This window comes from Hippopotamus amphibius, chromosome 6 (genome assembly GCF_030028045.1).
Source record: "Hippopotamus amphibius kiboko isolate mHipAmp2 chromosome 6, mHipAmp2.hap2, whole genome shotgun sequence".
NCBI classification, from domain to species: domain Eukaryota; kingdom Metazoa; phylum Chordata; class Mammalia; order Artiodactyla; family Hippopotamidae; genus Hippopotamus; species Hippopotamus amphibius.
The window spans coordinates 78,755,474-78,827,562 of record NC_080191.1 but is presented as its reverse complement, the minus strand read 5'-3'; the positions used below and the strand labels follow the sequence as shown (position 1 = coordinate 78,827,562).

Sequence of the window (72,089 nt, the reverse complement as noted above, 5' to 3'; positions counted from 1 at the left end):
TCTACCTTCAAGCCATGTCCAAATCCATCAATGTCTCTCCATTGTCACTGCCAACACTTCAATATCACCATTATCCATCACCTGACCAGAAGGATGATGACAATGGAAAGGTTCTATATCATTGTTTTCTCACTAGCTGTTAGCTACATGTGGTCTCTGGGAGCTCAAAATGTGGTCAGTGTGACTCAGATTCTGAATTTTTAATTTTATTTAATTTTAATGTATTTAAATTTCAATTTAAATAGCCACATGTGTATTGGATAGGGCATGCCTCGATCTCACTGTTGGCACTCTTGAGCCTCTTCCAGTCCATTGTTTTCATCACAGCGGTCAACATATTTTTTTTTGCATCATAGATTAAATTACATTGATCGTTTATAAAATGCTACATAGGCTTCACATTGAACTTAGATCTGGTCTTTGTTTATGGCTTTAAACTCATCTGGTACCACTGTTTTTCTCTCTTTGTTCCAGCCACTCTGTTTTTTATTTATTTCTCAAACACTCTATGATCACTTCTGTCTCAGGGCTTTTTCCTGACTGCAATGCTCATCTCACATTCTCATATCTCCATGCCTGTTTTTATTTAGGCCTCATCTCAAATGTCCTTACTTTGGAGATGCTCTGGGTGATCACTCTACCAAAAGAAGCTCCTCCCCAGTCAGTCTCTCGACTGGAGCCTGTTTTTTTTTGCACATAGCATCTATCACTATTTGAGACTGTTTATTACAAGTTTAATGTCTTTTTCTCTCAGTAAAATATAAGTAGCAGAGACTTTTTATCAATATATGCTTTTCACTCCTGTATCCCCAACTTCAAGAGGGATACCAGGGATACAGTAAGAATTCAATAATATTTGTTGAACCGACACAATATTCATTGTAGCAATGAAGAATGATAAAGGATAAATGAATAAATGCATGCAATTTATTTCATTGTAAAGTATTAATTTATTTTTTGGTTACTGACATTACTCATTTTGATTTCCTAACTAATATTGGGAAGAATAAACTGAAATTCCTAAAACTTGCACAGTAAACCTGGTAGAATGGTACGATTTTAATTCAAGTGACACATATCCTTGTTTTGGCCTTCATTGTAGCCCCATTTTTAAGGCAGCTACAAACCTGAGTGTGAGCCTTTAAATCCATAAAATGACAGTAAGCAGAAATAACATTAAAGCCCTTTGATTACATCTAGAACAAATTCTGCGCATAGTGATAAACTTTGCTTGTGACAATGATTTGACTGTAGGATTACTCCTTACTCCTTTACTTCTTTTTTTTTTTCGGATCTTTATTGCAGTATAATTGCTTTACACCGTTGTGCCAGTTTCCGCTATACAACAAAAGGAATCAGCTGTATTTATATATATATCCCCATGTCCCCTCCTTCTGGAGCCTCCCTCCCACCCTCCCTATCCCATCTCTCTAAGTCATCAGCAATCATTGAATTGATCTCCTTATGTTAGGCAGTTGCTTCCCTTTAGCTATCTGTTTTACATTTGGTAGTGTATAATTGTCAATACTACTCTTTCACTTTGTTCCAGTTTCTCCTTCCCCACATCCCCATACCCTCAAGTCTGTTCTCTACCTCTGTGTCTTTATTTTTCCTCTACTTCTATCATTTGAATTGTCTTTTGTCATTCATTTACCAATTTGAGTCAAAAATTATCTGCACTCTGGCTGTAGAATGTATTATAATTAACTTTTAGAAAAGACAAATATATAATTTTTTCAACATAATCTCCTTGCTTTTCAATACACTTTGTCCATCTATCAACAAGCTTTTGTGTTCCCTCATTAAAAAATATTTTAGGCTGAGCTGCAAGCCAGTAAAGCATTGCTGTCTTCACTTCTTCATCAGAAGTGAAACTTCATTCTCCTGGGGCTGATTTCAGGGGACCAAACAGGTGAAAGTCTGATGGAGCAAGATCAGGACTATAGGGAGGATGCTTTAATACCTCAAAAGAAAGTTTCTGCAGAGTGTCGACAGTGTAGGCAGAAGTGTGTGGATGTGCACACCCTCAGATCGCAAAGAACGAATCACTGCACAATACTCTTCTTTCATACAAATCACAAGTGGGGCATCCATTTTTGCTCGCACCACAGTTACAAATGAACTGATGTAACACATTCACACCTGCACAGCAGTGACTGGGGAGATAGTAGCCTTGAATGGAAAGTGCTAATAAGACAGTGCGGCCAACAGAAGTTTTAACATAACCGGAGGATGGATAATTTTTGACTCACCCTCATATAATAGTGAGATTGACTTAAATATTTAAAACGGTTCTCAGAGAGCCAGGACTGTCATTGTTTATTGATTATAGCCTGTGTTGAATTGTTAGCTGCCTGGTTTAAATTGGTCAGACAAATGCCTTTCCAGTGAAGATGTTGAACAAAACCAAGGTAATCAGTTGAGCACTTTCTTAAGGGAATGATAGTTTCCTGGTAGCTCTTCTGCTGATGTCCCAACACTCACCAGACCATCTGGCCAGTACTGGATGCTTCTCACATCATCCTCATCACCACTTCTGACACTCTGCCACTGGTGAAATGTTTACTGTGAGGTAGGCATTGTGGCAATACTTTCAGATTTACGTGTAAATGAAGTGGTTCTCTGACCACCCAAAATATAGCCTATAGATAATGGTTTATCAAAGCTTTGTAGAAACAGTATATAAAGCAATAAAAATTCAACTCACATTAATGTATGAATTTTTTTCATTATCCATTTAAATTTGACCCCAAATGATAAAATAAAATAAAATAGATGTGTTTACATATATAATTGTAATAAGGGATATTTGTACAAGAAAAATATCTTGTATTTTTTCTTATTTTTCTGACGACAAATAACAGTTAAAATAAACTGTTCCCAACCAAGAGATCTAACCAAAATGAGAATAACAGTAACTATGAATATGACTCAGCTCATTACAATAATTTAAAAACTTTCAGGTATGTAATATGTAATGGTTAAGAACTTGGATTCCTGAGTAAAAATTCTGTTGCGCAAACCCTTACAAATGATATTTTCAAGGTAAGTTATTTAATATCTCTAAGGTACAACTTTTGCCTATATACAATAATATAACAACTTTATAGAATATTTTTGTTCGTCAAGCTGAATTGAGATTCTATATGGTAAAAACTCTTGTACTTGGCACAAAACACATGCTTAGTAAATGTTAGTGATTACTTTTGTTATTTTTAATTTTTTCCAAGATGTAAAAATGGAAGACCAAAACCATCACTTTATTCAACAAAAGCCAAGTACATAATAGGAGATAATATACATGTGACTGTATATAATTACTATATAGTAGTTGGTTAATATGTGGTAAATCCATTAGACAGGATCTAATACAGTATCTCAGAAAAAGTCTGGCACCTACCAGGTACTAATTTTTAAAAATTAGTATAGAAATAATAGTTATCTTCCAGGAAATAATGAGTTTTGTATTATTAGATCTGTAATATTAACTTTTGTCTTCAGATTATCAGTGAAAAATGATACAATATAACAGTATTCTGATTTTGGTTTTCTCAGAAGTATGATATGAGCTTTAAAGAGAAACAACAAATGAAAATACTTTAAAAGTAGAGCTAGGGACTTCCCTGGTGGTGCAGTGGTTAAGAATCCACCTGCCAATGCAGGGGACTGGGGTTCGATCCCTGATCCAGGAAGGTCCCACATGCCGCAGAGCAACTAAGCCCATGCACCACAACTACTGAGACCACGTGCCACAACTACTGAAGCCCATGTGCCTAGAGCCCGTGCTCCACAACAAGAGAAGCCACCACGATGAGAAGCCTGCACACCACAACAAAAAGGAGCCCCTGCTCTCCACAATTAGAGAAAACTTGCACATAGCAATGAAGACCCTACACAGCCAATAAAAATAAATAAATAAATTTATAAAAAAATAAAAGTAGAGCTAATGGCAGAGCATTAATACTTGAAATGAATGTTAGTTTTCCTCTAGTGTTACAACATGTAACATACTCATTTATTCATGGATGTACTTAATGAAATTTAGCTATATTACACCCTACTTTGTAGTATGAGTAAAAAAAATGTGGTTCTTTCAATTCTCAAGATATGGTATAGAAGTCATAGATCTTCCCATATCTGAATCATAATTGTTTAGCTTTCTAAAATGGTAATTTCCTAATGGACAGAATAAGAAATGGCCCTGTGAGGAATATTTCCTTATCTTCAACAAATCTGTAGTCAAGGACATAGTCCATCGTGTTACCCAGTGAACTTCGGCATGACATATCCCTTAAACACCTATGAAAATATCCACTTTTCCAGAGGAGACTGCAGAGTTTTTGGGCAGAGAAGGATCACAACACATCTTCTCCTGATATCCTTAAAACTTAGGTACCTGGATATGTAACGGACTGAATTGTGTCCCCCCAGATTCATGTGTTGGAGCCCTCACCCCAGTGTGACTATATGTGGAGATGAGGCCTATAGGGAGGTAAAGTTAAGTGAGGTCATAAGGGTGGGGCCCAAGTCCAATGAGGCTGGTGTCCTTAAAAGAAGAGTCACCAGACCATCCTCTCTCCCTCTCTCTCTCCTCCTTCTTTCCTTCTCTCTCTCTCTCTCTTTCTTCACAAACACACAAAGGAAGGGCCATGTGACAATGGCCTTGAGAGAAGGTGATTGTCCCCAAGGCAGAAAGAGAGGCTTCACCAGGAACAGAATTGTCTGTCACTTCCATCTGAGACTTCTAGCCTCAGGAACTGTAAGAAAATAAATGTCTGTTGTGTGAGCACAACACGGGATTTTGTTACGCCACCCAAGCTGACTAATACAGACATGGAGAGTTACGTGGGATTTAGGTCCCACCTCTGGTTCTTGGGACCATCATTTCTTCTTTCTAAATGTTATCTGTCCCATTTTACATTTATCTTTTTGAAAACTGGCCTTTGTGTGTATGAGTGTTTGAATGGCATAAACCCCTTAGTAGGGTTGGACGGGAGATTCTGTGTGTCCCTGAATCTTCCTTGCCCTCTTTGTAGGAGTAATAATAGTTCTCATAACATGGGGTGTTTGTGAGACCTGAGATATTCATAAAAGGCACTTTGTGGCTGGGACACAGTAAATATTATGCTAGGTTGGTATTTAGCAATTGTTACTGGCAAAAATAATTTAGTACCTTAAGTTTTTTTTAATAAATCTATAAAGTAGGGATAATAATAGTACTTACCTCTTTGGGAGTATTAACTGAATTAATACATTTAACATACTTTGAATAGTACCTAACATATAACAAGCCGAATAAACATCAGTTACTCTTTGCAGGTGAAAGTCCTGAGATCCTTTTATGTATCTGGCTTTGGAAGGCATTCAGTTAATTTACTTCTGACTAAATTTCGTTAAACCTAGTGAATAACACACTAATTTAAAAAGTGGCAGTTCCCTTTTGCAGGAGTTACTGACTAAACGTATTTTATTTATGAACTCGAAGGAGAAAAATAATTTTATTCTAATGCATATCTGTGATACTGCCAACTCGTAATGTTTGCTAATGAATTATTCCAGAATAATGGAAAATACACAGCAAGAGCCTTGGTCTTTGCCAAACTCCCAGGGAAAGCATTTTGAGTTCTTTCTGTCTGTGCAGGTATTCAGTGTAAGGGCATTTGCCCTGTCTAACCCCAATTGAGGCTCTGCTTGAGTGCATTTTCTAAGCGTGATCTATGTTAGCATGGCTTGATTACGTTAAATGAATTCCAGTCATCCCTCTGGCCTTAATGTTACTTACTGAAAAGAGAGTGACCTAATGGTCATAGTGAATTGTGTTTAATTGCACTTATTACGGCTTATATGCAATTTGCAATTATTGAGGGGTTTTTATTGTTGTTATTGTTGTTGCTTAGGGCAATTTAAGGCAGAGGCTTTGCCATGCAAAATGATATAAAATTGTCCAGATGCTATTTTCTGTCCTGCGGTGGGGATGGTGGGAGGTAGGTAAAGACAGGGGGTAGAAAAGGTTCACTGAATAGTAAGAGGAAGCAAACTGATTGGCAGAAAACTTAACTCTACTGCAGTTACCTGTAATAAAACAAAGTTAGTTGATAGTGATGCTTATTTGGGGGAAAAGGTACAGAGAAGGCAATGATTGTTCAGTAATAGTCAAGTATGACAGGATAAATAATATAGTTGTTTTCTATCTGCACGTGAATTTAGGAGAAAATTGCTGACTATAACTCCCTATTTTAAAACACTGAACTTTTTAAAAGCTTTAATTTTCTTTTAATCTAAAAAGGTTATTATACATATAGAACCATCACCACCACCACACCACAGCTACCACCATTGCCATTGGTGAATTTACTATTGTATGAAAAGATGAAATGTGAAATGTATAGAACAATAAGAAGCAAGATAAACATCATGGCACTGTTTTTATGAGAATTTTGGCTGCCAGGGAGAACTGTTTTCAGGTGAAAAGGTTGGATATCTTCAGAATGTGATGGAGAGACAAAGGGAGAGAAATCTTCACCCACAAATATCTTCAAACTTTTGAATAATCCTTGAAGCTGTAGGGCAGTAGCAGTTCTATTCTAGTGAATTGGAAAGTCAGAAATAGTTGTTAGTTATTTAAATACTGGTTCATTTCTCAGGTCCATTCTTTCCAAGAGAATCTCTCAAGGATATTCCCCAGGGACTTCCCTGGAGGTGCAGTGGTTAAGAATCCGCCTACCAATGCAGGGGGCACAGGTTCAATCCCGGATCTGGGAAGATCCCACATGCCTCGGAGCTACTAAATCCGTGTGCCACAACTCCTGAGCCCCCATGCTGCGACTACTGAAGCCCACGCGCCTAGAGCCCGTGCTCCGCAGCAAGAGAAGCTGCTGCAATAAGAAATCTTCCCACTGCAACGAGTAGCCCCGCTCACTGCAACTAGAGAAAGCCCCTGTGCAGCAATGAAGACCCACCATAGCCAAATAAATAAATAAATAAATAAATTAATTAATTAATTAAAAAAAAGGATTCTCCCCACATGCTAACAGTACTATAAAGTCTGGCATCACATGTGTTTTGTCTGTGATTGTTCTATAAATTTAACATTTCAGTTTTTCAAAAAGATAGTACATTCTCCGGTACTTGCGGTGGCTTAGCAAATAGTACACAGAGTAGGCGCAAAAAATACATTTAGAATTAAATTGTTGGCCAAATGTATTATATGAAGAAACTGAAGTCCGGATACTGAGCAACCAGTATATTGACATATGTCTTTAAGTATATTGTGATACACACATTTTAGAATATTGTTACAATTTATTAGATTAATTGTCACAATAACCAAGAGGAAATCTATTATTAAATTCACCACTAGGATAATTGACCCAACATTGCTGATGCTTTTGTTTTACTCTAAAATAGAAAAGTAATAATCATGACAGTATTTGTGAAATTTTAGGAAAAATAAGGAATACAAAAATTAATACTTTCCTCTGCTGCTAGTGATCACTTAACATTTTTGTGGTTTTACCCTAATATATATAGGAAATGTAATTTTACGAGTATGAAATATTGACAGAATTGGAATAATATACTGCCTATACCTTGATTTGATTTTTATTCTGTAATGCATTGTATATACTGCCTCATGTTTATTTCACCAAATACCATGTTATAAGCTACAATAATTGATCATATGCTCATCATTACTTTATTCAACTCTATATATATTATTAAATATTTATTTTATAAATAATCAATTGCTATTATAAATACTGTTTTATAAGCATTCTTGCATATAGATTTTATTGTTTTCTTAGGGTAGATTCCTAAGAGTGGAAATAGCTGTCTTGAGATGAATTTATTTTTAAGGCCTTTGAAATATACCTAATGCTGCAATGAAGCTCAGGGTATGTGTTCTTGGATATGGGGCTTTTTTTTAAACTGAATCAGAGATATATGGGTCCTTACTGAGTAGACTCCATGGAGACCCTTTCTTAAAAACCTATACTGGGAATTGATCTTCCATTCTACATGCCTCAGGCTATAATTTCCCAACTTCTCTTTATGTAATTGTTGGTCAGTCCTCCCATTCTGAGCTTCAAATGTGGTGTGCTTCAAAATGTTAAAGAGTCCTCACCAACCCTAATTGCTTGCTAATCCATGCCTTCTGTTTCCTCCTCCGTTTCCTGAAAGATGTCATACATAGTCTTTAGCTTAATTAACATGAAGATTTATAGATTTATATACTTTTTTCATTCCTCTGTATTACCTACTTTTACAGTTTTATCAATCAACATGGGAGCAAAGGAAGTAAATATTGAGATGAAAGGTCATAGTAAAGTATATACTGCAAATTTCAAATCACATGCAACTCAGGATAGATTAATGTAGAGCTTTTGTGGACAGCAGTGTTTGTGGTGTTCTAATACTCATTGGACAAAAGTATATATTGGTGTCTGCCTTGTTAACTCTCACTGGCTCAGAACATTAAGTATCAGCCAGAACATGAAATATATATATATATACATATATATATGCACATTAAGATTATGCTGCAAAGGGAGTATCTACTTCATCTATAGTTATATCTATCTATTTCTTTTTCTCTCCCCTTTCCAAGGAAAATACTTTAGAAAGAGATATTTTACAAATTCACATGATGAGGTCTAACATTAAACAGAGTATGCCTGCTTTGCCAAAAGAGTTTGCAAAAAGTTCTTACTCCTACCAATAATATGTGAGACCGTATCCCACTGAACTCTTGCAAGAATTATTTATGATAGTTTTGTCCTGTTTGTTTGCTTCAATTTGAAGGATAAAAAACAATAAAAAAACCAAACAAAAAAGGAATTTCCTGATAACTACAGGTGGAAGTTGAGTTTCTATGTTTATTAGCTATTTGCATATCTTCACCTTTGATCTGCTTATTTGTGGCTTTGCTCATTGAGTGCTTTTGTTGTAATTAAGATTTTATTAAAGTGTGGTGTTAGGCTTATCAGAAATTAAGGATGTTAACCCAAGGAATATTTTCAAGTCATTTTAAAACCTTTGTTCATAATGTAACAATAAATGTTACAGATTGATTTTTAGTCAAATTTGTAAAATTTTAATGACATTATCCTTTAGAAAGTTCTTCCATGGCCCTGAGAATAAATATAGAATTACATAAACATGCTTTTATTATTTTTCTTGTTTTTAAGGTGTAAGGTTTGCCTTTTTCCCCCAAATAGTTAATGAGATGTTCTTCATATCTGATAGTTGGCCCAGTGCTAGTCTTGTGTTGGACATATTACATGTCCTTTTTCCTGTTGTTTTTTTCCCCCCTGCAGGAATTCTCAGAGATAATCCAAAAATCATATATTGAATACTTGTTATGAAAAAGTTTACAAATTTGATTACCAACTCACATGAAGTTTGAAAAATAGAAGGTATGGATGGTTTTCTTAAGTAATTAAAATAGAGCCAATTAATAGTTTCCTAAATTTTAATGGTAATAACACATTTGAACTCACTAATTTCTTAGACTCCTTTGTATTTGTTCCAAAATTTCTTTAAAAAACTCAACTCCTCACCATGGCTATCAATTTCACATTTCCCCCCCATGATAGAACATCTTTAATGCTATTAGAATCCTTGGGCATTAGGATTCAGGCTAGAACCATAGAAAACGCCAATGACGCTACCTCTACTTAGACCCCATATTAAGAAACATTGAAATATGTAGAGAAACGAATGTAGAGACATTCAGAAATAGAAAAATATTCAGAAGGACATTTACCAATTACAATTTAAAAATTGGTTTTATTATGCTTCTTTTATAGCAAGGAAATGTAAGTTCTCTGATAGGACCTTCTGATATTATGTATTAATGAGAATTCTGTGCTCAATGAATTAAATAAATGTATTTCTCTTCCCCTTCCATAGGTTTCCTATTTAGCGTTTTACTTTCCAGTCAGTTAGAAGTGTCTTTATTTTATCACGGAAACAAGCAAAGGTTTAAAAACCTTCAAAAATCCTTAAAGAATTAAAATTATACAATATCATCTTTACCATATGTATAGTGTGTGTGTGTGTATTTATATACATCACACATACATATATATGAAAACCTTCTAGGTGTTCTGCCTTTAGGCCTGATAAAAATAAACATATGTAGAAAGAATAGTTTTTATAATATATATTTGCACATATACAGGTTAAAAAATTATTTGTAACATTTTGAGCTTAGTGGCATGAAGAATGATGATACAATTTCAGATGATTGTTGGCAGAAGGGATTTGTGAATAATTGTCTACCTACCAGTAGGGTAGTTGCCTTCAAAGTCATTTGATACATGTTTCTTTTCAAGTTTCCTGTTCCTTTCTGGATGGGGAATCATCTAGTAGATGTGAGTGAAGCTTGAAGTGGAGAAACATTGTAAACCAGGCAACTTTTTCTAGCCCACACCATCACTGCTGGGAGAGCCCTTCAACTGTCCAGTATGATGACATTGGTATGGACTCCGCACCTCAGCTCCACGGCCTCAACTCCTGTTCCTACAGGGCATGTGAACCAAAGCCCCCGTGATTTTGGCAAAGGTAAGCCTTTCCTAGGGCAGCTGCAGCACCAGGTGATCGCTCTCTGCTTTGCTATTTCCTCTAATTTTGGGCCTCTGGGACTTTTCTTCCCGAGAGTCATCCATGCATTTTAAGGATGTTTGTTATATTTTATCCAGGTTTTCTAGGCTTTTATTTTATTTCTTCATTTTATTTTATTTTTCTATCACAAAGATCTTTCTGCTATTATTGCCAGAATATATGGCTTCTTGACCACTGTTTTCTCAACCATCCATTTGAATGTAAGGAGTGCGGGTTTGGCCCCCATCATTTCCATAAGAGCCTAACCTTTAATTTATGTATTTACTTTTAAAGTATGAGGCTCTGCCTTTGAGTATCAGCACAGAATGCCCGCAATCCAGGTTCTTGCAAGAGAATATAACCTTCAATTACTTTTGCCTGCCTGGAGGAGGCAACATTCAAGGACAAATGCATGAAAAGTAGGCCAGTGTTCTCAAAATTCAAAACTTCAACCACAGTTCAAGTCAGACCATCCGGGAGTACAAATTCAAAACTTATTGTTTCAGCTTTTATGACATTTGATTTTTATATCATGCTCTTCAACTGCATCAATGGATGCTATAAGCAACTGCATGGAACTGTTTATTTTTGGTATTATAGGCAGGATGTTGAGGTTATTTTCCACAAGATCACTCTGTATGCCTTTTATGAATATTTGAGAGAAATGTGTCTCAGAACCCAGTGCCAGGAAAATCTTCCTTTTGCTGAGCAATTGATTGTTGTTGTTTCATGGACACTATGAATCTTAAAAGTGATCATGTTTTCCTTATCCTTTGCCCATAAAGAAGTGCAACTGATTTAATTATTTAGGCCTTACGAATACATTTATGTGTTACAAAAATCTCTCTCCTATTTTACAAATGCATCTTTTACTTATTAATTTATTAATTAGTAATAATATTTAAAAATATTTTATAGTTATAAACTTTAAATACTGCATAAAATGGAGTAATTGTAAATAAATTAAAATATTGGCACCATATAATATCACAAATTTGAGTTTGTTGGGGAATTATGATCAAAAACAATATCATCTCTCATCCCAGAATTCCTCTCCACAAAGAAAGTAAACAATAACACACGTTTAACATTGAATGAGCATTAAACCAGAATGTGATGTGTATCACAGGCAATCTAATAGAGATTGTCAAACAGAAAGACTGTAAAAACTCTCACTTATATAAACAGAAGATACAACCCCTCGCGTACATGTTTTCAGGTAACTGTAAGTAGTCCTTGGGTAAGAGGACTTGACAGCACGACTGACCACACATAGTTCATCCTAATTTTACCTAGTACCTGGAGATCTGTTAGTTAATTGGCTTTATCCAGAGGAAAAGCAAACTTCTCATATGTTTATGACAGGAGATAGTTTTCCATAGTTAGGCTCCTATCCTTTTTCAGAAACTGGAAGATAAGGGCGCCATCTCCTTTGATGTTTCCGTTTCAAAGAGATGGTTCTGAGGTCCTTGAGAATGACATTTCTGAGTTTCAAGGCTGACAAAGGCCTATCTAGTCTTCAAAAGGATACCAAATGGTTCAAAGAAGAGGAAGTAAGCATTTTCTAAGGTAAATGCTGGAAGAAAAGGAAGGGAGGGAACTGTCTTTCCTTATTTTCAATAGGGAGGATTAAACCTGTTGTTTTTAGTTTGCATTTTTACCCTTACAAGTTCTTAAGAATAAATTAAAATAAATAAATAAAACTAAACATATATTTCACAACATATAGTTAAATATATCACTTAAGTAGTTAAAATAGCACAAAATAACAGATTACAGATAATTTCACTGTTATCATTACCTCATAAAAGAAAACAACATTAAGTGATCTGGAACATTGGGCACATTTTTCACTTACAATAAGAACATAATCAGTTGATTGGATCCCAAGCCAACCCAAAGATGATCTAATCTACAGCTTGAATGAAATATAGCAATAGCTCAAGTTCTGGTCCCTAACGGGAGAGGTAAATGCTACAGTGGCCAGGTGATAAGGAAAGAAAATTTCCTTATTCCCGGGCATAGGACTGGACTTGAAAGTGTGACAAGTGGAAGTTTGTCATGGTGTGCTGCTGTTCCTGTTTCTGTGCTCCTCCATCTCTTTGTTAAAAGTTAAATTGAGGCATATTAATATTTTAAGAATTTGAGCAAAAATCAATTTGAATCAGGCATTGCACTCTGTCGATGGGAATTGGGGGAGAACTTTTATAAAGAAAGAGCAGAAGAAAGTAAAAAAAAAACAACCCTATTGATTGGCTATAGCTTAAAACGTAGTTGGCTGTTTGTGATTGATTGACCTTAGGTTTCGATTTCATAACCTTCATTTCCAGCCTTGGATTTTGGTTTGCTTAGGCAGGTGTCATGGCATTAGAGCCACCTGAGTCTGGTGGCTTCCTTGTTTATTTTAATGACTTCTTTTTATGCCTCATTTCAGTAGCCTGTATCCTCTAGTTGCCCCAGTCCGTGTTATGTGAAATTCAATTTGTATCCTACTATCCCCCATCTATACAATGTACATAATATCTAAATGTACCTGCTATCCTTCTCTGTGTTAAATCTTTGCCTTTATTTTTTCCTGTGCATCTGTCTAGGCTAAGGATGAGAAGGGACGCAGTCTAATTGGACAAATTTGAATACGTGTGTGAATGGCTGAAAAAAAAATCTATAATCCTCCCAGACATATTTCTACTTTCAAAAGAGAGGTTTGTTATACCAAATGAATCCTCCAGCTTTAAAAACATAGCAGTATGTGAAAGGGATGTAGATCATTCAAGATAAGTGTCAGAAGACATTTGGGGTGCAGTGGTGTTACCAAGAAGACATATTATCTCAGTTTGGTATCTTGTCTTGGGTTAACTTTGTCTAAATTATTTTTGACTATAGGCATGTGCCTGTTTCCTTCCCTTGTGCCTGAAACACAGATTCGCCCAGGATTTTGCTTGTTTGTTTGTAAGTTTCATTGCTTCTCCAGTGAAGTCTCAAGGCTTGTACAGTTGGAAAGTAGGGCAGAGCAGAAGTGGTTATTTGTATGAGCACATTTTTGGTAAGTGACTGTAAGTAAATGACTCATCAGACACATACCCAAGAAAATAAGTTTTTCTACCAAAACATGAGGAAATGCTGGGACATTTTGGGTTTTTTTCCTAGGAAAATTAAATATAGTTTGTCCTCTGTCAAAATTAATTTAATTGCAGAATAGAAAACATTACCCTTCAATTCCACTTTAGAGTACAAAAAATGGTAACTGCTTTCCTTTGTAGCTGTCTTAATCACTCATGTTGCAATTAGTTTAGACTAATCCACCTCTTCCTTATTAAGAGTGGATATATTACAAAGCAGGTAGAAAAGAGCACTCATGTGTTGAAAAAATTATTATGTATGAAATTAACTGTCTAAATCTAAATTCTCTTTTGTTTTAATAATAATAAAAAAAAAGCTTCAGTTTCCTTTATTTCTGAAGAAAGAGAAAGATGCTTCTGAGTTTTTGAAGGTACATCAAGAGAAGAGACGTCATTTACTTGACAATTAAAAACATCGTCGTGCTGGATGGAGAGCCATGCTAATAATGTTTTTCTCCCCTTGAAGCAAGAAAGTGGAAACATTAGTGCAGGCTAATGAAAATAAGATTTTCACCCTGTCCTTTCACCAGCACAGTTTTTGTACACATTAGATGCCATAGAATGAAAATGGAATCACAACATGATTTCTTTCACTGTTTTAAATTTATAGCGTTTTATTATTTATAAGATGAATTGAAATCCATATATTGAGGCTCTTTCATCTGCACAAGAACTGGCCCATTTTGGTATTAAAAGAACCTTTTTTGAAGTATAAGTTTTCTATTGCTTAGCTCATTTTAAATTCTTTCTTAGAGTCTTTTAAAAAGATACACTTAAAATAAATATCAGAAGAATAAATTTTATATATGTGCACGAATCTGTTTTTACAAGATACATTTTATATGAAATTAAAAATTTTATTTTAAAAGTCACAGTGTTTGGGGCTTCCCTGGTGGCTCAGTGATTAAGAATCTACCTGCAAATGCAGGGAACATGGGTTTGAGCCCTGGTCTAGGAAGATCCCACATGCCACGGAAGCAGCTAAGCCCGTGCACCACAAGTACTGAGCCCATGTGCTACAACTAATGAAACCCTCAAGCTTAGAGAGCCCAAGATCTGCAACAAAAGAAGCCACTATGCTAAGAAGCCCACACACTGCAATGAAGAGTAGCCCCTGCCCTCTGCAACTATAGAAAGTCCGCGTGCAGCAATGAAGACCAAATATAGCCAATAAATAAAAATAAATAAATAATTTTTTGAGAAAAAGAAATCTTTTAAAAGTCACAGTGTTTGTTTTTTAGTTCTGACACATGGCATATGCAATTCAATGAAAATAGTTCAATGCCCTTCTTTTACATCATTAATGATGATGTTGATGATATAAGAGCTCATTATTAAGATTTTCTAATGAGTCAGGTATACCATTAGAGCTTTTCTACATATCCTCAAAGGCAGCCCTTAGAGGTGGATGTCATCCGTGTCCATAGATGAGAAAACAGACTTAGGAAGATTTAGTCACTCAAGCAAGGTGACACTAGAAAGGAGCAAAGTCTGAATTTGAAGACCTATCATTTTAATGTCAAGGCCATCATGTTGTACTGTTTCCCCAGGGTAGAGCAACCAACATGCTCCTAGGATATTTTTCTTCCAGAGGAAAAAGATATTATTGAAGAGGCTGAAATAAGAAGAATGCAGGTAGGGCAGATTAGTTGGGAAACTAAGGAGGAGGGTTTAAATTTTATTGACCATACTGTGCCGATCTCTAGGGGAAAAAAATCACTTTATTCTATTGTTTACTTAAAGGCAAAGACAGACATTTTAATAGACCAATATTTATTTATCCTTTTTTCATTCATTCAGAGTGGTCTGTCTGTCCAAGGCTTTGCAGGACAGACAGACCAACCCAGGAGGCTAGAGAGGTCAAGGGGAGGACTTGGGTCCTGTCACTAAGGCTTTCAGTCTATTAAAGAGTATTTGTGAAATGTTAGCATGTCAGCCACACTGAGCTCCAAGGTGAAGCTTAGCCTGATCTCCAGGCTCGAAGGTGGGCATAGAGGTTCAAGCCAATACTGTCTGGTCTATATTTTGAACTTCCCAGCAAATGCCTGACCTGCACATATAGGTAGCTTTCCTTTCAAGTGTAAATAATGAGAAACACATACAAATTAAAAGAAGAAACACAGAGCCTCTAAAAAGAGTCTTAAGAGATAGTAAATATTGGTCTGAATTCAAAGAAAATAAATCTCTGAAAAATATTTTCTTTTGGAATTACATGGACATGCCTGACAACACAGCCTTTAAGACAAAGGAAGAGGAAGCCACAAGAGTATACACCAATATAAACTAGTATTAAACTAATATTAAAACTTTTAAGCATGTAAGTCATGGAAGAATTTGCAATGGAAATGATACATACATCTGATACTATGAAAATTTAACAATTATATAAATAAAAACATGAATCACTCATATGTAGCTTACCATATACCAAGCATTGCTCTAAAAACTTTACACCTATTAAATCATTTAACCTTCACAGTGTTATGAGCAAAGCACTGTCATACTCATTTTACAGATGAGAAAACTGAGGCAAAGAGACATCACATAAGCTGCCCCAAACCAGCAGTTATTAAATGGTAGAGCTGGGATTGAAGCAGAAGCTGTATGGCTCCAGGTAATGAAAGAGATGAAAATTAAAACAATAGTAATTAATTTTTTCACTTAAAGTTTTGGTAAAGATTGACATAATAATCTTTACTGTTGCTGAAAATACAGGGACAAAACTGATGAAAAAAATAGTCTGAATCAACCTTTCTGGCAAGCAGTTTGAAAACATGTTTCCTATCTCTATCACAACTCTAAATTTTAGGGAAAAAATAAGAGAGACAGTGATAAAATTTATGTATCAAGATGTCTTCTCATGGAATTATTTCTAATAAGAAATCTGGACATAAACTAAAAACTCAATGAAAGAAGGAAATTCAGTAAATGATGATTTATTTATGTGATGAAAATTTCATAGCTATTATAATTATTTCCAGGAAACTTAAGATAAAATGTTAATTAACAGGAATAAAAACTGTCATTAATGCCTTCCCAATTTTGACAAAACTGCTGAGATATTTGTTTATTTGTATTATTTATATGTGTAAAACCAGAAGAAACCATAGAAAAAAATAATACAACTCTTTATGCTAGAATAACAATTTCTTTAAAAAAATACTCCTCTCTTGCCTACTTTTCCAACCATAGGTAAGGATCACTTATCGGGGACAAAATTGGGTGTAATTTTAAAAAAGAATTATGTTGAAATATTGACTTTAAAATGTTAATTTATAGCACAACTTGGATTGCTTTTAATATTTTCTAATGGAAAATACAGTTTAATTTTATAAATAATTTCCATTTTGTAACGGAAAATACAATCTAAGCATGTCACTTTAATAATTTTAACTAGACTGTTTAAAAAGTTACTTTTACCTACAATGTACAAACCACTGTGGTAGGTGATATAGAGATTACTAATAATATTATAGAATGATCTTGTACCTGAACAATGCCTACAGCATAACGATACTCAATAAATAATTGGGGGGGATGAGTGAAGGAGAGGGGTAGAAGAAAGAAAAGGAGACAAGGGAGAGGCAGGGAGGAGGAAGGAGAAACGGAGGGAGGGAGGGTCAGAAAACCTTGTATGAGATTTAAAATATAAACTGCAATATTTAAGTAGAAGGCAATAAATGCAAAAATTGAAATATAAACAAAAATGTAAGTGTTGATTCCAGTTTAGTGGTCAGTTGACTTTTATGGACTGTCTTTGGAATAATGGGTTTAATTTCAGAAGCACAGATGGGAATGTTGAGTGTTTCAGGCAAGCACATTGGAGGGCACAGTATAGTTTCAAACACTGAATGGTTTCATGCATCTGCCTGGTGTTTTGACTTCTAGACTTGCTCACATCTTCTATATCAGTCAGAATAACTTTAAACAGACATGATACTGTGCTTTCCTATAGCACTTCACTGAGCTGCTCTTATGCTGTAATAAAATTCTCTAGACAATAAGACGCTACATGGTTCAGCCCTCCCCAACCTCTCCTTCCTACTTGCAGCCCTCCTCTTTCTCTGTACTCCAACCACACTCACGCTCTTTCATTTCTTCTAATTTAAGAGCTTTGTATGTTTTCTTTCTTTCATTATAATACTCTACCCCATGCTCTGTGTTTGGCTTTGTGTATTTTTGTTTAATTTGTATTGTTCAGCTTAACCTTTACCTCCTCAGAAAGGGAGTAAAACCATTTTCAAGGCACCTACCACCATTTGTCATTTTAAGTATTCATTCACTTATTGATTAATTAGCTGATTGAGAGATTCATTGTTTTCCTGTCTCTCTCACAAGATGTTCAACTCCATAAAGAGAGGCAACATCTTTGTCTAGTTAGTTCAATACTTAGTTCAGTGCCATCATATAGTAGGGGTTCTGAGGATAGGTGAAGATTTAATTACTGTTGTATTTAGCGAATGATGACTACAGTAGAAAGGGGTTTTAGACATCTACCCAGTGAAGAACTGTTCTATCTAAGACGGAAAATGACACTGGGCATTGAAATGAGAGAGAAGACTTCAGAGAAGCCACCAAGATAATGCCCAGAAGATTCAGCAAGAATCTTTGTCTGAAAAAGAAGAGACAGAGATGACACTCATGTCCAGTCTCGTGAAAAGGAGAGTAGCTCTGCCTGCAGTCAAGACAGAGAGTCCAGGAGAATGAGCAGGTTAACTTACAAAAATTAAGGCTGCTTTTCCTTTTTACATCAAAATTGAGATTCTGGCAGGAATTCCAGGTAGAGATATCCACAGGTGTTTGGAATTAGGAAGGAGCCGCTCAGGTAAGTGGGAAAATTAGAAAACAATTGGATCTTGAGTGTTGGAAGGGAAATACCCCTAAAGGTAATTACTGTAGTTTAATGTGACTTTAGCAGAGTTCAAGAAACACTGCCCACTGGTTTGTATATAACTATAGGCTTATCATATTTCTGATCCAGTCAATTCAGACTCTATTAATTATATGTGTGAATGTGTATAGATGTAAAAACATCACTCTTAATTTTTTATTTTATTCTTTTTGCATTTGCTTTGGCAGGATGTTTGGGAAAACTGAAATATTTATGTTAGCTAATCCCCAAAATTTGGACTTCAGTTAGAGGATTTGGTTTAATGCCGCCCATAGCATCTTTCTTATTCCCATTTGCCAATCTACAGATAAATGTGTTACTGTTCAAAACTGTTTGAAAGCTGAAAGCAGCACTTGCAAAGAGATATATAAAGACAAAAGACTAAAGATGCTATGTTATGCACTTGTTACAAGGAAAAGGCATATATTAATAGTAAAATTAGTAAAATGTGGGCACTTATTAAGGCATAATTGAGGTCAACAAAGGCAGCCTGCTTCAGAGCATGGTAAGGAACTGGAAACCTGGGCTCCTGTGATTGTCGCATTCTGAAGAACATTAGGTTCAGGAAGAAAATTCTATGCATTTTGAACATTCTTACAACTCGGCAAAGTCCATTTTCTTGTGTAGTGCAATTCTGTGTCCTGCTGAAAAAAACTAAGATAAAGGGCCACAGAAAGAGCAGTTTAAGGAACAAATCACACCAGAGAAGGCCTGAACAGAGGAAGGTTTGGCATGTTTGTGGGAGAACACATCTCTCCAGGGTAATTTATTTTGCACTAACTTTATCAAAACTAGATATGCCCTATGTGATTGGTAGATAAGAGATGGGAATGCCATTTGTATGGTTTTCTTAACATAAAACTAATTTTTGTGGCATCGGGTGCTGTAGGGCACCTGCTCACATTTATAAATAATCTGTAACTCATTTGGATTTGGGGAAAATAACATGTTCTCTCCTTCCTATTTAGACTAATTAGTTCAGGTCCAGAAGAATGGTCTTGTTTATATTCTGTGCGTGCTGAAAGTTACTCATCAACATACCTCGTGTTGCATTCATCCTCTACCTGACTTTTTTTTTATAACCAAAACTCAGTTAAGTGACTGTGGTTTGTTTGCCCTTTCTTATTACTGAGCAGTCCTTTCTGCCCCTGAATCTGTTCAAATATTTTTCTTCTAATGACTCTTCCCCCTCGTAACTAGCGTATCTCTCCTACGTACCTGATACTTTCATTTTTTTCCCTTTGAACTCACAACTCTAAGGGTCGGAACCCAACTGAACTGCATTAAAGGCCATGTTTTCTTTGCCCTTTCCATGTGTTACATCTGACAGTAATTCTGTGAGGCAATGTGAAAGCACCTTGCACGCTATTTAAGCTCAACCCGAAGATAAGCTATACACATCATTTTTCTTTGCTCTGCAATTCCTTGCTGTTTTTCCTTCTATTCTTAGATCTTTATTTTCTTATCTTACTTTTCTTAAAGATTAAGCCGACTCTATTTTCTTACTTTTCTTAGAGATTAAAACCTTTGGAAATCTATATTTTTTATTGTTTTGATCTTAAATGAAATTGTACAAACATTCAAACCAAGGTAACTTTCATCCTAGCCAACCGATGTCAGAGGGAAACAGAAAATATTTTTCCTAGATTTGATGGTTGGTTTAGATTTAGAAATATAAAGAAAAATAGGCATCTTTTGGTGAATTTTATCTGTTTTGTACACTTGTTTGGCCTATGTTCAGTTTTATGTCTCAGGAAGAAAATTCTAAGTCATCTTCAAGATGCAAACCTGAAAGTCTCCATACTTGCTGCATGAACAAATCTGGGATTTGGGTCGTATACATTTTGAGGTTAATAACCCTGATGGATTTCGTATTATTATATTATAATAAATGTTTTATCTTCATCATTTTTCAGTGCAATTTCTTTCTACAGCTGTTCTGCTTTCTCACCACTTTATTGTCACATTATTTTTCCACAGTTAACTTTCTGGACAAATAAATGTGGTGGATTTATGCAACTGTGCTTTGGAGTAAGACTGACCATTTTGGCTTTAAGACTGCACTCACTCGTCATCCCGCGAGAAATGGCGTATTCTTTGGCAGGGGTTTCTGAGCCTTTTGTGATTCATCACTCTGACTCAGTATGGTCTCCATCACCCTTATGGTTTTCAGGTGATATAGAACGTTGAAATGCAGAAAGAAACAGATAACTAGAAAAAAAAAAAGACAAATGACAGAAACCTGTACAGAAGTCTTACAATTATGACATTTTCACATTTATTATCATTCAATTAAGAATATTTTACTAGTTAAAAAAGAACTTTTAAACGTGCTTTCAGTTGGAAAATGCTTTCAGTATTTTGGAAAGTCTTTGGAATTATCATTATGTGAAGAAAAATTAACCACACCAAGGATTTAGGAGACAGAATGTATTCTGTTTACATGGTATAATGATAAAACATCTGCAAGATCATTTTCTAGTTTGCTTGAATATCATTACTTGAGACCTTGCCAAGCTTTAATGTAAGTTTCCTTTAACACAGAGGGACCTTAGCTAGACCTCAGAAAGACATAAATTGGGCTATATCACTTTAAAAAATCAAGAATTATTTTTCTATTCAAATCTATGATCCATTATCATGGATTTGTTTTGATTTTTATCTAGTAGAGAATAGACAGTCTATCCATGAAGCTAGACAGACTTCAAAACATTGCAAAGTAGTTCTTCATCTCTAATGTAGACCTGGGAACACGTGTGTCCATTGGAGACCTAATGGTGACAGTTTGCACTGTAGGAAAAGATTAATGACACAAGAACCCGCCAGCATGATGCTTGCTGTGCCATTTCTGTATTAAGGGACAAATCATTTGTTTTTGCTTTGTATCACTCTCTGCTTCTTGATTTAGTTGGGATTTCAAATAGCTGATATGACTACCATTCTTCCTTCATGACAGATGTCCAGCAAAACACATTTCCCTTGAAAGGAGTAAAACAATTACTATTCACAAGGACTTTTTAAGAACATGTCTCCTTATCCTCACTTATAAATTTGATCTTTGGTAGTCTCTAAATTAGCCTTTAAAATCAAAGGGGAAAACTGAGGCTAGCCCTCAACTAAAATGCTAGACCCATTCTAGCCTTCAATAGATGTAACCAAATGGGTTTGTATCCCTAGGTGAGTTCCAGTTCCTATGGGAACTAGTTATTTCTCTGCTACACTAAAAATAGTGTGAGCTAGCAAGGGGTTAACAGGAGCAGATGATTACCGGAAAGAAACATGGAATGTTGAGTTGTGTTCAATAAAGTTAGAGGAGATGCTTTTTAAAGCTTTCTGGTTTCTGGCTGCACTCACGTCTAAAACAAACGCTGGTGCATTTAGTCACATATTTGCACTTGTAATGGATTTGGTGAGTGAAACAGCATTCCATCTGTATAAACTGAATAGCCTGACAAAACACTGCACACTTGTCACTAACCGCCCTTCAGAATTGTAATCGTGAGGGAAGGTTGTAAAACCAACATGACTTTAGATGTCTTAACAGCCAGAGGATGACTGTGACATACTTTATAATAAAGTGTCATCTTCCAAGATACATAAAAAATCAGTTGTATTTACTGTGCACCGAATCTTTTTTTAGAACCAACTAAATGACAGTGTCATGTCTGTACTGCTGCATGCATAATTCAGATCATTTTTTCACAACATATGACTCTAGTCAGCCTGCGGTGGGTGGTCCCACAGGGAGCACAGCTCTCTCTTTGACCTTGGTCAGGAATTACCTATCAAATGTGAGACGATATTTTAGCAGAGATCATGCAAGGTTTTCCACAAATAAGATCTGGAGAAATCGAAACCGTACCTTTACATTTCTAAAGCTTTCCGTAAGTTGAATTTGGTATTAATCAAAAGGATCACCAGAGCTCCTAGAGATAAACAAGAGAATGCTATGCTCTGGGGAATTTTTAAAACATATATGAATCATACCGAATATCAGTGGCCTGTATAGCTGCAGAAAAGAAAATTGGAAAGGATTATAGCTTATCTTACAGCCGTTCTGCTCATTTCCTTGCCCTTCTCATTAGTCACACAAGAGACTATAAAGTGAAAGTAAGTAATGTTAAATGACCAACTATGTTAAATGATGCAAATAGTGTACTTTTAATAGAAAAGTCTACTGCATAAGAACAAAAGATTTTCATTGATATTCTTTATATTTCAGCTTTTAAAAATTATATTTGTGTTTTCAAGAATTCATAGTATAAATTCCTGTTGTTCCTGAGTGTTAAAGTGATGATGACATGTAAACACTTGGTACCAGAAAGTCTACAATTAAGAGGTCCTGAGTTAACTGTAATTTTTGATAGGTGTCTACCTGCTATGTACTACCACCTCAAGCTGTATTTCTTAATGTAAGAATATGAGTTTAAATATTTATTGTAAATCAAAAGAACAGCATTTCATTTTTTGTGTGAAAATATTATAACATATTAAAAATTTCAGCTAATATATGTTGAATGTAATTTCCAAATATTTTTTAAGTGTTATGACAAGGTCATATTTAAATTCAAGGATTAGAAGTTATTGCATCTATACATGGTTACCTGATAACTGGTAGATGCTTTAGTGCCAATGTTCATGTTAATACCTGTTTCATTATTAATAATTTTGTTGTCTGAAAATATCCATATGGATTAATCAGTACAAGATTCATGCTTCTGTGGTTAACAAATTAGTTTTTTTTAATGTAACAGATAAGTAGTATTTAAAAGTTTGGATTTGTGCCAAAGGAGATGCCATATAAAAAGTTGTTCAACCCATGAGTTATAAAGGATATTTAAATTAAATTAAGGCAATGCTTTTACTTGCAAGACTCTTAAAATGTAAATGTGTGTGTGCATGTGTATATAAAACAATACCAACTTTTGATGACCATTTGGGAAGAGAGACTTTCACAGTGCTGGTGGAAATGTAAATTGGAGCAGTAACTTTAGAGAGCAATTTGTAAGATTCATACAGTTAAAAATCAGCATTCTTTCTCAACATGTAGCAATTTTAGTTGTCAGTACATAATACTATCAATGTTTTCCAATCTCACCCAATTTGATGGATGAAAAGTGATTTTATGGACTGAATGTTTGTCCCCCTCCCTAAAACTCATTTGTTGAAAATCTACCCCCCAATATGATGGTATTAAGAGGTAATAAGGATTAGATGAGGTCGTGAGGATGGAGCCCTCATGATTAGGGTTAGTGCCCTTCTGAGAGTCTTGAGAGAGCTCGTTTTCCTTTTGTCTCTTTTGTCACATTAGGATACAACTAGTCAGCCATCTACAGCCCAAAGAGGACTCTCACCAGACCCTGACCAAGCTGGTACCGTGCTCTTAGACTTGTAGACCCCAGAAGTGTGAGAAGTGATATCTTGATTCTGTTTCAGATTTCTTAGTTTTAGGTAAAATAATAATTTTTACATATTTATTATATATTTACTCCCCTTCATTTCCTTTGCCAATTTTTATACTGAACTTTGCTTATAATTTCTTAATGTTTTGAAAATTACCTTTCATAAAATAAAAACTCTAGAAACATCATATGCCAGATATACACATTTTTTCATAATCAATTTCCAAACTTGGTTACATCATCTACTTCATTCAGAATCTTTATTTTTTAAAGAAAATTTTTATTATATAAAAATTTCAAACATGAAAATGTAATGTGTCATGTTGTACAGTATTAATGGTGAAATGTATTACTATGTTTCATAAAACTTATTAACCTATGCCTAAATTTTTTCATATATACTCTCTTGTGTGAGTCCTTTCAGTATTACTTCAAACAAATTCAAAATATCACATCATTAATTTTGTTCCATCAGTATATATGGTTTCTATCTCTAAGTAATGAGGATCCTTCTTTTCCTTTCTTTTAATGTAACTATTAACACCATTATCACATCTAAAAAAAATTAGCAATAATTCCTTAATGTCATCAATAGAGAGTCAGTGTTCACATTTCCTCAACTGTCCTTCTCTCTCTCTCTCTCTCTGTCACACACACACACACACACACACACACACACACACACACACACACACAGGTGAGTCAAAATTTATCCACACTCTGGCTGTAGAATTTATTTTAATTAACTTTTATAAAAGACAAATACATCATTTTTTGATATAATCTTCTTGATTTTCAATACACTTTGTTCATCTGTCAACAAGCTTTCATAATCCCTCATTAAAAAATGTTTTAGGCTGAGGTGCGAGCCACAAATGCACCAGTCTTCACTTCTTCATCAGAAGTGAGTCTTCATCCTTGTAGGGCCATTTTTATGGGAAAGTCAGATGGAGCAAGATCAAGATTATAGGGAGGATGTTTTAACATCTCAAAATAAACTTTTTGTGGAGTGTTTACAGTGTGGGCAGAAGTGTGAGGATGTGCATTGTCATGCAAATCACAACGCCCTTGGATATCAGTCCTCTGCATTTAATCCAAAGTTTAGGCTTTAGCTCTTCATTGTAACAAGCTCTGTTGTTGTTGTTTTTTTTAAAGATCTTTATTGGAATATAATTGCTCTACATTGTCATGCCAATTTTTGAGGTACATCAAAGTGAATCAGCTGTATTTATACATATATCCCCATATCCCCTCCCTCCCACCCTCACTATCCTGGCCCTCTAAATCATCACCCATCATTTTTTATCTCCCTATGTTATGCAGCAACTTCCCACTAGCTATCTATTTTACATTTCGTAGTGTATATATGTCAATGCTACTCTCTCACTTCGTCCCAGCTTCCCCTTTGCCTCTGCTGGACCCCATGTCCTTAAGTCCGTTCTCTACATCTACATATTTATGAACCTTTTTCCTGATAATGTTCCAATACTGACCCTTGAGAATCCCAGAAACGTGTAAGCATCAATTTTCCAGCAGATGGTTGACTTTCAAACTTTTTCTTGGTCAACAATCTAGGATGTTTCCATTCCATACTCTGCCGTTTACTTGCAGGCTCATAGTGATGAATCCATATCTCATAACCAGTAATGATTGTCTTTAAGAGACTTCCATCTTCCTTAGAGTATTGGTCCAAATTTTGTTTGCAGATATCCAAACACTTATGTTTATGCTCTTCTGTGAGTTATTTCAGTACCCATCTTGCACAAGCTTTTCTAAATCTAAGTCTGTCATGGATTACTTTGTTTTGAGGTGTTAAAGCATCCTCCCTATAGTCCTGATCTTTTTGTTAATTTTTTTCATCTTTATTGCAGTATAATTGCTTTACAGTATTGTGTTAGTTTCTGCTGTACAACAAAGTGAATCAGCTATATGTATACATACATCCCCATGTCCCTTCCCTCTTGAGCCTCCCTCCACCATCCCTATCCCACCATTTTAGGTCTTCACAAAGCATCAAGTATAGTCTTGATCTTGCTCCATCCGACTTTTACCTGTTTGGTCCCCTGAAAGCAGCCCTCCAAGGACAAATATTCACTTCTGATGAAGAAGTGAAGACAGCGGTGCATTCATGGCTCACAGCTTAGCTTAAAACATATTTTAATGAGAGAATATGAAAGCTTGTTGACACATGGACAAAGTGCTTTGAAAAGCAAGAAGATTATGTCAAAAAATGATGCATTTGTCTTTTATAAAAGTTAATTAAAATAAATTCTACAGCCAGAGTGTGGATAATTTTTGACTCACCCTTGTATTTTACATTCTGTCTAATTCAGGATAAAATTTAGGTTCATATATTAGGACTCATTGACATATCTCTTAAACTAAAGATTATATATTCATCACTTTTTCTATTTTGCATTATTTTGTTCTATCAAAATAATTACTTTCAGTGTAGACACTCTCCTAGACTGGATGCAGCTGCTTACAGCTGGTTGGTACTGCTTACCATATTTTTCTGTCATCTGTACTTTCCGTAAATGGGTAGTTTAGTTAGTCCTAGAGGATTGATTAGATTCTGGTTTGATTTATAGGTGTGAATCTCCATGAGGAGATGCATGAATTTTCCGTCATTATTAATGCTTATAATTTATATTATTTTCATTTGATATCTATAAATAATTATTATATATTTCCCATGTCCTGTTATAAAAATCACTTCATGTATGGGGTAATTAAAATAGTCTGTATATTTCCAATATGTATAGTTTTGCTCTTTATGTATTGTTCTGTGATTTTGCCTTTTTATTAACCATTGTATTGAAATACAATTGTCACACAGTAACCTACAGGAAGTGCACAATTTTATAAGTTTTGATGTTGGTATGTACCTGTGAAACCATGACCACAATTAAAATAATGAACATATCCATCACCCTCAGGTTTTCTGTGTTCCTTTGTAATCTCCTAATTTCCATTCTGTTGCTGTACACTACCTGAGATTTCCTAGAATTTTACGTGAATGGAAGCACAGCATTTTCCATTAAAATGTTTACAGCATTTTCTCTGTTATTTGCCTGATTTCTTTTACTCAGCATAGCTATTTTGAGATTTATCCATTGTAGCATGCAGCAATAATTTATTCTTTTTTATTGCTGGGAAGTATCGCAAGCATGCACCACTCTGTTTATTTGCTCAGGTGTTGCTGCGCATTTTAGTTGATTCCAGCTTTAGGCTGTTATCAATAAAGCTGCTATCAACATTGTGTATAAGTCTTTGAACATATGCATTTCTTTCTCTTGGGTAAATACCTAGCAGTAAATGGCTAGATCAGATGAAAGGTGAATTCTTAACTTTTTAAGAAACTACCAAACTATTCCGAAGTGATTATACCCTTTTAACAGCAATATGTGAGAGTTTTAATTCCTCCAAATCTTTCCCAACACTTGTTATGATCTGTATTTATCTGTAATCATTCTGATAGATGTGTGTTACATAATAGATTTAATTTGCATCTTTTAATATGTTGAACATCTTTTAATTTGTGTGTGTGTGTGTGTGTGTGCGCGTGTATTTGTAGATGCTTGTATGTTCTCATGTAAATAAATATTAGGGGGGACCTCCATTCTGAAAATGAGACATATATATGTGGTTTCATAAGCCTAAGCAGTTTTTTTCCCAAGTCTTTGGTAACATTTATAGAGTATTTCATTTTGAAAACCATTATTATATAGAGTTCTCAGGTGGTATAGATCCCACCAATTTATTTGGGAGATTGCTGCATTTTGTTCAGAGAATTTCTGATATCCAGCCTAATTTTATCTTAATTTCTTTTCCAGAACATTATGCTACCTCTACTATCATAAATCATTTTGCTGCCTGCTGAGCACTTAATGGTTCCAATATAGGTAGAAAATTATATCTCTTCTTAGTGTTAGCATGTAAAGCTTTTGTCACTTAATTGGCAAGCCTAGTGCCTTAACCTGTACCATGTGGCAATCTAGGTTATGATACACATGCCATATGTCTCTATGTTTAAGTAAAATACTAAATTAATAAATGTCATTTGACTCATTTATAGTTCCAAAATTTTGTTTTTACTAAGTAATCCACCATGATAAAGATTTCTATTTTTATGTGAAATTGAATTTACTGATTAGATTACTGACTGGCATGAATATATTAATCTCTGGTTTAAGACTAGTGGCTCTCAATTGTTTACCATAATTATATTACAGTGTTATTTTAATGTCAGCAAGCAAATTTTAAAGGTCTATGATAAAATCGTTGTATCAGTTTTCTAACGTTGCTGTAACAAATTACCACAACTCCTGTGACTTAAAAGAACACAAATGTGTTATTTTACAGTTTTGTAGGTAATCAATCCAAAACTTACTGGGCTAAAATCTTACTGGGATACACATCATGTGTTAGCAGGGGTGTTTTCCTTTCCTGAAGCTCTAGGAACAAATCTGTTTCCTTATCTTTTCTGTGTTTTAGAGGGCATCACATTCCTTGACTCATAGCACCCTTCCTTCATCTTCAAAACATTGACCCAGTTTCTGTCATCACATCTTTTTCTCTGACCCTCTTCTTCTGCCTCAGTTTTTGTTTCTCAGGACTCTTTTGATTATACTGGGTCAATCTGCATAATCTAGGATAACCTCTCTATTTTTAGATCAGCTGATTGGCAACCTTAATTCCATCTGCAAACTTAATTCCCCTTTGCTGTGTAACCTATTCACAGGTTCCAAGGATTAGGACATGACCATCTTGGGGGGCCATTATTTTGCCTACCACAACAACTAAATAGAAAATCCCATTTGAGGAATATAGATGAGTCAGGAAGTAGCATCTATTTAGAGCTTATGAGAGATTAACCCTGTGGGAATTTCTTTTATTTTTAGTTCCTTTTGTATTTATTATTTAGCTTAGTTTTAGTCCTTTTATGAATGAACTTTCAGTTTATTGGTTTATGGTTCAAATATATAAGATCAATTTTAGGTATTAAATCTCAGTCAAGTTAAAATAGAATTTCCAGGGATAGAGTTTAATTTCTCAAGTGATTCAAATGGGGGGCCAGGGTTGAAAATTTAAGAACTGTATAGTAAATGAGATGGTGGTGTTTATGTATTCAGCTTTACCCATTGTATCAAAGGGCAAGTAATAGCACAAGTATACAAATGAAATATATTTTGATCCCCAAATATATGGAGTAGAGTTAAAATTCTACTAAAAGCTACTACCTCTACCTCTATACCTGATTCACAAAACTGGAGAATTTTCTTCTGGATTTCATGGACTGTCTTCACACATTTTGATAAATTGTGGAGAATCGCAGTTGAAGCATAAAAACCTGGAGTGAAGATAATTTTTTTTTTTTTTGAATCATTGAATGTCAGTTGGAATATCTACTCTACTCATAGACTTTCCTTACTCAGGAGTCTTTGCTTCCTCCTTTAGAAAAAAGTGATCTACCAGTATATCTAGTACTTTCTTCCTTGTTTGACAAACAACAAGGAATTAAACATGCAAATGTGAGTCTATTGTAAATAGAGATCTCTGGAAGCTTTCAGAAATCAAACATGCCCAATAGAGTATATACGGTTCAAGACCAAAACAGGCAGCCTACAGATCTTCAGCCAAAATAGCTGGCAGTCTAAATTCTCGACTGAATGGAACACAGTGAGAGGAAATCTTGCCTGTGGTAGATGAAGGGAGAGTTGGCAGATAAAGCCAGAATACCACTATGTGACATGATGGGAAAAGTATGTTGGCTATGAAGACAGAGATTCTTTTTTTCCTTCTGTTTCAAAATTTCTTATAATGTTGAGCGTTTTTATATCCTATACATAAAGGGGACTAGGAATGGAAATTTATTTCTAAAATATCCACATTTTAATCATCTCCAAAATCTGAATATTTGTATACTTCTTAAATTTTTTGTTCAGTAATTGGGGTTTACTTTATAGCCCAAGGAATGTATTAAGTCATTTATGAAAAATACTTTTTTTTTTCCTTTTACACTTTTGTATAATAATCTGAATGCTTGTACCTTTCTTCTGATTTTCTTCATTTCAAAATGATTATTGAGACTCCTGGGAATGTTAGATTTTAATATGTTTACTTTGCCTACAATCTTATTTGTGTGTAGCAAGCACAGAAGTTATTTCTACAGTGTAAGGAAGAGTTTCTCCCATGAGGTTTATGACAGCTGAACACCAGAAGAAAGGTAGCTGTTCTTGAAATGTTCTGCAGAATAAATGGATATATATTAGTGTTTTGCACATATCTTTTCTCTGTGTTGAGAAACCTAGAGTTATGAGGAAAAATTTGAGAAACGAAATGTAAATCCAGATACACAGACACAATAGGTCAAAACAAAAGCCCAACCAAACAAACCAGCAAAGATTATATACACAGTCCTTTCTATAAATATCTGTATCTATATGTAGATATATATCTATGGAGATAGATATAGAGACGGATACTTTCCTAGGGGACAATTTCTTATTCTTTATAGGTAACCATACTCATTTTCAAGTTATACGATAAAAAATTAAAAATGAGTGTGCAGTACTTATTATTTATGACCCCTTGTTAACTTTAGATCCCATCTCGTTGTATCTTACCTTACCTGATGTGAACTACCTTAGTTCTTTCCTTTGCTTTTATATCCACGTTTTTGAAACTTGACCCTCAGAAAGGACCTGAGATCACCTCACTCTCCTGACCCCTTCTCTTGCTTCAGTGAGAACAGCTCAGAGAATGAAGTGAGGAATGCACATCTCCATTTCGCTTCAACTGTTGCTTATTTCACATCTCTAAAATTGGTGGTATTGTGCAAAGGAGATGCAGATTCAGGTAGAATGCCTGCAGCTATGGGTCAGGTAGGGTTATTATATTAATATTAATACAGATTGGAGAAGTGGATAGAAAGCTTGGAGCTGAATGTCAAAGAAAATCTATCTGAGAGTAATTCTAATCATCACTTTTTACTCATTGCAAGGAGAACATGGTTTCCTTAGGATTACAGGCACAGTCGGTAATGGGATTCTGAATGTCACATATATCTCCATAATGCTATCTTTGTGTAATCTCTTTAATGGATAGATGGATGGATGTTTAGAGGATAGATCCCTAGATAGATAAATATTAGCTATGGCTAGATAAACTGGAAGTTGAGGCTTTTACAATACAAGCACAATGTTATATATTCTTTAGCTTTTAAAAAAGTTAATTGGGTGACAAATTTTTCTCTATCCTATTCCGCATATAATAATAATTTTATACTGTCAGTAATCAAAAAAAGACCTTTAATCTCATTACTCCCTCAGTCAAATGATATGAAACTTTGAAGAAATTCAGATTTATCTGTGGCTCAGTTGTCCAATTGTCAGCAGTTTTGGGACTGACTAGAACTCACACATGGTGAATATACAAATTTTGGCTGTTGTAAGTAGATGTGTTAGGGAACCACTCTCTCCTCCACCTGAGCTGTGAGCATCTTTCATCTGTGTCCCTCTCATCTGGCCCAGCCTCTTCTGGAATGCCATAGGTACGATGAGAGACAGGGAACAGGTCTGCGTTCTTAGGCATCCTTACATCAGCCCATGTGTCCTTGTCTGGAGAAGATTTCCTCACTTCTCTATAACACTGTGGGTCATGTCACTATCAAGGGGGGAGAAAAGTCTGTAAACTTTCAGTAATGCAATGCTTACAGTTTTCAAGAAAAAACAAAATAAAACACAACAACTTAATCTCAATTATTCTCCTACTCTTTTGTAGTCTGATCTAATCTTTAGACCCTAACCATGTCTACAATTATGCTATTTTAACCTATGGGTTTAAGAATGGATTCTGATTGCTAAGAAAATGATAAATATTTTCTTAAGTAACCATGACATACTAATATCTATATTTGATGAAGTTTTCTAAAGTTTTTGGTTCTCAGCTTAAAGCTGTCTATAGCCTGTACGTGAAAAATTGACTTTAATATGAAAGCAGTAAATATCTTTTAAGTTTATGTTTCCTTTAGAACTACATTCTGATATAATTTTTTTTAATGCTGCTTATTTTTAATTATGTCTTGGACTATAAGAAGGAGAGGCTGGTTCTAAGCTTGTGGACTCTACCCTAAGATGGCATTTAAGAATAGGGGATATTTTTCACGATCTCCTGGTCTAGGATTCCTGAATTATATCAAAGACTTTGGAAAAAAGGTAGTATATGCATGCCACATTTGTATTATTATTCCTGCTGATAATAACTATGTAATGATGAGTTACAGCTACCTTGCAGGTCTTCTAACTTGGTTATTTCCTAGTTCAAGCAAATGTCATACTCCCTATTTTGGAGAGGCAAGGCAGCACAATATAGCGGGAAAAAGAAAACATGGACTTTTTTTTTCTTTAACATGGAATTATGAGTCTAACAGATGTGAACTTTAATTTTGCTTCTGTGCTTAATTAGTGCTGTAACATGGGCAAATTATTACCATCATTATTGTTTTTTTTAATTGTGAAATATATGAAGCTCAGAGAGATGTATATACAATAATGTGTTTAGTCACCATGGTAACTTTGTCAGATCTTATCAATTTGCCATATTAATTAATATGTCATTTCATGATCTAAATTTTTAAGCTGCACTTTTGTTGGATTCTGAAATTTTCTAGAACAGAGGATGTTACTTCTAGAACTATTTATGTAAGATTGTTGTATGAGTGGCTTGGGAGACAAAACAAAGTCAGCTTGGTCAATAGGAAAAATCACTTTTGTATCTTCAATAAACTCATTTATTTGTCAAGAAAAGGTTCATTGTTTGTGGCCCTACATGCCAGGAACATTACAGCAACGTCTAAGAATTTGAAATATCACATTTTCAGATTTAATTAGGCACCAATGTCATTTCCTTTCTCTACTATTTATATAAAGTGTTCTTCTCAGTTTTGTACTATTTTTGGCTGTCATATCACACATATAATCTTCCAGTAAGTCTTACAATGTTTGAAAATGCTTTTAGCCCTAATATTTTATATTTCATTTTAGTTATTATTCAATAGCCCTTTTAAATATTTCTGGTAGCATCATCCTTAAGGAAACCATTGTCATCAGGAAGCAACAAGTATGCTCTAACAACATGGGAATTCCATGTCACAAAAATATATCAACCAGAAATTTTCATGATTGCTGAGAGGAATTGTGATGGAGAAACGATAGCACCACAAAAGGGACAGCAATCATCAAGCTCTAGGCAAGTTGCTTAACAAATAAATGTAATTAAATGTTTTTGTTTATTCCATATTTGGTGAAGAAAAAATATATATATTCAAATGTCAACAAGTACTTCTTAGTGTGCAGATCTCTTTACCAGAAAAATATCTCTGACTGTCATTTAATGAAGTCAAGCAAATATTTCATTAGTCAATATCATTATTCACAAGCAGAATATATATAAACACCAACCATATATTTTACTGAAAGTGAAGAGTAATTTTATCTTTATAGAAGGTTATTATATTTATATATCACTTTATGAACCATAGTAGCATTCTATGCAGGGCTAGAATTCCAAGCAAAAGGTTTATCCTAATATAATTGTTCCAGAGGATTTACTATATGGTGCTTTAGAATTTTTATTATCTGACAATACTAACGGGAATGCAGTTGTTACCTTGTGCTTTTCAAGCTTGCAGAAAAATTCAAGGTTTATGTAATTATTTAATTATTGGGTATTTTAAAAAATATTCTCATCAGAAATAGTTGACCAATACTTGCTTATTTAGTTTTATTTCTCTGAGGAGGCATCTTTGAACAGCAGTGTTTTCATTCTATCATGCACATTGATTGAAATTTATAAATGTGAATACATCTCAACATCATTGCTATTTCTCAACAAAATATATTTTAATGATAAATCTATGCTGCAAAATGTCAATGGCCTCATCACATGCTTTTTGATAATACTTAAAGTGAAAGAAAGAAGCCTTATTTGTTTTGTTCAAGGAAAAATGCATCAATTCATGTCATATATATTTATAGGACATTCAGCATGCCAGGCGTCATGCTCGCTGCTGTGGTGATGATTTATTTCATCCCAAAACTTGAAATCAAATGGAGGTCTTAAGATGTATATGCAAATAATTATAAAGCAGAGTAATATGTTAAAAATGATATATTCATTGTACTGAAATAAGTTCAAAAGCACCTAAAAGAAAACAATCTATGAAGCCTTCAGAGGGGGGAGGCACTTTAGCTGGACTTTGAAAAATGAGTGAAATTTATATTCAGAGTATGTGTGTGGGGGTGTAGTGTTGAAGAAATTTTTTTTTAAAAAAAGGTGTGAGGAAAGACATGGAGGTACAAAAAAACAACCATGTCTGAGATTGGCAAATAGCTTGTTTGGAGTGGGAAACTGTCAGAAAAAAGGCTAAAAATTAGACCTGCCGTGTTTGTCCTTGAATAACTACAAGAGTTCTACTCTTCCTGAAAGTCATGGTGAGTCATAAAAGTTTTTGAGGAGGGGAATAAAATAATCAAAAAGATGCTTTAGGACAATCAAGCAGGTGGCATCATGTAGTATTAATTGGATGGGATGGAGCCTTTAGTCAGAGAGGCCAGCCAGGGTGATACTGAAATAGCCCAGATTTTAAGCAATACCAGACAAAGCTAAGCTAAAGTAAGGAAGAATAGAAGGAAGTTAATCATAAAATGATCATGAGCATTAGAAGCTCAATTGCCATGTCTTTTGTGTTTTGTCTGAAGAAGAAGGAGTTGGGAAGGAGTATAGATGATTCATAAATCTATAACCTGGTTGCAGAATTCGATTAAAAACCACTCTATACCTCATTGAGTTAAAAATCTCCAATTTTCCCTTTCAAATAGCTAAAAAGGAAGAAATTGAACTGCAATCCAGAATTACACAACTTATGCTAAAGATAGATTTGAACACAACCTTATTTTTTAACACAATCTTTTGATTCTGATTTTAGGGTTAATTTCATTACACTGAAACATTTCCCAATGGCAAGAGTAGATTAAAAGCCAAAAGATTCAGGTGGAACTATGAAGCAGACAGGAGGAAATATTGAACCAGAACTTAGGTTACACCAGGGATGAGAATAAAGATTTTGTAATGACTCATACGAGGTGAAACTGACAGCATAAAGATTAATGTCAACTCTAAAAGAATGAGCATAGCAACATATTAATAATAGCAAGCACTTATGAGACAGCTAATATGTCAGTTACTAGCTTAGATCATTTATGTGCATTACCTCTGAATGCAGAAGAACGCTGCAAGTTATCAACATACCCATTTTCAGGATAAACAAACGTAAATTTTAGATTAGTAAAGAGCCTGGGCTCTGCAGTTGACTGGAAATGAAATTGGACTTGTAAAAATATTTTGACTTATAAAGTAATATATGAATACATTTTTAAATGTTAAGTGATAAAGAGGTATTTTGAGAAGAAAGCAAAAGCTCAATTTTACCCTTCTCTCGCATGTAAAACATGCAAATATATATACACACATATACCTCCCCTTCTCTCCCCATCAACATACATTCTAGACTCAATAACGTCTGTTACTTTGGTATGTATTTTTTCTGTGCTCTTACATGCATTGACATGATGGAAAGGGAGAAATCACAGATGACTCCTAGACTGTTGTGATATGAGCAGGATGAGTGTTAGGGGTGCCATAGTTCTATTTAAACACATTATGTTTGAAATGCCTTTTAGAAATCTATGTTGAAATTGCAATAAAGTATTTGGATATACACGTCTAGCTTTCAGGGTAGAGATGAGGACCAGTGATATAAATATTTACATTATTATCATTTGGATGCTATATAAAGTCATGGTGTCAGGTGAGATTATTCAGAGAAGGAATGTAGATACAGACAAGAAGGGGGTGCATGAAAAGTGCCAGTGAATTCCAAATTTAATAGATCAGGCAGTGAAGTAAAACCTACTAAAGGGGACAGAGAGGAACCAGCCAGTGGGAAAATAGGGCAATCCAAAGTTGGGCATGTAACAGAAACCAAGGGGGGGAAAGGGTTCCAGAAGAGGAAGGTGTTCAATTATTTTTGAAAACTCCTGAAACACTGACTGTAGAGGAGACTGAGAATTAGAGCTTTGATTTGGCAATATTACAGTCACTAGTGGCCTTGGACAAATTAACCTCCTTGTATCTCATTGTCTCACTATAGTATACAAGTAATAATGAGCTGTGTTATTGCCACAAATCAGTGTTGACATCTGTGTACCTAGGATTCACATGAGTTAACTCATGTAAAGCACTTAGAATAGTCCCTGGCACATAGCACTCACTAGATGTTGGTGAAGGGAAGTGGTAGGGAGAGGCCAGGGGTGTTGTGCCAAAGGATATCCCTAGCCACAGAAGGAATCACTGGGAGAGAGGAATAAGTATTTTCAAACATTTCCAGCTTTGTAGTCTCTTATCAACCTGGACTTCACCACTAAGCTAAGGACAATGACAGGTGTGTGTGTCTTCTTCCCGAAACAGAGAAAATCAATGAAATGTGGGGTGAGCCCTTTACCCATCTTCACGAATTTGTTTCCCCTAAACCAACTATTTCTTGTTCAATATTATTGAGGCCATACAGATTTTGGCCCTAGGAGGCTCCGCTATGGGTCAAAAATATAGTGTTAATTAAAATACCCAAGGCTGAAAATCCATCCTCTATTATATGTTTCATCACAAATTGTGTCCAGTCATGTTATCTGATAGACCCTCTCAGAGATACTAAAGTGAAATTAAATGATAACATTAAGATACTTCAAATGCTTAAAGACTCTTCAATAATAAAATGCTAACAAAGTCGATTACTTCAAATTCAAGTGTAATGTCCTCAAATTACTTACAGGAAGAAAATAAAGTTCAGAAATTAAATTATTTTGAGTTAAAGTCCAAAAACATTAAATTCAAAGAAATTAAAGTCTGAAATCATATACTCATTCTTATGAGTTAAAGTTCAAAGAAATAAAATGCAAAATTCTTTATCCCAATTTCTTATTCTTCTATTTTTAACCAAAGTGATTTGGGATGTCTGGATCAAGTTATCCTTTACAGATATGTGCATGATTCCTTCAGGGCTCTTAGATTTTTGTTGATCCAATATCAAGTCATCAGCGAATAAGGTACACACAAGACCACAAGAAAGGAAAGTAAGTGGTATAGTTTGACATCATGAACTTTGAAAGTTTGCAGTTGTTGGGAAAAGTTGCTGGAAAATGGTTTGAAAGAAGAAAAAGACAGCTACTTTCCACTGCAGGTCCAGAGTTTCTCTGCTTGGGAAGGGAGGGGTAAAATAATCATTACTCTTGGAGACTTCAAAGGAAATAGTCTTACTGGGAAACAGCCAGTTTTATGACATGGCAACAATGTGAAATAAACAGAGAAGAGTTTAAGGATTTCAAAGAGCACAGGACAGTAGTTTTGGAGAATGAAGAAGCATGGAAGATGGGAAAAACGCTTCAGGGACCAGTGATATCACGTGACTGGGAAAGCAGAATGGAGGCAAAATGGGATTAGATAGAACATATCTTAGAGGTAGATCAATAATTACTTAAACTCTACACTTAGTTAACATTGGTGACATAGGTCTTATTTTCCCAGGACAGTTTCATTTCGTGCTTATTGTCAAGGTTTTCCATTCCTTTCAGCATCTGTCTAGATTTTTCATGTTTTTAAATTTATTAATAGTTTTATAGAAGTATATCAAAATTGATATGGTATTTTACATTTTCAGTTTCTGCTATGTCCTCTTCTATTAGTGTGTGCAATGCATGTGCAAAGAACAGAGAGCTTGCTTTAACACATGATTCAATCTGAAATCATGTTTCTGATTTAGCCTGTTTCTCTCCAGTACTTTCTAAATGTAATATGTCTAACTTTTCACTTCAAGGACAACACTGTAAGCTGTACACCAATAAAATGAGTGCCTTGAACACAAGTGGGTAAAGAGAGTCAACTCTAATGTTGGGTGATGATGGGAGAAGCATTTAGTTCCTGCTGTCCCTGCTAGCCACTTGATATACTGACCAGTAGTGCTATGACCTATGCCTTGCTAGGGAGATGCCAGAAGCCTTCCTGGAGGGTCAGTTGTAAAACACTCACTGGTTGAAGGTATGTGTGAAGTAGGGGCTGAGCAGGCTTCAAGCAAGCACATATTGATAATCACTGAGTGCAGAATAATACAAAAATCTTATAAAGTAGCAGCAACACTACTTCAAAAGTTAAAAGTTAGTAGTTACTTTAGGGCCATGCCCAAAATGACAATCAAAAATGTGCAGCTGCAGGAAGTGTGGTACAGTTAACTCTATGAAGCATGACTTTTCATTTAGATCAAATTACTTCATCCGAATTGATTTTCCTTGTTTTTAGTTCCAAGTTTTATCATATATGTATGAAAAGCAAGGCAATAACTGTGAATGCATTGTCTCCCTCAGCAGCAGAAGAAATCTAGTTCAATATACCAGCCATTTTTTGGCATCAGATGCTCCAAATAGAGAAAGCTACATTAATTCTGATGATTTGATTTTTTTAACTTGAATTAGAGAATTATAGCAAAACATTTTGAAATGAATTCTGTTGAAAGTGAATGTTGGAATATTTTTTCCCTAATATTCCTTGCTATGAAATGACACTCTGGGTGAAGCCATTTTATTGTTTGATGTTTTTCTTTCTATTTTAGCAATTTAACTTATTTATATGGAAACATATCTATCATAACAAATTCTATAGTATTATAGAAATAAAGATCACAGGCATATTTTAGTTTAAGATTTTTTTTGTTTTTTTGCCTCTAATCTGTACGTGGGAAGAACAAAATGTAAATAAAACATACAGGGGTTGCTCAATTCTCCCATCTCATTTGTAACTTGAGGTTAAATACACAGATGTAGATTAAATAACTCAAGCAGAGGATTAGGTTCTCTATGAGAATTCTCTTTATGGTCAAGGATCTCCTTTCCTAATAATTGCTTTTTCCTTTTTCTTTGTTAGTGGTTCCTTTGGGTGTGGGAAATGTGAGACAAAATTAGATGTTTTTATCACGGATACAGAAGGTATGAATATTTCTGGAAGGAGAGGATTGAGAGGGGTCCTCATCAACGTTCATTACTCTTACTGTCCCATTTTATCTTCACTATTAAAATATTTGATTGGTCTCAAAGCAAGACCGTATCTCTTAAAGAACAGTTACTTTATTAAGACTGGATAAAATGTTACGTTATAAAAATTATGCCATTTGTACTTATCATAAATTGATAGGGGATGTCATGTTATTGTTTTAGAATTGACAGACATGTTATGTGCTTTTTCAATATCAAAAATTGACTTGCTCATCCCTCTGCAATAAAGATAAATTGGTGCAGGATCAAAAGTCCATCAAATTGGTTGAGTTACATTTGTCTCTTTGACAGCTACATGAGTAGAGCCTGAAAACACCAATTTCTTCTGCCGTGATACGGTTAAATATTATTCTTCCTCCCAATCCCTCACTATTGTGTTCATCAAAACTTGCTTTGTAATACAATGGTAACTTAGTTGTAACTTAAGAGAGTTCTGGCTGGTAAGTAGAATAAATTGGTACTATTGTCAATGAAAATAAGTGTGTAAGCAGTAGGATTTACAGAACGTGCATAAACAACAACGTGGGTTTTAATATTATACAGAGGAAGCTTTTTTAGTGTCCTAAATCTAAGAAGAATATTGAATATTTTGTACAAAAAAATCAATTGTATTCAATACTTCACCTTGATTATTCTCATGCTCAGGTATTTAGAGTTCAGGGAACTATTCCAAAACAAAGTCTAGCAGCAGATTTCAAACAATTATGTTACACTTATTGAGAGATCAGCAAGTGTGAGATATAGAGGAACATAACCAAATTAGACACAGGCTGGAAAACACAAGGTAATACACTTGGGGAAAACTAATCTAAAAGAAAGAGCTCAACTGGGGCTTGAAGCTGGGAGATATATAATGATATAGATGAGGCAGTGAAAATAGATAGCAAATTTGATACAAACGTAATACATGGTGACAATAAAGGCAGTGCAATTTGGAGCTACAAAAGGCGGACACATCCTACCAAGATTTAAAGATAATAGCTTTCTGTACACAGCATCTGAAGTGTTGACCTGAATTAAGTCTCAGCCAAGAGATGGAGACAAATATGTATTAAGTGCATAGCATCCAAGAAGTAGAACAATAGCTATTTAGGGCTTGACCTAGCAATGGGCAATGTGGCTGTGATGATGGGCTTTTATCAGATAGCACACACTAAATGTTTGCTTTTTTCCCCTTTCAAACATGGGATTCTCTTCCACCAACTACATTTTACCCATTTGTGGTCAGATTTGATCATAGCCTTCCTGATAATCTTTCACCTATTAACCGATACCCAGATATTCATTTTCCCTGTAGGCCTAGGAGAGACTTGAATACTTTCCAAGTAGTAAGTTAAATATTGTTTAGTAAATTAAATTTTGCTGGATATTTCGTTTATATTTTTTGCCCTAGGATTCTCACCCTGGGGATTTTATAGTGAACAACTAATTTAACAGTAGCAAAAACTGTATCTGGAAGACATCTGTTGCAATATTATCTGAAATTGCCAAATAAATTGGAAACAATTTGAATAATAAACTATGTAAAGAAAAGCTTACTAAATTTTATGGTACAATAGTATGAAAACAGATTGAAAATCTGAAGGCATACATTCATTTAAAGTGGAAAAAATAAGTGATACTAAAGTGCACATGTTTGTAGATGCCTGCTTTAGACTTTTTTTTTTGTATTATTAGATTGCATTTTTCTTGTAAATACACCTGATGTATCCCATTATAAAATGAATATATGCTTATTTTAGAACTGGGAAAATAAAACAATATATGAAAAATAATACAGAAGATCAATTCCTTACTCAGAAAACAGTGTTTACCTTCATATCTAAGAAATACTTTCTTATACGAAGTATAATTTTAATCACTTGGTATATTGCTTTGTAACCAGCTTATCATTTAGAATTTTAATTTTGATTGTACTAGTCAGAAAATGCTGTCTGAATGTATGAATTTTAGTGCTCCAACAAAATTTGTATCATGATATATGCATTTAATTCCTAAATAATTAGTTTGTTTCTAATGTTTAGATATAGAAATACTACTGTGTGAAATACTCTTCCACATAAGGTTATTTTCATATCTCTAATTAAAATTCCTGGAAATTGTGTTATTTGATAAAAGGGTATCCTTTTTTTTTCAGCTTGCTCTAGATATTATCCACTTGTTTCCTGAACATCTACATCAATTTTTATTCCACTAAGTGAATTATAAAATATTTCCTCCCTCATTTCTGACTACAGATATTGTCCCCCCCCCAAAAAAAAAACGATCAAGTTGATAGCTGGAAAATTGTATCCTATTGAACTTTTTTCTTTTTTTAAATTTAAATGCTATCATATGCTTATAACTCCATGGGTTTTATAATGTGAATACACCTGTATAACCACTATCCAGCAAGAATTAGAACATTGCTAGCATCCCAAATGTCCCTTGGTGCCATTTTCTAGTCACTACCCTGAAAACTAATGGTTACTCTGACTTCTAACTCCATTAGTTTCCATTGCTGTTGAACCTAAAGTCGTATGAAATGAAATCATACAGTGTGTTCTCGTTTGTGTCTGGCTTCTTTCACCTAGCATTGTATTTATGAAATTCATCTATGTCATTACCTGTAGCAATAGAGAATTGCTTTGTATGAAAAAATTCAGTTTATCTACTATTACTTGACACTTGTTTCTAGATTTTGTCTGTAAAGATTTGTGATACTGTGAGTATCCTCATATATATGTCATTTGATAAACATGTGTATACATTTCTGCTAGTATATATTTTAGAGTAGGATTGCTGGGCGATAGGGTACATGTATGTTTCAGATCAACTAAGTAATGCCTAACTGTTTCTCATACACAAACAGTGTATAAGAATTCCACATGTTCCATATCCTTGTCAACACATAGAATTATCTGTTGCTTTCCTTGCAGACATTTTGGCACATGTGTGATGTGACATCTTATTGTAGTTTTAACATGGATATCCTATAACTAACGAAAGTGAGCTTCTTTTCAATGTGTTCGTTGGATATTTGGATATTCTTTTGTATAATGCATTTGTTCAAACACATTTCTCTACTGGATTGCCTGCCTTTTAAAATTGATTTATAGGAATTTTTTGCATACTCTGGATATGAATCATGTCAGTTATATACATTGCAAATATCTGTCCCTTTTTATGGCTTTGCTCTTTTCTTTCTTTCTTCCTTCTTTCTTTTCTTTTCTTTTCTTTCTTTCTTTCTTTCTTTCTTTCTTTCTTTCTTTCTTTCTTTCTTTCTTTCTTTCTTTCTTTCTTTCTTCCTTCCTTCCTTCCTTCCTTCCTTCCTTCCTTTCTTTGTCCTTCTCAAGAAGTTTTAACTTACTTCTAGTACATGAAGATATTCTTTATGTTTTCTTCAAAAAATCTTGATTGTTATACTGTTCACATCAGATGTAATCCATATGTAATTTATTTGTGTGTACTGTGTGGAATACTTAAGATTTATTTAATTTTGTATGTATAGGAGGATATTGTGGTGATTACAATTTTATAGTTGGTCTAGCATCATTTACAGAAAGTTCCACCCTTTCCCTACTGCATCACAGCCTCACTCGGTAAAAAACAAACAAAAAGAAACTAAGGTGATTGTTTACATGGACCTTTTACTGTTTTATCTCTTTCATTAGCTTATTTTTCTCTCCTTGCATGAGTACTATACTGTCCTAATTCATATATCCTGGAAATTATTCTTAATACTTGGGAGCATAAATATTCAAGTTTTGTTCTTTTTCTTTAAGATTTCCTTGGTAATTGTTGTCTCTATGTATGTCGTATGAGTTTTAGAATGAGCTTAGTTGATGACTTTTACTGTTTACGTTGAGACATCAGACGTCGCTCCTATGGTTGCTGATTTGCAGTTAATATGCTCCCCCACCCCACTCCCACTGCCTGAAGAGTTTCATTTTGGTTTTGGTTTTCAGCAGTTTCACAATAACAAACTTCAAAAAAATTTTCCATTTATTTGATTACCAGAAAAGCAAGCATTTTAGAACTTCTATGATCATTTGTATACCCTTTAAGTTTTTGCTATGTAGGAATAATTCATGATGATTAAAATTTATAATAGATCCAGCAATATGTTGGAAATCTTCCATTTGTGTTTTATTTGTGCTTAAGTTTTGCCTAAGAAAAATAAATATTTGTAAAATAACTTATGCTCCATGTAAAGCTACTCAGCTATACAGGAAAATGTAAAGAAAAGAACAAAAAAATCCACAAAGCCACCATCCAGAGATAATTATCTTTAGTATTCTGTGAACATTATTCCAAGCATCCCTTTGTATATAAAAACTTAGAGAACAAAATATAGAAAGAGGTCCTAGGGCGGAATTGTGTTATCCATTAATTCCTACTGCAAAAGAAAACCAAGGACTCCACATACGTGACTCAGCATCTGTGCAGGGCTTTTGAATTCTCAAATTACTTTCAGAGCTGCCATTCTGTTTACATTTTACCATGACATGCAGAATATGCGGGGGCCTCATTATTGTCATAAAAACAGAGATGATGAAACTGAGACATGGATGACTTGGTGACTGGCTTGTGGTCACGTAACAAGACTGGGACTGATCTGGGGTCAGAGGAGAGTGTGTTGATGGGTGAATCATGCTCCTACATGGAACATGTCCTTAGAACGTGAAGAGTAACAGAATATGCCGTCCTGCAATATTTTAACTTATTGATTATTTGGAGCTATAAGCACTTGCAGAATAGTAAATGCAGGGAAAGGCCTTCTCTGTACTATCCTTACTGGCCTCAAGACAGATCCTCCAAAAGGAACTGAGTCATAATTCCTCTCCTTGGGAATTGCATCAGCAGAGTCTGAACACAGGAGCGGAGACTAGACATTTACACCACACCCAGACAAACTTTGTCACAAACTATCCTACCTTCCACCTATCCTAAGGGCCCATTCATTTTTCCTAAAAATCATTGACTTTACCAAAAGGCCTACCCCCACCCCTACTTTTCCTCTTAAACTCATACTTAATCCTGAATTCTAAGCCACCTCAAGGACATACTCATTTTTCCCTATTACCCATGTACACATAAGGATATTTGTTAATACACTTTCTGTTGTTAATGTCTTTAACTATGGTAGTCTCAGCTAATAACTCAGAAGCATAGAGGGAAAATGATTCTTCCTCCTGTATATTACCTACTCCACCTGGGTCACTAATTGAGTTACCAGCATTCAATATCCTGGCAATTACTATTACAAAATTAAAATAAAAATTAGACATCTGCATATTTAACCATTTTACTTGTATTTATATTTCATTTGTTTCATTTATTAGGTTTAGAGGGGGAGAGTAAGGGAGAAAACGCCATTGAAAAGATGTTTGTAATTATTTTCCTCATATAATTTTCTGATCTTGGGAAAAATCATCCCTGAATATGAAATGAAAGTAACACATTTCAAGTAATAGTCATTGTTATGTGATACAGCTAAAGTAATCTTATTTTGTGGTTCATTGGTATAATTTACACTATTACCTGTGCTAGTTATGAAAGACTACTCTATTTTTCAAAGAATAACTTTAATTTTAGGAAGGACTGTACTAAAGAAAAAATATTCAAGTTTACTTCATCTTAGCATACTATTTTTCAGAGATAATATGAAAGACTTTCTCCTAAAAACATTTGTCTTCCAGCAATACTTATATGTCTCACTGTTCACTAATATGCACCTAAGACACCTTTGTACTTACCTACATAGTGCATATGTTTATTAATTTACCCTTTTCAATCCCAAAATAATCTTAGACAAGCAGATGCCCATCACAGGTCATAGAAGATTGCTTTCTCCTCACTTCAAGCTTCCAAACAAAAGGAAAACACACTCTATACACATATGTGTCTCCTTATTATCCATGTTAGGGAATGAAGTGTAAATTGTAAAAGGGAAGGTGTGATTTCTAGCTGCCAACGTGAACAAAAATGAGTTTTCTTTATTCCGAAGGAATCATGATGCATTTCATTAAATGTTACTGATTTCAGAATTATTGTTGCTATTCCCTTTCAAATCTGGAGATGCCTAGTGGATATGAAATTTTTTAAGTGTTTTTAAGAATTTTAACATTTAAAGGAATACTGGGTGTAATAGCAAATTAAGCTAAAACTGGAAAACTTAAGGAACTGAAACCATTCTGATTCATGTCTATGTTAAGAAGTACTGAGGTTATTTTTGTTGAGTTTTGGCTTTTCGCCCTTCACACTTATTTAAGAAACACTTGGGGGTAAAGCATCTGTAAATATAAATTGGAATGCTTCCGGGATCATTTCTGTGACACACATTTTACATCAGTGTACTTTGCATTTAAACACAAGAAAATGTGGGCTTTTCTTCCCTGAGGTAAGCAGATGGTGCAGAAACACTGAGAGTACTTTGGAAATAAAGTATTGCTGAAAGTATCAAATTTTATATTGTAAAATAACCATATTTATACAATTTTGAATTTAAGCGATTACAGTTTTAGTGCCTTCCATTCTTCTTGTTTTAATTAACATTTTTGTCAAATTTTTTATGGTAAAAGGAAGCCTTTATAACAAATTACTTTCATATTAAATTTGGGAATTTTATAGGTTAGAGCATCCTGAAATGTAGGAGACTGAAAAGATGATCTTTTAAAATAATATTCCTCCTTAGGGACTGCTCCAGAGCTTGCAGTAGAATCTGAGAGCTGGTAGAACATAAATAATATTTATTTGAATTTGCCCCTGAAGGAAAGACCCAGTTTTGTGTGGAAGTAGCAGGAACACATGTGAGACCCAGTGGAAAAGAGCAGTGGCTACTAGAAAGTAAAAAAATAAAAAAATAAATATAAATAATAATACAGCGCCCCCCATCCCCCACCCCCAAATGCAAAGAAAAATATCAAAATATAAAGAGATAGCAGGATGGTAGAGAATGAGCGTCATCCAATCAAGATATGGTTCAGGAAACTTTAGCAAAAGAGCTGGTGGTAAGTGTTAAATAATGTTTAATTGAGAATCTGAGACTAAAATAAATGTGGGTATAAGGATGGAAGAGTTATATGTTATTTGTTGTACAATCCAAGAGAAATATTGCAAGTAAAAAATACACGAGGAGAAGAGAGAGCAGAAGTAGAAAGCAGAATTAGCTATATTTGATCATCTCTGAGATAAAAGATGAAAATTAAAGGAAATAGTTTAAAGTTGAGAAAAGATTTAGAAGCCTAAGTAAAGAAAAGAAGTCTACAAGCTCTATGTAATGACATTAGTGTGAAGGTGACACTAAAATCAAAATATTACCCTTCTTAAAATCATAAGAAATTCAAAGAAACTAAAGATATTTACAAAAAAAAAAAAAAAAGAGCAGAGAAAACAAGCCCATAGTGAAAGAACCAAAGTAAATAATACATGAAAGAACAAAACAAAACTTGAGACCAAGCATATGCATTGTATACATAAATAAATTGGCTTAACACACCTACTAAGAGAAGGATTTCAGAATGGGTCAAAAGGCAAAACCCAGCCGTATGCTTTGTACCATAAACACATCTAACAGTGATTTCAAAAGCCTAAAAATAAAGAGATGAGTCAAAGTCACCTGACAGTGAGATAAAATGAACCCAGGGCTTGTGATCTTCATATCTGACGTAGCAGAATTCATCACCAAGAGCAATAAAAAAGGTAAAGGATTATTTATAATGTGAAAAAAGCTTTATTTCAAAATGAAGATGTAAGACCTATCTGTGCACCAGATAGCATAGCGGCCACCTTAATAATAATGAAACCAAGGAGAAGCAAAGAAAAATGGAAACAAACTATGACAGAATTTTGAAATACCTCTCTTGATCTAAAATAAAACAAGTCTATAAAAGTAATGGGGCAGATGGAAGACCTAAACAGCATAATGCATGAGAAAGACTTTTACGAATATATATATACTACTGCTGTTGGGGAAGAGCAAGGTACATATATATATACACATATATACATATACACATACACCTTCTTTCAAATTCTCATGAAATATTTGTGAAAATCAATCCTATTTAATATTCTACGTACCCACATCTATGTCATGGCAAAAAGAATAGTTCAGTAAGGTCTATAGTATAGAAATCATACAAATAAAACTGCGATGGCAATGCAGTTAAAACTAGAAATTAATAACAATAAAATAAAATGATATTTTCATCTGACAATTAAAAAAAAACCTAATGTCTATTAAACATTGCTTGGGTCAAGGAAAAACACAAACCAAACTTTGAAAATTGCTAGAAAATAATTGTCATGCACTCATTTATATATAAGAACTCATGGAACAGCTAGAGCAACGCTCACAGGAAAATGTATAGGTTTGAGTAATTATATTAATAAAGATAGAAGACAAATAAACAGATTAAACATGTAATTCAAAAGTTGGGAAAAAACAAAGTAGGCAAGAGTCAGGATTTAAAATCTGAGATTAAAGAGGTTGAAAAGATAGAAATAATGAAACTAATTTTAATTTATAAAAGATGAATTTCTGAAAAATAAGCAAAATAAGAAAACCACTAATTAAAATAATCAGTAGGAAATAAGAGAACAAATACCCCCCCAAAAAAAGAGAGATAAAAGGAGATAATGACATTTGAAATAAAGCAACTGAAAAATAATCACAAAATCAATTTTATAGTTTTAGGAAAATAAATTTAAAAGCCTGAAGGAAATGGATGACACTAAGATGGTGATGACATTAAGATGGTGATGAAAGGAGATGGCAGAACACAGGAGTAAGTGCGAGTTCTCTGAGAAAATTTTATATACTGTCTACTTTCGACCTGGAGGAATGTTTCAAGTGAGAAAACATGAAAATCTTAACATCTATAACAATAAACAATCATAGCTGACTCTAAAACATTAAATAAATAAAATTCTGCGCGTATTGGGAGAGATTCCAAGAAAGAGAATTGGGAAAGAGACATCAATGAACACTTAAGCTTGAAGCCAGATACCCACTCCTGGACTTTTTAATTATGTAAGCTGTTATTTTCCATATTCATGTTGAGAAAATTTGAATTTGCTTTCTTTAAATGCAACTTAGAGTTTAGACTGATACAAGGGTTTATCTTGATAAATACAGAATCATATCTGCATCTACTATCTTCATGTATCCTGTTCACATATAGAAAAAATGAATATCATGATAATTTATAGTGACCTAAATGCTTCAATAAGAAATGTGAAAGTATCATGTACATATGTACACAGACATATATAAAACAGTTCTGGACCATTGTATTTTTTCATCCAGCTTTTCATAAAGGAGCGATTTTCAGCAGTACCATGCAATTCCCTGCAATTTCAACCTATATCTGCTCTGAATAGCTCAAAGTGTTAGAAAGTATTTCATAGCTGACATATAAAAGCAGCTAATAGTGTAAAAGGCATCTACAGACATGTGGTCAATACCCGTAGATTTTTAGAAGATATATTTCCCCAAGGTATGCCTTGTGATTTTCATGTCGTATCAAAAACTAACTCTAGATCCAATTGCTATTTCGATAGAAGTGCCTGTACAGCTAACACTAAGAAGTTAGTCCAGGGATCCTGCTAAGGAAATAGAGTTTGAAGTTTCAGCAATAAATGTTGTAAAATATGTGGCTGCCTGAGCAGGGAGGACCCAGCTGTGTACCTCAGAGCCATTCACAGTAAGCCATCTGCGTAGAGGTAGGAACAAGGACACCTGTGATGGAAACGCTCAGACACTTGCCACTTGCCACCTAAACCTACTCTTCAAGATAGAGTTAAATAGTGGGTAGTACACAAAATTTTCCTTCTCATGCCTTAAATCAATTAATTTATTTAGGCAATGGAACTGTTTTTGCTCCATTTCCCTCTCAATGACCGTTTTGCCTGCAATACTCCAGGCAATTCCAGCCCTGAATTCCTCCTGAGAATACAGTTCAGACTGAGAAATGCTGCATTGTTGGCATGTTCAGTAATGTAGAAAAATACATACCAGAGTCAGACGGCATGACTGGATCAATATATAATATGAATTTAAATTGCAGAAGATCCCAAACTTTAATATGAAGCTGCCTTTCATAAATACAAAATAGAATAGTGCACGTAAAACTCTAAGGTACCTTTGATAATCCCCCCCACCCCCCGATTACAAGGTAGTGAGGTCATTAGGTGCAGTATCTAATGAACATTGTACCCATAATAGGAAAGAATGAAAGAAAAAATGAAGAAGGGAGGAAAAAAGGCAGGCAGGCAGGCAGCAGGACAAAAGAGGAAAAAGAGGTGGAAAGAAAAGAATTTTGTAGTTCTTGAATTTCTTTCCCTTCTTTCCCTGCCTTCCTTCCTTCCTCCCTCCCTCTCTCTCTCCCTCTCCCCCCTCCTTTTCTTTCTTTCTTTCTTCTTTCTTTCTTTCTTCTCTTCTTTCTTTCTTTCTTTCTTTCTTTCTTTCTTTCTTTCTTTCTTTCTTTCTTTCTTTCTTTCTTTCTTTCTCTTCCTTCCTTTCTTCCTCTTTCTCTCTCTCTCTCTTTTTCTTTCTTTGTAATAAAATGGAGATAACAGGAGTATCCACATTCTGGAATTACTGTGAAGATTATATGAGTATCTATTCAGTACACGGCACATGTTAAATGTTTGGAAAATATCATTCAGTATTATTGTTTCCATTGTCACATCCTCATTCCTGGATGTGTGATTACAAAAAGACTTCAGATAAATCTTTCTCTGACCTCATGATTCTTTGTTCACAATACCCACCCTTCCTTCCTCCCTCCGTCTCTTTCCCTTTCTCTCTCTCCTGCTTTCTTTTTTTTTCCTGCTGGTTCATTTCTTCAATGTTGGAGTTTATTCTTTGTTTTAGCTTAAAAATAAACTAAGTGTAGTGGTTGAACAATCTCTCTTTAGACAAACATAAAACAAAATTATTTTAATTTTGAAATTAAATAAATTATTTAGAACATAAAAGCTTATAAATTAGAAAATGTTATTTTGTGGCAATAAAACTTTACTGAGTTGTTTAGTTTCTATAATATATGATTTGCATAGCATGATCTGCTGAAAGGTTTAGAGTAGAATCACTTAACTAGTAAAATTTAGGATTGTAATGAAAATTCCTTATCCACTGATTTTTATTATTTAGGTGGGGCTGCAGTGCCTTTACAGATCCTGGAAATCATAATCCCATGGAGATCTGAGTAGCCGAGTAACATTCAAACATAGGCACTGTACACTTTTTAGAAACAGTTTTTTAAAATTGTGATTCTGTGAACCCTAAAGTCAGTTTTGATGCCAGCAAGACTTCCCTTTTCAAAAGAACAAGATTTCCTGGTTTATTATTAAAGACTAAATGGTATAAATGTGAACATGTAGCTACAAAAATCATCCAATTTTATTCTTCATGTTACTGCAACCAGCTTGTCTAGGGATAAGACGTAAATTAGTGACACACAGTTCCTTTGCAATGACTGGTTGAAAGATGATATTTGTATTTGTGATTTAATCTATAAAGAATATGAGAGGTTGCATTTTGCAAAGACCTAAAAGATTATTTACTATTCGGATAACACCCTCAGTAATGCCTTTTTGCAAAGTTTCCCGGTAAATTGATGAATTGTTCATGTCAGATTTACAACGTTGTTAATGTCAAATATTTGAGTATTTGATATTGTAGAATTCTCTACAGTCCTTTGACTGTCTAAGAGAATTCTATTCTAAACTATTACACTCTAAATAAGCGACGTTCTCTGGCATGGTGAAGAGTAACAGGATATTAACCTGATTAAACATTTATAAGCACATGACTGTTTTCTTACTCTATAGAGTCATCTTCCCTGAGCAACCAAGCTGTAACAACTACCTTGTGCAGAAAAATTCTCTGATGTTCCTAATAGAGTATATCTCTACACTTGAAAATGTCATTATTACCCATCCATCAGCCCTAGCGAAGTTATGAAACTTCATTTCACTAGAGGCCCTGACATTACATTGTTCACTGTTTGTTCTGCTTGTCAGCACTTTATGTCACTAATGGACAGGCAGTCGAATCCAAAATCTCAATTTTTTTCTTAATGGAGATATTTTTTTCCCGTTCAATCATCTGCTCATGTGGTTCATAATATGCCTGAGGGTACACAGCCAAATCTAGGTAATAAGGTCGGCTGAGCTTGAATGAAGAATGGTATTGGCTGATAGGGCTAATTTCTGTGCCCCTGAAAATGCATTTTTCTGTTATATGTATACTGTGCAGTTAATAAAAACAAAATAATCTGGAAGTGTGATCATGTATTTTAATTTCTGTTAATTTATGCTAAGTAGCTATAAAAGCGAAATTATGAATTTATTTTGTGCAAAGAATGTGGATACAATTGAAGGAGAGTCATGTTGTACTGCAAGTAAATAGATATTTAGAAGGATAAAAATCTCCAAAACTCCTGCTATAAAGACAAGTGATATATAATAAAATCTTTCTTAAATTTATTTTAACATTTGAACTATTTTATGGCAAAGTAACCTTTGTATTATAGTTTAAGAAATCAAGAGTGAGCATCACGCGCGCACACACACACACACATACTCATGAGATATTCCATATAAGCGCTTGAATATTATTTTGATTTTACATAACTAAAGTTCCTTGTCCATTCATATTTTCATTCAAGACTAATTCTCAAGTGTTATCTTTCGTATTCTCAGTTAAGAAGTAAAGTATGTGATTTGAATTTAAAAAGCATAGGAGGAAATAGGTATTAAAGTGGTTTATTAACCATCAATAGCAATGAGGGTTGTCTCTGGGGGTTGGGGATTACGGGTGATTAGTTTTTACTTTCTGCTTTTATATATTTCTAGTTGTTTGCAATGAACATGTATTACTTGTAAAATTAGAAAGAAAACAATAAATGTCATAAAAACAAAATAAAGAAATGATGCATTAATTCATAGTGACAGATTATATTGTCTAAAAAGTCTACATTTTAAAGGGAAAAATAAAGTTTCTACAGGACAAGGTGGGAGGAAAGTGGCATAAATAAGGTGCCTCAGAATAATAAAAAATAATTTAACATCATGTTGTATTGTAACGCTTATATTTGCATATCTGTCTATGGGAAAGACAAATATAAGAGCAGTTTTTGTGCGTGAAAATTATAGCTTGTGTGCTCACTATGTTGTCATCCAACACGTCCTGCTCTTGACTGGATACAGGAATTGGCCTCATCATCTGTGAAACTTTTTAAGAATCATACGCCTGGATTATCTCTATAGGAATCCTTTCTTTTTGCATGTGCTTCTTTGGAAAGAGGAGAAAACAATGAAGATGGTGAGGGTGGTGGAGATGGAAGTTGCAGATGGTGATGGTAATGTTACTGAGCACTTTACACATTTGTGTTCTAAACATGTTAATTCACATACGCCTCACCCAAACTTTATGAAATAGGAGGTATTATTATTCACCATTTTTTACAGGTGAAGACATTAAAATGTACAGAAATTAAGTAACGTTTTTCCTCGCAAAGAATCTTAGCATCACCACAAAACAAATTTTCTCTAAACAGACTTTACCCATATCTTATCAGTTGCCTACTTCACCAATCTGAGTCTTTCTCTTATCTTTTCAAGGTCCTCCATCATTTGGCTTCATCCTATATATTCAAATTTTTCCTATACAACTTTTCAGCATGCACCCTCTGCAGACAAGTATCCTTTCCTTTTACTTGTTTATTAATTAATTCAAAGTATGGAATATACAATTCTTTAGTTTTGTGGTACACACAGACACACATATACATACACACAAAATGGAAAAAAAATATTGTGATCTCAGAAGAAAGCCTATTTTGAACCATGATATGAGAGTTCTTTCTTGGGGTTCACTGGGAGAGATGATCTCTCTTCTTCGTGTGACACAGTCATGTCACACAAGGTGAACCTGGCCTCCCTGCCATATACACCACACATACACACAGTCATTTACCCTAAGGCTCACACAGGATGGCTTGGTTGGGAGAAGTTCCAAAGTGGCTCAGTCTATATAAAAAGGAGTTCTTATTTATAAAAGTGCTTACCCTAGAATTGGATCAGGAGGACCAGAACAGACTTTTCTCTCTTTTATGGTAAGTTTTCATGGAGACTGGAGGAGAACTTTTGTCCCATTTGGCCACATTCCCTTAGAAATATTCTAAAGTACTGAGCCTCAAAGGGAATTGGTCTTCACCATACTCTCAGAGGCATCCAAGATAAATGTGCACATACAAAAAAGATGGAGAGTAAAACGGATCTGTGCTCTTTTATCCGTTTCTCATAGTTGATCCTATGCTTTTTCCAAGGCAAGGAGCAATTTAATATGCTCTCTTCTCCAGAATGTCTCTGCTTACATTGTTTTACGTCTATAGAACTGAAAAGGGACAATAAATACACTACCACAATAAGTAAATTCTTCTTTAATGTAATTTCAATGTGATATCTCTGTTATTACAAAGAGAAAAAAGTTCAAATTTTAAGTGGCCAGAAAGGTAGAGAAATAGATATGCAGATAATTGATAGAGCTGGAATATTATTAAATGATTGGATTGGAACAGCATGCCCTATGCCATTTCAGAACACTCACCCCTCTGTTTATTTGGTTCAAGATGCCCACTTCATAGAGACTACTCAAAAGGGATGGGCTAAAAAGAGGCAGTGGTTTTTGTAAATATCACATTGTTTATCATACTCAGAGGGGTGATTTTATAGAAACTTTAAATATGAAATTAAAACACTTAATTCCAAAAATAAGGGAGAAAAAGAAATAAGGGGTTGGCTTACACAATCTGGTGAAGGTGTGAACATGAAAGGAAATGAGAAGGGGTTTTTATTTTTATTTTTTATTTATTTTTTAAGCTTTTTATTGGAATATAATTGCTTTACACTGTTGTGTCAGTTTTTGCTGTACAACAAAGTGAATCAGCTCTATTTATACATATATCACCGTATCCCCTCCCCCTCATAACTCCCTTCCACCCTCCCTATCTCAGCCCTCTAAGTCATCACCCATCATCAAGTTGATCTCCCTGTGTTACGCAGCAGCTTCCCACTAGCTATCTATTTTACATTTGGTAGTGTGTATATGTCAGTGCTACTCTCTCACTTCATCCCAGCTTCCCTGAGAAGGGGTCTTTAAAGACTTTTCTTGATGGTGATGTTGATATTCTAACTCTCTGACTTTCCCATTTCTCAGAATCTTTCCTTTGTGTTATCAAATCCTGTAGTGTTGGAATCTGGGTTGAATTTGTAGATCCTAGCTGAAAAGGATATTTCAGCACAAGACACTATATATATACATATATATATGTGTGTGTATATATCTATATAAACACCTTTGTATGCAAGCTAGGGTGCCTCACAGTGGCCACCCTGAGGTTTTGCAGCAAAAAATCACTCTATTACCTATACTTCACATAAATCTCACCATGGGAGAGAGTGATTTAACAAGGAATGAGCCAGAGAAAGGGATAAATGGTTGCCAAAGGGAAAGAAACCAGGGAATAAATGACAATAGCAAAAAAAAGAATAAAAATACTGTTTTTTTCAAGGATGTCTTAGAGGAACAGAATAACACTTAGCTAATCTTCCCTGGTTTTTGCATGAGCGATGGGCAAGATTGGGAGAAATGACTAGAAATATTTTTCTTCTGAAAACGAGAATTGAGTTGAAGCTAATTTTCAAGGCTTTGCTGCACATTCAACTTGGGTAGTCTTGTGAAAAGATATGACACTGCACCTTCTAATGACTCAACTAAATGACAACTCTCATTTGGTTCACGGTTCATGGGCTAAATTTATCACTTTGGTTCTTTTGCAGGAAATCCGAGAGAGTATTTCTGAATCAGATGGGCCAGAAATTGTACAATAATTAAGGGTCTGTGCACTGTGTGACTGAACTAGACTGACACTCTGTTAGGGCAGTTGGCTGGATGCAAGGAGTGACATATTTTCACAATTTACCTTCATATGCTGGAATTCAGTCAAGTCTTTTTTTTTTTTTTTATAATTCATCAAAAATGAATGTGGTTGATACTCAAAAATTAAAGAATAAAAGGAAAGTGTTGATAATGAAAGCCATATAAGGGTGCATAGTGGGTTGAATAGTGACCCTCAAAATGATATCCTCATGTCCTAACTCCTGGAACCTACAAATGGAAATGTTGCAGAAATCGGTCCATCAGGAAACCAAGCACCACACTCGGAGGGTTGGAGAACCCAGGTTTATTAAGCTGGAGGCCCCAGACGAGCTAACGCTCCAAAGTTCTGGGCCCTGAGCTCAGGGTGAGCTTTACTTTTATAGGGGTCAGTGCACACGTTTACAGTTAGCATGGGTAGATTGGTTACTTGGTTTACAGAGCAGGGAAGTTTCCAAACAGAAACTTACAAGAGCAGGTGCAGAACATGCCATTTTTAGCAAAACATCTTATGGTTACATTGGATTGTTAGGTCATCCTTTTTTTTTTTTTTCTCAGTGCAGCAAACATTTTTTACAAAAGCAGAACAAGCATGGAGTTATTTTTAGCCGAGTGCAAGTTTCTAATTTTCCTCTTCGTTACCTTATTTGGAAAAGGAGTCTTAGCAAATGTAATTAAGGATCTGGAGATGAGATCATCCTGGACTATATGAGTAGGTAATAAATCCAATGACAAGTGTCCATATAAGAGACACACAGAGAGGTCATGTGAACACGAAGGCAGACTAGAGTGATAGCAGCCACAAGCCATGGGATGCCTAGAGACACCAGAGCAGGAAGGGCTAGAAAGGATTCTCCCCTAGAGTCTTCAGCAGGAAAGAGACCCCGTAATACCCTGATTTCAGACTTTTAGCATCCAGAGTGATGAGACAATCGCTTTCTATTGTCTTAAGCCACCCAGTTTGCGGTCAGTTGTTACAGCAGCCCTAGGAAATTAATACAGGGTGATAAAGTGGCCACAGTTTCTCCTCTCTGAAGCTCCAAAAGGGCTGATTGAGGGAGGGTTCAAGGCACATAAATACATGCACAGTTGATAGTCTCCTGGGAAGCATAGCATTGCTTACATGCATGAAGTCCAACCAAAATGCATTCACAATGACTGAGGTTTAACATCTAGACAAGTGCACAGGGGGGCAGCCCTAACACAATATTGTGATAAGCAATGTGAGCCTTGGATAGATAATGGTCTACGGAAAATGGAAGTGTTGAGAAAGTGAAAGAAGACTATACATTTCCCTCTGGGGGTTGTTTGAATTGGAATGTACAGGTTTTTCATGTTTAGCGCAATTTTGCTTACTTTTCTGTTATTTTTGTTGTCATTTCATCTTCAAAATTCCATAATTAGGAAAGTGTGATTTGTTTTGTTTCTTGGCCAAATTTTTGTTGTCAACGTCCAAGTGTCTTCTATTATGGTCAGAGAATGTGTACCGTTAGGTGTTTTTATTGTTTATATTTGTTTAGCTGTAAATTAAGGCAAAATTTTTTGTATGCTTTAACACTCTTTGTGTTGAGTGCAGAATTCTATATTGCTATTGCTTTGTTGTTCAACCCTTCAATATGTAACTTTTAAGGGGTGTTCCATTCGTTCACTTGGTTTCGGAGAAAAGCGTGTGAAACCTTCCTTTATGAAGGCAGATTTGCCAATTTCTTCTCATATTACTACTGACTTTTTTCTTATGTTTTAAACATATTGATGATGCATAATCTAATTAATTGCTTTATATTTTTATGAATTGTTACTTTAATCAATATGAGACAGCCTTATTTCTTTCAGTGATTCTTCACTTTGCATTTTATTTTTTCTAACATTATATTAGTATATCAACTTTCATTTGGTTAGTTTTTTTTTTTTTAACTCTTTATTGGAATATATTTTCTTTACACTCTGGTACCCGTCTCTGAGGTACATCAAAGTGAATCAGCTGCAACTACACACATATCCCCATATCCACTCCCTTCCGCGACTCCCCCGCACCCTCCCCATCCTGGCCCTCCAAGGCATCTCCCATGAAGTTGTTCTTTTGTTATACAGCAACTTCCCACTAGCTATCTATTTTACAGCTGGTAGTGTAAATATGTCTATGCTACTCTCTCACCTCATCCCAACTTCCCCTTTGCCCCTCACCCCAGCCCCGTGTCCTCAGGTCCATTCTCTACGTCTGTATCTCCACTCTTGCCTGTCACTGGTTTCATCAGTACCATTTCTTCACATTCCATATATATGTGTTAGCATACAGTATTTGTTTTTCTCTTTCTGGCTTACTTCACTCTGTATGACAGACTCTAGGTCTATCCACTTCATGACATATAGTTCAATTTCATTCCTTTTTATGGCTGAGTAATATTCCATTGTATATATGTGCCACATCTTCTTTATCCATTCATCTGTTGATGAGCATCTAGGTTGTTTCCATGTCCTGGTTATTGTAAATAGTGCTGCAATGAACATTATGCTACTTGTTTCTTTTTGGATCATGGTTTTTCTCTGGGTATATGCCCAGTAGTGGGATTCCTGGGTCATATGGTAGTTCTATTTTTAGTTTTTTAAGGAACCTCCAAACTGTTTTCCATAGTGGCTGTACCAGCTTACAGTCCCACCAACAGTGCAGGAGAGTTCCCTTTTTTCCACATCCTCTCCAACATTTATTGTCTCTAGATTTTTTGATGATGGCCATTCTGACGGGTGTGAGGTGATACCTCATTGTGGCTTTGACCTGCATTTCTCTAATAATTAGTGATGTTGAGCATCTTTTCATGTGTTTGTTGGCCTTCTGTATGTCTTCTCTGGAGAAATGTCTATTTAGGTCTTCTGCCCATTTGTGGATTGGGTTATTTGCTTTTTTGGTATTAAGCTGTATGAGCTGCTTGTATATTTTGGAGATTAATCCTTTGTCTGTTGCTTCATTGGCAAGTATTTTCTCCCATTCTGAGGGTTGTCTTCTTGTCTTGTTTATGGATTCTTTTGCTGTGCAAAAGCTTTTAAGTTTGATTAACTAAAAATTGTATAGTAATAAATGTACTATTAAATGGTTAGTTTTTGACTGGTATTTTTTGCCCCATTATTTTTAAGTATGTCTCTTGTAGTAAGTCTATACGTAGAATCTTTTATTTTTATTTTTTATAGGACAGAGTCTTTATTTCTATTTCAAAAAAAAAAAAAAAAAAAAAGAGCAGGTACAGAAATGGACTCGGGCAGGGCCAGGGTCAGACAAACAGTTGCTGGCTGATGAAAGCTGGAATCAGCAGAGCTTAGGGCTGGGTTGGTGAGCGGGTAGACGGCAAACCACCAGGGAGAGCCTTGGGCTGCAAGGCCCAAAGGCCCCACGTTCTTCCTGGCCTTCCTGGCCTGTTGGTCCCTTCGTGGACATGCTGATGTCCACGTGACAAATTCTTTAGTCAGAGGCCAGGCCAGGGGACCCTCCAGAACTCCTGACCCAGGGAAGGGTCAACAGGACTAGCTCCACCTGTCACTTTCCAGGAGCTTAGAGGTTGAGGAGAGGGCTCGCATCCAGCTGTGTTCCCTGCTGGCCAGGATCTGTCCTCCACCCATCCTCCCAGATCTCAAGTAGCTCCTCCACCAGGCTGGAGGGAACCCAAGTCCTCGGGAAGGGGCCAGGGAGGAAGGAGGGGCGGGGGTGTGTTGCTCTCCCTGGCCGGGCAGGTGGCAGCCTTCACAGCGCTCCTGGCAGCTGCCTGAACTGCCCTGCTCCCGCGCGTGGAACCCGCGGATGGCCGTGCCGCGTGGCCTGCACACGTCAATCAGTCTGCAGCTGAGCTGCGGGCCGCCCCGTCTACAGAAGCACCTTGACTGTCCCCCAGGGTCTGGGCAGCAAGGTGGTGGGCCAGGCCCCGAGCATGCTCATCTCGATGGCACCTTCAGCCAAGGCCTCCAAGAAGGCCTATGTGAAGGCCAGAGGCGGCCGCTGAGGCCAGCGTGGACGCCCACCTGGGCCTTGGGCGCCTCCTCGCCCAGCCCCCCTGGCCTCCAGCAGGATCCGCGGGAGCCCGGCCTTGCCACTCCCAGCGTGGCGGCCCCGCGCCCTCACCACGGCCCCTTCCTGGACCACGCAGGGCAGCTTGGTCGAGACCCCCGCAGCACTGGCGCGTTTGGGGGCAGTAGCTCCTCCGGGTGCTCCGAGAGACCCCGGCGGCGCGGACACCAAGATGTGCTCAGCGGTGACCACGGGCGCCATCTCTGCGGGGGCGGACTCCGCCATAGCGCCCAGACTGAGCATCTGAAACAGCTGATCTGAATGGTAGGTTCCAGGAAATTCTAGTCCATTATTTCTTCAGATTTTGTCTCTTCTGTGTTCTGTCCTACATCTTCATTTTCTATATCACCTCTTAGAAGGATTTTGAAACGTAGCATCTGTCCTGCATTTCTCGTGTTCTCTATTCGTGCAGACTTGTAAAAATTCCTGGGTTCAGCGTCCAGCTTGGTAATGAGTTCTTCAAGAGGGTCTCTTTTGCTTTTCTTGCCATCTATTTGAGATTATTAAGTGGTGTCTTTCTCAGAAGCTCTAATATTTATATTAATGATTATCCTCATTTCAGGTGAACTTCTTTATCTCTCTGATATTTATAATGATTATTTTAATGTCTGCTTATGATTTTCTAGTACCCTTTTAGTGGGAGTCAGTTGTTCCTTTTGTAGGTTTTGAGATCTCTATGTAATTTTGTGTCTATAAATACTATTGATGCTGTGTTTACTTTCTGTGAAATGATTCCCTGATATTTTCCTAGGTAAATTTTGCTTTCAGCTTTATACTTCTTTTTTAAATTTTTATTTATTTATTTATTGGCTGTGTTGAGTCTTAGTTGCTGTGCGCAGGCTTTCTCTAGTTGCCAGAGCAGGGCTACTCTTCAGTTGCTGTGTGCAGGCTTCTCAGCGTGGTCGCTTGTATTATTGTGGAGCAGGGGCTCTAGGTGTGGGGGCTTCAATTGTTGTGGCACGTAGGCTCACTAGCTGTGGCTCTCAGGCTACTTTGGCACACATAGTTGCTCTGCAGCATGTGGAATGTTCCCGGACCGGGGATGAACCCATGTCCCCTGTATTGGCAGGCAGATTCTTAACCACTGCGCCACCAGGGAAGTCCTGGCTTATACTTCTAATCTTGGCTTACAATTAAGGTTTTCCTTCTCCTTCATTCTTTTAGGAATGGCTCAATTTCTTATGTAGTGCTTTTGACATCATTATGCATTTATTAGTTTTCATATAGATTTTCTAATATTTTTATAGCTCCTGTGGGAAGATAGAAATTTTATATGTTTGGTCCATTATCTTGAAATTTTGAATGGTATTAATATATGAGTGAAGGTTGTTTTCAATAAAATAAATAAAAATACATATTCTTAAATATTATTTTTTCTTTATTATAATCTCCAGAAATCATTTAATAGTACATTTATTACTATACAATTGCTAGTTAATCAAACATTTTCTGTTGTACTTCACTAAAAGTAAGTGCTTTGATGATTTTTCTCTTATAGTTTACTAAACTCAAAGGTTTGATCACATTTTGGCTTATACTGTCTCCCAATATTTATAATGGGACTCTGGGTCAGGGGCCAGGGAGACTGGCATCTCCTGTTTTAGCATCTGCCACATTGCCAGTGTGAATAAATGTAAACTAGGGAGGTGATAGCATCAGGAAATGAGTTAAAAAACAAATAAATTATGTAAAAAGTAGAAAGAATGCCTCTATATATATGATGTAATTGTGAATCACAGTTGTATTTCTATTTATACTAATAGCAATCACATTTGCTTGGCCATGAGGTGAAGAATGCCAAATATGGCCATTGTAAATGACACATGGGTTCATGAGAGAATATTTATGCAGAATTATACGCTATCCTAGAATTACCATGCTTTTCTTAAAACATTTATTATGCTGAAAAGACACAGGAACGAGGCTGAACTTATAAATTACACTGGCAGAAAGGGAAAATGGGCTCTGAGAAATAGTGTAGCGCTACTAGAAGAATTTCAGCCAGAAAACCTTCAGAGGATGGAAACATAAGCAAACAGGAAATGGATGATTTTCGTTCTGATAGTCTACTGCATCCTGATGAGTTGAAGGCATTGCTTCTGATAACCTTGAACACCATCCTATGAAAATTAAATGTACACCAAAAAGTTTATGACCAGAATAAAGGAAATGGTTCTGCCAAAATAATGGTGAAAAAAAGAAGGTGACCAATACAAGAGGAAGGCAAATGAAATAGATGGGCCTTCATTCTCTCTCAGTTCCTGCCCTCAATGGCCACTGTTGAAAGCCGGAGTTAGGAAGCTAAGCACCAATCAGCACTTGCACAGTAAACGAACAAGGAAGCAAGCCAGTTGGTGCTGAACAGGAAAGACTGAATGCATGGCTCACAGTCCTGACACAGAATTGATGGAGCCAGGAATGTAGGTGATATTTTTACAGTTACATGGGTAGAGCTGTTCAGTAATTTTATTCTCACTTCACTTACTGCATGGGGCTTAGAAGTGTTTCTCTTTTGATAGAATATTTGGGAAAAAGCTGGATGATTTCTGTCAAGTGAAGGTTGCCATGTCTCATAGTAGAAAGACCTCAGAAGGCCTGGGTGGCATCCCAGCTGTGCTTTCCCTTTCTATGGAAACTGGAATAACTAATTAAATCTCCCTAAGGCTTAGTTTCCCCAATTAGAAAGAGGGTAGTAGAAATATGTACCTTATAATGTTTTGAGGATAAAAACATAGGCTTATTGCCATTCCTGGCCTGTGTGTTAAATATTTCCCTGCAGTTTATCTCCACTATACATTGCGTGCCTAACGTCTCTGATAATAAGTGGCCATGTGAACATCCTGTGACCTGCTTTTGAGACATAACTTATTAGTATTCATTCTCATGATATGAATTTAATACTCTTTGCTTATTTCCCTATTCATCCCAATTCCAAAAAGAGATTCATTTGACTACCATTAAATAGACTGTTTCCTACTTGATCAATTAGCTGTAATTCTCTACTGTGTTCAGAATTGAAAGATTATACTGCCTTTGATATTGGAGAGACTTTTAAAGATTTTTAAAATCTTTGAAAAAAAATATTTAAGAAAGTTAGAGTTGTTTGGAGTTGAAATCCCAAGTAAGTCTTGACTCCTATTTAGAACCACAAAATGAGATTTTTTTTTTCCTATTGTTAATTTTGGATGAAGACACTTATTTCAGCAAAATGAATTTTCATCAATATTCAGACTACTGTGATTGGTAAGCTTTGGTTTTAAGATAATAGGTTGTGAAATATTAAATTAATGCTCACAACTCACTGAAACCTTGCGGTTAATTTTGCTTTTCCTTTTCACAGAACCATGCTGTTTCTTCTTAGTATTTTATGTTTTTCTTAGTTATTGCAAACTTGTTTGAGGATGGTTTCATATTACCACTAAGAACTGGGGTTAATTGATCATTTTATAGTTAATGGCTTCATCCTTGCTTTCCCCTATCCTTATGAACATCATTAACTTGCCATCTCTTTCTTTTTATCCAGGTACATCTTTGGTCCACCAAAAAAAGAAAGCAAATAGCTCTTAAAGCTATTGTAGTCCGCTTTTCCCCTCAGAGGGATGTAAACAAAAACAATGCTAGATCTTTCAGTTATATGTGATATTTTTTCAAGCATATAGATACAATGTAATATGCACATTTACTATACTATTTCATTATAAAAGCATGTGCAGTTATTAGGGTCATCTCTTTGCTCTAATAAAAAATAAAATATTTTAAATGAATTCACTTAAAAGGTTTAAATAGCTTCAGTCAGAATTTTGGTATAAAATTTTACTGAAGTTTAATGCTCTTTTATTAGAGAAAAGAACAAACTGTATTTTATACATTACTCAATTAAACCAATGAAGTATTTCCATTGTTCATCTATTTAAATCGAAAAACTATCAAGGATGAATAATTATTCCATTTTTCTCCTCTATCAGCCTTTTAGGTATCATTTTTATTATTCTTTTAATGGTTACCCTAGAGATTACAATATGCATCCTTGACTTATTACATTCTACCTTAAATTAGTTCTTTAACTACTTTCACAAAAGGCAAGCACCTTAGAAGGATTTAAGTACATTTTACCCTTTCCTGTTTTACTTTGTATATGTTATAAACCCCTCAGGACATTATTATTATTGTTTTAAATAACAGTATGCATTTATTTTTCCTGCATCATTACCCTTCCTGGTGCTCTTAATTCTTTTCAGTGACTCCCAGCTTCTATTTAGTATCAATTTTCCTTCAGCCTGAAAAACTAGCTCTGATACTTATTGCATTGCAAGTCTGCTGGTAATAAATTATGCAGATTGTGTGTTTCTGAAAATATCCTTGTATTTCCTTCATTTTTGAAGGATATTTGCTAGGTATGGACTTCTAGATGAGAAGAAGGGCTTTTAAAAATTCTTTCTTTAAATATTTTAAAGATGCCATTTCTCGTCTTTTGGTTTCCATAGTTTTCATTGAAAAGTCAAGGATCATTTTACGCCTATTCCTTTGAAGATAATGCTTTTGTTGTTGTTGTTGTTTTTAACTATCTGACTGGGCTTCATTTCATTGTCTTATTTTTTTTTCCAGAGTTGGCAGATTATAGTTATCTTTGCATATTTCCTGCTTAGAAGTAGCAGAGTTTCTTAAACCAGTGAGTTGATGCAGCTCATCAATGTAGGGAAACTTGTAGCTACCCTCTCTTCAAATATTGCTTCTTCCCATCCTTTCTACCTCTGTCCATGGGACTAGACTATTCTTATTTTAGGACTATTAACTGTGTTCCACGTATTTTTTTCATTGTTACCATTTTCTTTTCTCTCTGTATTTTAGTTCTGATGTATTTTTAGATGTGTTTCCTCTTCACTAATCCTCTCTTTTACTGTGTTCAGTTTGTTGTTAAACCCATCCAATTAATTATTAATTTCAGATATTGCATTTTTAACTTCTAGAATGTCTATTTGATTCCTTTTTTATAGAGTTAAATTTAGCATTTAACTTTCTAACTTTTCATCTACATGATGTTTCCTATTTATTTTCTCAAACATATTAATCATGGTTAAAATCCCTGTCTGTCAACTCCAGTATGTATTTCCAGTGTCTGTTTTATTTCATGTTAGTCATTCTGTTTCATTTTATTTCATTTAGTTCATTTCATTTCATTGAGGTAATTTATTTCTGATATTTAGCATGTCTCTCAAATTTCTTTTGGCTGTTGGACATTGTGGATAAAAATCTAAAGAGGTTCTTAATCATCATCAAGATGCTTTTGGCTGGCAGTTAGAATCTGGTTGAACAACTTGATCTTGTTAAGAGTTGGGTTTAGGCTTTGTTAGAGTTTACCTATTTCAGTTTTGTCCTTATTCCTAAGGCATGCCCCTTTCTCTGGATTCCTTGGTTCTTAGTCCTAGGGTGTAACCTTTATTCTTTAATCCTAGCCTTTTAAGATTTCAACTGAAATCCTGAGGTGTTTACCAAGGTCATTCCACTTGTAGTAGTTCAAATTCCAGAATCTTTGCTTACCATGGACAGCTGCTGAAATCACTGCTCAGTGCACTAATATTACAAATGTTTTCTATTGGGTCCTTGGAGTCCTGCCTGGTGAGTACTGTTTAGAACTTCACCAGTGATTTTAGGAACATTAGATGCAGATATGTGGGCTGCTTCTCTCCTGGTCTCTTTTTTGGGGGTATGTTGCCTTTGCCAGGCCTGAACACTGTGCTCTTTCTACTGAGACTGATGCTTTTACTTGGGCTTTACTTTATTGATCTGATTTGGAAAATGCCCTCAGATAAAAAGCTGTGGTGAATGCAGGACTCAAAACACGTGCTTCTGTTCTCTCAGAAAAGAATAACTTCTCTGTTTTTTTCTGAATAGCACTGCAGGAGTGTTAGTCTGATTCAAACTGCATTGTAATTGTAGATGGAACAAAAATTGCTCAAGTGTGGATAATTGATACACTAATAAATATTTTCAATACGTTTTATACATTTTCCTACTGTACTTATTCTGATATTATATTCGTAGACATTTTGCTCTTGTAGAGCTTAATTGTGAGATATACTTTTGCTTTCTACTCACAAACTCTAGTATGTATAGCAGTTTATGCTTAATTTCATTTTTTTAAAGGTAATAGGTATTTAAATTTGCTTACTTAGGCTTAAAGACTGATATAAAGTTGACGAAATCATAGGCAAAATTGTCCTTCCAATGCCACATAATTGCTAACCTTCTTGAATTGGGACAAAAATGACGTACAATTCTGCTTTAGAATTCTTAAAAAAAAAAAAGAACCAATAATGCCTGCTGAAGTACGAATCTCCATCTAGGACATGAAACACACCTTCTGAAGAGTAAATTAACCTCTGAGATGGATCATTCTGCCCTCATTATTTGTACATTAGGTTGTACATGATATATGTCTTACAAAATTACTTGTAAAATATTTGTTTATTGAAGAGATTGAATGTACACAGAGAACACCCACACTCAGGATTGTGCGCGGTATACTTTTTATCCCACAATGGATTTGTGTTATTGGACATGATTAGCATAGTGAGTGCTGTTGGTCATTGAAATGCTAGCTGATTTTTAATAAAAAGACATTTTGGCTCATAAACCAAAAAGTCTTTGTAAAAATATTTGTTTTGAAATATCTCCCTTCACATTCTTCTATCTCATACTTTCATCCAAATAACAAGCAATATAGTGAAATGGGAAAATGACTTAAATTGTAATCAAATTATATGTATATATGTATTACATATAAATTATGTCTATATATTTGTCTTTTTATCTATATAGGTGTATGTATACTCGCATATATGTAGCTACACACATACAAATATTTATAACTCTGTCAATATATAACTTTATTTTTATTTATATATTTTTTAAAATTTATTTATTTATTGGCTGTATTGGGTGTTCATTGCTGCACGTGGGCTCTCTCCAGTTGCGGCGAGCAGGGGCTACTCTTCATTGTGGTGTGCGGGCCCTTCATTGTGGTGGCCTCTCCCGTTACAGACACAGGCTCTAGGCACATGGGCTTCAGCAGCCTTGGCATGAGGGCTCAGTGGTTGTGGCTCGTGGGCTCCAGAGCTCAGGCTCAGCAGTTGTGGTGCTCGGGCCCAGCTGCTCCGCGGCGTGTGGGATCCTCCCAGACCAGGGATCGAACCCGTGTCCCCTGCATTGGCCTGCAGACTCTCAGCCACAGCCCCACCAGGAAAGTCCCACGACAGTACATAACTTTAGTATGACCTTGTTCATTTGCTTGGAAGTTCAAAATATATTTCTACTTTCTGGCACCATTTCTCTTTTTATATTAATACTTGCATAAGTTCCCATATCCCCTTTTTGGACATATTTCTTCTCTCCTACATGGACCCATTACTCCAGGGGAAATATCAGATACTCAGCATGTTACTTATAGTAGTTAATCCTGAAGTCCTGGTCACTGTCCCTTACCGTTTCAGCCAGAACTAAGGTGAGACATCTCAAGCCTAGATAATGCTCCCACCACTGCCAGTGGGTGATTGCTCTACACAGATCCACTGTGTGGGTGCGCTGCTAAGGTTGGAGTGAGTTCATTAACTTTCTATTTTATTTATGGTCTACATCCATGACCCTTATTCTTGGGGTACAAAGTGGAACCGGGGAAAACTATACGTAAACACATGTATTAATAATTTTAATCATAAAGGCAGAAGCCAATTGTTATACACATATAACTCACCCTTTGTTTTTAATTACTTTTGTAAAACATTTATTTTGGCTGCACTGGGTCCCAGTTGTGGCACGTGGGATCTTTGTTGCAGTATGTTCTTTTTTTTTTTTCCAAGCTGTGGCATGTAGACTTCTTAGTTGCGGCATTCGAATTCTCAGTTGCAGCACTCATGTGGGATCTAGTTCCCCAAGCAGGGATCAAACCTAGGCTCGCTGCATTGGGAGCAAGGAGTTTTACCCACTGGACCACCAGGGAAGTCCCAACTCACACTTTTCATGTAAATGGCAAACTATGTTACACATATATAACAGTTGCTTTTTTCTTTTGCAGCAGAATGACTTTTGAAAGTTGTACCCCATAGTCTTGATGAGGATGATAGTCCCTAGGATCATATTTGATTCTCATAGTTAATCCTGTCTCCCCAACTAACCTTTGGGTTGAATGTGAAGGTCACAAAACCAAGAAATATCTTATCAAGAGAGAGAACTTACCGAAATATATCGTAATACTTTAGTCAAACTTTTCTCTCTGTCTGGGTAACTGTTCATTTCTACAACTGAACCATGCACAGTTACATTCATTAGCTGCTGAATTGCAGAGTGGTGGAGGAGGTATAGGCATGAATGCATTTCTATGAGAATGGCTCAGGTGAATATTGAAAGAGTAGATCTGATCTGTTTACCTCAAAGAAGATATTATGACATAATGTCTCATAATTTCAAACAGATTGCTGTTTTTTAATGGTGAACATTTCTGTTAAATTACATAATCAGGTTTTGATTACATCAACAGGATTTTAGTTGTCATATTTCCTATGTTGTAGTTACTTCAAAATCAAAGGCAATGTTCTAATGAACATTTGTGCAAGCATGTAATAAGCATTATGTATCAATTTTAGGGATTTTGGTTATTAATGTAATGCTAATGCCAAAAGAATATGTGAAAATGTGAGTAGTCAGTTGATACAAAATATCAAAGAAATTTAGGTCCTTAATTGGTACTATTTATGAAGGAAGAATTATTATTCACTGCCAAATTCTTTAAATAATTTAGAGTATAAGACAAGTGACTTTAGTTTTTTTAAATTTTATTGAAGTTATCATTGTTTTACAATGTTGTGTCTACTTTCTGTTGTACAGCAAAGTGACTCATTTATACATATATATATTCTTCTTCATATTCTTTCCCATTATGGTTTATCATGGGATGTTGAATATAGTTCCCTGTGCTGTACAGTAGGACCTTGCTGTTTATCCAGCCTATTATAATAGTTTGCACCTGCTAGTCCCAAACTCCCAGCCCTTCCCTCCCCCACTCCCTCTCCCTTGGCACAAATCTGTTCTCTATATCTGTGGGTCTGTTTTTGTTTCATACGTATGTTCATTTGTGTTGTATTTTAGATTCCACACATAAGTGATATCATATGATATTTGTTTTTCTAACTTACTTCACTTAGTATGATAATCTCTAGGTCCATCCATGTTGCTGAAAATGGCATTATTTCATTCTTTTTAATGGCTGAATAATATTCCATTGTGTGTGTGTGCGTGTGTGTGTGCGTATATATATGTATATATACATATATATATATTATGTATTTATCCATACATCTGTTGATGGACGTTTAGGTTGTTTCCGTGTCTTGGCTATTATATACAGTGCTCCTATGAACATAAGTGTGCATGTATCTTTTTGAATTATAGTTCTGTCTGGGTATATGCTCAGAAGTGGGATTGTTGGATCATATGGCAAGTCTATTTTTAATTTTTTGAGGAACCTCCATACTATTTTCCATAGTGTCTGCACCAATTTATGTAAGCCAGTATATAAGAGGGTTCCCTTTCCTCCAGCATTTATTATTTGTAGACATTTTAATGATGGCCATTCTGACTGGTGTGAGGTAGTACCTCATTGTAGTTTTTATTTACATTTCTCTAATAATTAGTGATATTGAGAAGCTTTTCATGTGCTTGTTGGCCATCTGTATGTCTTCTTTGGAGAAATGTCTATTAGGTCTTCTGCCTATTTTTTGTTGCATTGTTTGTTTGTTTGTTATTGAATTGTAGGTGCTATTTGAATATTTTGGAAATTAAGCCCTTGTTGGTTGCATCATTTGCATATATTTTCTCCCAGTCCACAGGTTGTCTTTTCATTTTGTTTATGATTTTCTTTGCTGTGCAAAAGCTTGTAAGTTTGATTAGGTCCCATGTGTTTATTTTTGCTTTTATTTCTGTTGCCTTGGGAGACTGACCTAAGACAACATTGGTGCAATTTATGTCAGAGAATGTTCTGCCTACAATGTTTACTCTTCTAGGAGTTTTACAGTGTCTTGTCTTATATTTAAGTCTTTGAGCCATTTTGAGTTATTTTTGTGGACGGTATCAGGGTGTGTTCTAGCTTTATTGATTTACCTGTGGCTGTCCAACTTTCCCAATACTACTTGCTGAAGGGACTATCTTTTTCTCACTGGATATTCTTGCCTCCTTTGTTGAAGATTAATTGTCCGCAGGTGTGTGGGTTTATTTCTGAGCCCTTGTTTCTATTCCATTGATCCATATGTCTGTTTTTGTGCCAATACCATGCTATTTTGATCACTATACCTTTGTAGTATTGTCTGAAATCTGGGAGGATCATGCCTCCTGCTTTATTCTTTTCCTTTAGGATTGCTTTGGCAATTCTGGATCTTTTATGGTTCTGTATAAATTTCAGGATTATTTGTTCTAGTTCTGTGAAAAATGTCATGGGTGTTTTGATAAGTATTGCAGTAAATATGTAGATTGCTTTGGGTAGTATGGCCATTTTAACAATGTTAATTCTTCCAATCTAAGATCATATCTTTCCATTTCTTTGAATCATCTTCTATTTCCTTTATTAATGTTTTGTAGTTCTCAGCATATAAGTCTTTCACCTCCTTGGTGAGGTTTAAGTATTTTATTTTGCTTTTTGGTAGATTTTAAAAGGGATTATTTGTTTACATTCCCTTTCTGATATTTCATTGTTAATGTAAAGAAATGCAACTGATTTCTGTATGTTAATCTTGTATCATGCTACCTTGCTGAATTCGTTTATCAGTTTTAGTAGTTTGTGTGGAGTCTTTAGGGTTTTCTATATATAGTATCATGTCATCTGTGTATAATGACAGTTTTTCCTCTTCCCTACCAACTTGAATACCTTTTAGTTATTTTTCTTGTCTGATTGCTGGGGCTAAGAATTCCAATACTATGTAGAAGAGAAGTGGTGAGAGTGGACGTCCTTGTCTTGTTCCAGACTTTAGCAGGAAGGCTTTCAGCTTTTCAACACTGAGTATTATATTGGCTGTGGGTTTATCATAAATAGCTTTTATTATGTTGCAATATGTTCCCTCTGTACCCACTTTCATAAGGGTTTTTATCATGAATGGATGTTGAATTTTATCAAATGCTTTTTCTGCATATATTGAGATGATCATGTGGTTTTTGTCTTTTCTTTTGTTGATGTGGTGTATCATATTGATTGATTTACATACATTGAACCATCCTTGTGACCCTGGGATGAATCCAACTTGGTCATGGTGTGTGAACATTTTTATGTGTTGTTGATTTGGTTTGCTAATATTTCGTTGAGAATTTTTGCATTTATATTCATCAAAGATATCAGCCTGTCATTTTATTTTTGCCAGTTTCTTTGTCTGGTTTTGGTATCTGGGTGATGGTGGCTTCACAGAATGTCTTTGAGAGTGTTCCTTCCTCTTCAGTCTTTTGGAAGAGTTTGAGAAGGATCAGTATAAGTTCTTCTTTGCATGTTTGGTAGAATTCACCTGTGAGGCCACCTGGTCCTGGCATTTTGTTTGTAGGGAGTTTTTTAAATTACAGATTCTATTTCACTTCTAGCGATTGGTTTGTTCAAGTTATCTATTTCTCCTTGATTCAGTTTGATGGGCTGTGTGTTTTCAGAAAGTTGTCCATTCTTCTAGGTTGTCGAATTTGTTGGCATATGATTATTCGTAATATTGTTTTATTTTTTTTTTTATTTTTGCAGTATCAGTTGTGATTTCTTCTCTTTCATTTCTTATTTTGCCTGTGTTCTCTCTCTTTTCTTCTTGGTGAGCCTGGCCAGAGGTTAGTCAATTTGTTTACCCTCTCAAAGAACCAGCTCTTGGTTTTATTGATTTTTTTTCTATTGTTTTTTAAATATCTATTTATTTCCTCTCTGATCTTTATTACAGGTGATTTTAATTTTTTGTTGTTTCTGCGTGAACTCTAATATGTTAGCTCTAGTATCTTTGACAAAAATTGTACAGATTTATGGTCTCATACTTGTCCATTTATTATTAAAAATTAGTTATTAGTATTAACATGTTGATTGGTATTTTATCCCTAGTATTTTTCAAGGTTCTTAAAAAAAGATTTCTTTCTTTGTAATTTTGCCTTAATATAGTGTTATAAATCCTAAGAACAGTGAATTTCAGCAATTACCATTTATGTAGTGTTTTCTTTCTTTCACAGAAGTACATAAATATTAATTTAAATTAATTAAAAATTAATTTCTACACATTCCACTGAAGTAAGTGATATAATAAACAACAGTATAAAAGGATGTGAAATCATCATAATAAATGAATCTTATGCATTCTGTTCTTAACTACTTTATTTTTGTGAATAAAGGAACTTTTGCAGAGCATTTTCCATGTCTTCAAATGCCTTAAAATAAAGTGAAGGTAAATAACTTTTTTATCATGTTTTATTGATTTGTTTTTAATTCTAGGAATGTAATTATTCAGAGAGCCTTGGCGGTTAGCATTTTAAGGAAGTTATAGAAGCAAAACTAAAAATATGTTTTAGTAAGTGTGATGTGAGGTTATTTTAGGTTTTTTTTTTTTTATTTTTTCATCTGTATTGGAGTATAATTGCTTTACAGTACTGGGTCAGTTTCTGCTATACAACAAAGTGAATCAGCTATATGTACACATATATCCCCATATCCCCTCCCTCTTGAGCTTCCCTCCCACCCGCCCTATCCCACCCCTTTTGGTCTTCATCGAGCTGATCTCCCTGTGCTCTGTAGCAGCTTCCCACTAGCTATCTATTTTACATTTGGTAGTATATATATGTCAATGCTACTCTCTCACTACATTCCAGTTTCCCCTTACCCCTTTATCCACATCTGTTCTCTATGTCTGGATCTCTATTCCTACCCTGCCACTAGGTTC

The 72,089-nt window shown here is 35.2% G+C and overlaps 1 pseudogene; it reads right to left on the bottom strand.

Moving 5' to 3' along the window:
* Positions 1-58,729: 58,729 nt before the first annotated feature.
* Positions 58,730-67,449, bottom strand: LOC130854918 (pyrroline-5-carboxylate reductase 3-like; annotated as a pseudogene).
* Between the last annotated feature and the right edge of the window lie 4,640 nt (positions 67,450-72,089).